Source organism: Ascaphus truei, chromosome 10, assembly GCF_040206685.1.
Source record: "Ascaphus truei isolate aAscTru1 chromosome 10, aAscTru1.hap1, whole genome shotgun sequence".
In the NCBI taxonomy this organism is placed as follows: domain Eukaryota; kingdom Metazoa; phylum Chordata; class Amphibia; order Anura; family Ascaphidae; genus Ascaphus; species Ascaphus truei.
In genome coordinates this window covers 10,058,707-10,130,795 of record NC_134492.1, presented here as the reverse complement: position 1 = coordinate 10,130,795, position 72,089 = coordinate 10,058,707, and the positions used below count along the sequence as shown (strand labels likewise).

Here is a 72,089-nt window from a genome sequence, read left to right as displayed (position 1 = left end):
AATATAACATACAGGCATGTAAAAAATGGGTGAAGCGTGTTGGGCTCTCACCCCCTCCTTCGCTTGGGACTCTCTCCCGTCGCCTCACTTCCGGTCTGCGGCGCTCGTCTCAAGTAGATACAGGAGGGTTCCCTGGAGCTGACCAGGTAGAGAGTGTGGCTGCAGGCTTCACGTATCGACTAAACGTGTCAAGACTCCTGACGAGGTGGATGACGCGAAACGCATAGAGTCGACACGTGAAGCCTGCAGCCACACTCTCTACCTGATCAGCTGTCCAGGGAACCCTCCTGTATCTACTTCAGACGAGCAGCGCGGACCGGAAGTGAGGCGACGGGAGAGAGTCCCAAGCGAAGGAGGGGGTGAGAGCCCAACACGCTTCACTCATTTTTTACATGCCTGTATGTTATATTTATATTGTAAGTGCTATTCCACCAGCTATTTGATAAAGTTCTTCCTTTATATACATTGGTGTGCACCATTATCTCATTTCTTTCCACATTCCACGACACATGACCCCCGCATACCCTGAGGGATATCCCCGCTTTGGAGGAAGATACATCTACAGAGAATCATTACATCACTGCCAGAGTTTCTGGAAAGGCTTTTATTGATTGGGAAGAATGTGAGTGTAACATCTAAAGACCCCTTCAGTTCACATTAACCATCTGGGTTCTGACGTTATTACACTATATATTTAATTTCTCTTTTTCACATATTATGCAGGTGTTTACGCCCCCCTACCGTCCATCAGCGTTGCTCCCAGAGGGACCACCGAAGACCGTTCCCGAAAAGGGATTTTTTTGAGCTGCATTATTTTTATTTTATATTCAAAATTTGTCACTATTGTCACTTTATATATCATATTTTATATCATATCACCATTCACTATTTCTATTGACACTTGGTTGTATTTATTGCACTTATTTTCTTTCACTAGGAGCGCTGTTTTTATTCATTCTTTCACGGAACCATCACAAGTCAGTCAATGAGAGTGTCTTTGCAATAATGCCCCAATCAAGTCTGCCGGCTGCCTCGGCCGGGCCTGGGAAGTCAACTTGATTCCCTGGTCCAAGTTCTTGAGTGAGGGGGGAGAGGAAGGGAGAAGGCGTTGCTGGTGGACACATTTGTTAATGGTAGAGGTGTAGACGAGGAATGGCCAACTCCAGTCCTCAAGGGTCACCAACAGGTCAGGTTTTCAGTGTATCCCTGCTTCAGCACAGGTGGCTCAATCAGTGACTTAGTCAATGACCTGTGCTGAAGCAGGGATATCCTTAAACTCTGATATGTTGGCGACCCTTGAGGACAGGAGTTGGCCACCACTGGTGTAGACTATCTTCCGGAGCATAAGGGGGGTGGGAGGGGGGTAGAATTGGGGGGGGACAACATCTTTTTGTCAAGTGAGGAGGGAGTGTGTGTGGGGGGGGAAGCTTGACCAGTCTAATTGGCACAACCGTATAGGGGGTTATGCTCTAAAGTGTGTTAGTGCTGATATGGCGCCAACACACAGACTCTTCCATTGACTTAAATCAACGTGTGTGCGTTAGTGCCTGATCGGCCCAAACGTGCTTAAAAGCATAAGCCCCGTAACGATGTTCATCTGCTGTGCTTCTACTTTTCACCTGGAACTTCCACATCTTCCGTGCAAGCGCTGACTGTGTCCTACAGACTGCCTCCAACTCTGCTACCGAGCGCCCAGCAACAAATACTGCCACCAGATAGCCCACTCACAAACCACCATTATTTGGTCATCATTGGCAAGCTCATAACCAGGACTGTCATGTACAGCCCCCAGCTCCTTCACGTTACTACTTAGCAATGCGGTGCCAGCCCATCAGAAAGCGAAGGAGTTCCAGTACTGTATATACAGTATGCACGTAGCAATAAATCATTTGGCCATGTAATGTTTTCTTATACTTTTTTTTTAGGACAATTTTTTTAATCGTTGAAGTTCTGTTTTGTTACATTTTTAAGTATAGCCTGACCTCATAGCACAAATAACACCCTGAACACTACAGAACACCACACATACAACAGAAGGACAATACTGTATGTATGGCTTTTGGTATGTGGTCACACCGAACTGGAGAAAGAACGTTAGTGTCCCGGGACAGAATGATAAAGCAGCCCTTAAACCATTAACAAACGCTGCTTTGTTTACAATTTTGTTCTAAACAAAAATGAAACACAATGAAAGATTTTAACAAACGAAGTACAGAATGTGACCAACATAAAGAGATGTGAGTGGGATTGGAAATCTGCGATTCTCAACTGGCTTCCCAAATAACCACATTTTTGTGTGTGATGTTTCCTTTTATCCCGTTATTAGATAACAATATGGCTGCCAAGTCAGCCTCTCTCCAGAGAGCCAATGGAAAGCCTTTACAGCACCGGGAACATACTATCGCATTCTTCTGGCTCACACCAGTGTGTTATTGGGGAAGATAATTAAATCTATGTGTAATTCGGATTACTTGTACAATTGCTTCATCTACACACATTTGTGATCTTGGGCATTACAGAAAAACTTTTCTAATCTTAACAAACTCGTATGAAACAACATCTATAAACAACTTCCATGCTCAACTCGCTGAACTAATCTAAAGAATCTTTAAAACATTGCTATTTATTTATCAAATGTTTAACCCGGAAGTACTACATTGAGTTACCTCTCAATGCTATTTTACACTAACCATGAGTGGGAGAAGTTTCTATGAGGCAACAGGAAAACTAGAAATTCGGGATCAAGCTTCCTGCTGTGGTGCATATTTGAGCTGGATTTTTTGTTGTTGTAGATTTGATATATGTGGAGGATACAGTAGATTCTGAAAACTTAAATAGATGTCTGGGTAAGAGTAGTTAGCCGACTGAGTGGGCCTGGCCTTGCGGCCATATTGTTTCTCCCTGACAAGGTTTCTATTAAGGAAATTTCAAATATGTCAGGACTGTTGGGTTAATGTAGTGTATGTGTGCACGTGTTCGGGTGTGCGTGTGTGTGCACGTGTTCGGGTGTGCGCACGTGTTCGGGTGTGTGCGCGCGTGTTCGGGTGTGTGCGCGCGTGTTCAGGTGTGTGCATGCGTAAAAACAGCAGCCTGGATAGCTGCTTTCAATTAGACATTTTTTTTAACACAGCAGATCCATATACACATTTGTTACCAAAACATTTACAGAAGTACACAGCAAATCAATGAGAAAAACAAATGATGCAAATGTGACTATTGCAATCTTTAAAAATGTAATTTTATACTGTTTTTGTTTAATGCGGTGAAACTGGCGTGATATGAATTGTTTTCGTAAATTTGGTATGTGTTGCAAAGAAGATTTCACACCGACAGTTGCCACATGAATGTTACAACATGTGTGTTCTTCCTGTTATTACCCCGTCTATATGGACTGACTCTCGTACTGAATTTATTTTGGATGTACTTGTTCAGTTACAAAGCAAGAAGCCCAGTTTTACCACTGCCTCCAGGTCTTGCAAAGCCACCTGGTCCCACTCATAAACATGACAACTATTGTGTTACTGCAGCTGTTCCTCACATCTACTTTATCTTCAGTGTTTCAGAGCTTCAAATAGAAGGAAATTACACACACAGGCGGATTTCCTATGTAGCAGTACTAGTACTATCCTTAGGACTCCATAAGATGTCTTATTGCTGCCACTTCACTTACTAAAGACCTGTACAACCTCATACAGCAGCTGTACAGTGGTGAAGGCTCCCATGCCATGTTATGGTCACACATGCTATATTATAATGTGGAGGTAGCCATACTACCAGAGCTACGCAATGTCTTCTGGAACACCGGCTTTCACTTGGACCCTTAAATTACCCTTTAAAATCAACGCACCACCTACTACCAAAGTAAAATAATCACATGCATATGACTAATAGCTGAATTAGCATGCCATAAAAAGATACACGAAATCAAATCAAGAACAACCAGGGTTAGTCTGCTGCTGTAAAGTGCACACATGGGACAGAATTTCGAGGGGGGGGGGGGCATTTTGGTGGGGAACTGAACCTGTAGGACAGGGGTGGCCAACTCTAGTCCTCAAGGGCCACCAACAGGTCAGGTTTTAAGGATATTCCTGCTTCAGCACAGGTAGCTCAATCAGTGGCTCAGTCACAATGACTTAGCCACCTGTGCTGAAGCAGGGATATCTTATAATACCTGGCCTGATGGTGGCCCTTGAGGACTGGAGTTGGCCACCCTTGCTATAGGAGATACTTCTTAGCATTTGGGGTATTAACCCGTTTGAGGACCCCTGACTGAATATGAAGCCTCTGCTCACAGTCCGGATTTACACTTCATACAGCAAATACAAGTATCACTTGTGAGCACATTCACACGTCTCAGACAGGTCTGCAATGCTGCTATTCCCCATTATCTCCTAGCATACAGTGCTTCCACCGCAGCCAGGGATTCTGGGAAATGAAATGCAAATGAGCACACTGTGTCACCTTTTGCTTCAAATCAAATGTAACATGGTATGGTCTTTATATGGACACATTCATTAGGACTTAGTCAAAAGGGGCAAACTGACTTCCTCTTTACCATGCCAAAGCCTGCAGGTTTACAATATTTGCTACCTGGGTTTCTGCACTATAACTGTTTCATGTTATATAGAGAGATAAAGAGACAGACATAGGCAGTAAGCAACGTAAGATGCCAGAGGAGTCTTCCAGAAGATGTCATGGGTAGGACCCGCTATGGACATATTAAAGTCACAGAACATCTCATGACGGTTTGCAGGAATTTTCATGACGCCCTTTAGTTGCATTAGGAAACTTTAGTAGATACAGTGGTATGATATCTGCCATATGACACCATATGGACTGGCCAAGCCATCATGTATGACACCTTCAGGAACACAGCATTATAAATCTGACCTATAGTTTGTTAAATATAACAAATATTTACAACTAACATAAATAAAATCTCCCAGATACAAACAAATCCAAACTGCAACCTTTTGAACCTGGATATGCTGAAAATGTTTGAATAAAACATGTGTTTAAACGTTTAGTTACCGCTGTAGAAAGCTGCATTGAGTTTTATGCTAATGTAATACTCTCTGTCTCTATATATAGTCTCTATAACTAGGACTACTAGTACCCTACCCAGTCTGCTAATGTTGTTATACAGATTATGGTAAATCTCACAATACAGACAATGATGTTTCTTGCCTATGTGACAGGAAAGGATACTGTATAACTGTGTATCTAGGTGCAGGTGATGTGAGGACGGTGAGTGTAGGAGGATAGGTCGGTTTTACATACAGTAGATAAACAAAGCATTGACAATCAGTTCATTAAGATGATTCACCAACTATGTAGGCAGAATGTCAGTCACATACCTGCTTGCTGCCAGCTGTTCTAGTGGGCAGTTAACTGTATATTTAAGGAACCCCTTCAATAATAAGCTCTCTGTCCTAGGCAGGCAGTCACTAATTAATTGTGCACCTTGCATACAGGTTGACATCTATCTAGATATGAATTTGATATTGTGGTATGGGTACCTATTGTGAAAAAAAGGGTTGGCAGAGAGTTATGGTTTTGGTCCCAAACACACCAGGTTGGATGTTCAATGTCCACCTCAACCACCTCCACTCTCTGCTTTTTGGGCAAGGTATTATCTTCATGTGCCCAGCCTTGCCCAGCACATAATTCAGTTACATTGCTAGCAAGATCTTTGTTGTCCCTTGTAGATTGGGCTCTCAGATATGTTCTGTCTGTGTTTCTCTACTGTTTACGTGAGCAGCATCTTTGCAAAGTGATGTTACATGGAAAGGTACAATGTTAATGTATGAATGTTGTATTATTATTTCAGGATCTGTACCTGCTGGAGATTCTTGACCTGCCATGATATCCTTTAAGTCACTACCAGCCCTGACCTGAAGTTCCCTCACTGCACCTGCTGCTTGCAGCTCTCTCCTCCCCATCACACATCCCTCTCCTCCCCATCACATCTCCCCGTCTCCTCTGCCATGGCCAGATTACAATGTATAAGCATATACAAGGAGGCCAGCGGTGTTATACCAGGAGCTGTCTGCCCTGCAATAAGGAGAGTCCACATCGGTGGCCACTGAAGCCACACCGAGCTGCTGCCATTACAATGTGCTTGTAACTTTCAAATCACTGTGGGGATCCGGGCAGCCATAGAAATGAGAATGTGTTGTTGTGAGCAGCGGTATAAAGGAGGAGCGGTGTGGGATGCACTAAGTGATACATATGGATACAAGCCTCTCATTCAGTGATACAATGTTCCAGGCCAGAGTGAGGGGGAAGCTGTGGTGCTGCATCCTACACCCTGCCCTATAATAATGTACCAAACCCCAGCTAGCACCCACGGGAGGGGACTTACCGAAGGGAGAGGCGGGGGCCCCCCTCCGGCCCATCTTCCCCCGGGCAGAGGAGCAGGTCTCCCCGTGTGAGCAGTCAGGGGGCGCTTTGTTGCTGCTGTGATGGCATGTGCAGCTGCTGGCTGAGCAGGGACCGCCGGCCTGTGTGTGTGTGTGTGTGTGCTGAGCACAGGATGGGGCTGTGTGTGTGTGCTGAGCACAGGATGGGGATGCAGGGCTGGGTGAGCAGGGGAGGGGGCTGCAGGGCTGGGTGGGAGCTGGGAAGGGGCCGGCTCTCACGGTGATTGGTGGGCGGTGAGACGCTAATCCTTGTGCTGCCTCCCGTGATTGCTGCTGATCTGCACTAATAATAATGCGTGGGGCTGGAACACAGGCAGAGGCAGTGCTGCTGCCACTCAGGGGGCAGGGAGGAGGCTGGGTGAGGGCAGGGAGGAGGCTGGGTGAGGGCAGGGAGGAGGCTGGGTGAGGGCAGGGAAGAGGCTGGGTGGGGGCAGGGAAGAGGCTGGGTGAGGGCAGGGAAGAGGCTGGGTGAGGGCAGGGAAGAGGCTGGGTGACGGCAGGGAAGAGGCTGGGTGAGGGCAGGGAAGAGGCTGGGTGAGGGCAGGGAAGAGGCTGGGTGAGGGCAGGGAAGAGGCTGGGTGAGGTCAGGGAGGAGGCTGGGTGAGGGCGGGGAAGAGGCTGGGTGAGGGCAGGGAGGAGGCTGGGTGAGGGAAAGGAAGAGGCTGTGTGAGGGCAGGGAAGAGGCTGGGTGAGGGCAGGGAAGAGGCTGGGTGAGGGCAGGGAAGAGGCTGGGTGAGGGCAGGGAAGAGGCTGGGTGAGGTCAGGGAGGAGGCTGGGTGAGGGCGGGGAAGAGGCTGGGTGAGGGCAGGGAGGAGGCTGGGTGAGGGAAAGGAAGAGGCTGTGTGAGGGCAGGGACGAGGCTAGGTGAGGGCAGGGAAGATGCTGGTTGAGGGCAGGGAAGAGGCTGCGTGAGGGCAGGGAAGAGGCTGCGTGAGGGCAGGGAAGAGGCTGCGTGGGGGCAGGGAAGAGGCTGGGTGAGGGCAGGGAAGAGGCTGGGTGAGGGCAGGGAAGAGGCTGGGTGAGGGCAGGGAAGAGGCTGTGTGAGGGCAGGGAAGAGGCTGGGTGAGGGCAGGGAAGAGGCTGGGTGACGGCAGGGAAGAGGCTGGGTGAGGGCAGGGAAGAGGCTGGGTGAGGGCAGGGAAGAGGCTGTGTGACGGCAGGGAAGAGGCTGTGTGAGGGCAGGGAAGAGGCTGGGTGAGGGCAGGGAAGAGGCTGGGTGACGGCAGGGAAGAGGCTGGGTGAGGGCAGGGAAGAGGCTGGGTGAGGGCAGGGAGGAGGCTGGGTGAGGGCAGGGAAGAGGCTGGGTGACGGCAGGGAAGAGGCTGTGTGAGGGCAGGGAAGAGGCTGTGTGAGGGCAGGGAAGAGGCTGGGTGACGGCAAGGAAGAGGCTGTGTGAGGGCAGGGAAGAGGCTGGGTGAGGGCAGGGAAGAGGCTGGGTGAGGGCATGGAAGAGGCTGGGTGAGGGCAGGGAGGAGGCTGGGTGAGGGCAGAGAAGAGGCTGGGTGAGGGCATGGAAGAGGCTGGGTGAGGGCAGGGAAGAGGCTGGGTGAGGGCAGGGAGGAGGCTGGGTGAGGGCAGGGAAGAGGCTGGGTGAGGGCAGGGAAGAGGCTGGGTGAGGGCAGGGAAGAGGCTGTGTGAGGGCAGGGAAGAGGCTGGGTGAGGGCAGGGAGGAGGCTGGGTGAGGGCATGGAAGAGGCTGGGTGAGGGCAGGGAGGAGGCTGGGTGAGGGCAGGGAAGAGGCTGGGTGAGGGCAGGGAAGAGGCTGGGTGAGGGCAGGGAAGAGGCTGTGTGAGGGCGGGGAAGAGGCTGGGTGAGGGCAGGGAGGAGGCTGGGTGAGGGCATGGAAGAGGCTGGGTGAGGGCAGGGAGGAGGCTGGGTGAGGGCAGAGAAGAGGCTGGGTGAGGGCATGGAGGAGGCTGGGTGAGGGCAGGGAAGAGGCTGGGTGAGGGCAGGGAGGAGGCTGGGTGAGGGCAGGGAAGAGGCTGGGTGAGGGCAGGGAAGAGGCTGGGTGAGGGCAGGGAAGAGGCTGTGTGAGGGCAGGGAAGAGGCTGGGTGAGGGCAGGGAGGAGGCTGGGTGAGGGCATGGAAGAGGCTGGGTGAGGGCAGGGAAGAGGCTGGGTGAGGGCAGGGAAGAGGCTGGGTGAGGGCATGGAAGAGGCTGGGTGAGGGCAGGGAAGAGGCTGGGTGAGGGCATGGAAGAGGCTGGGTGAGGGCAGGGAAGAGGCTGGGTGAGGGCAGGGAGGAGGCTGTGTGAGGGCAGGGAAGAGGCTGGGTGAGGGCAGGGAAGAGGCTGGGTGAGGGCATGGAAGAGGCTGGGTGAGGGCAGGGAAGAGGCTGGGTGAGGGCAGGGAGGAGGCTGTGTGAGGGCAGGGAAGAGGCTGGGTGAGGGCAGGGAAGAGGCTGGGTGAGGGCAGGGAGGAGGCTGGGTGAGGGCAGGGAAGAGGCTGGGTGAGGGCAGGGAAGAGGCTGGGTGAGGGCAGGGAAGAGGCTGGGTGAGGGCAGGGAGGAGGCTGGGTGAGGGCAGGGAAGAGGCTGGGTGAGGTCAGGGAAGAGGCTGGGTGAGGGCAGGGAAGAGGCTGGGTGAGGGCAGGGAAGAGGCTGGGTGAGGGCAGGGAGGAGGCTGGGTGAGGGCAGGGAAGAGGCTGGGTGAGGGCAGGGAAGAGGCTGGGTGAGGGCAGGGAAGAGGCTGGGTGACGGCAAGGAAGAGGCTGGGTGAGGGCAGGGAAGAGGCTGTGTGAGGGCAGGGAAGAGGCTGGGTGAGGGCAGGGAAGAGGCTGGGTGAGGGCAGGGAAGAGGCTGGGTGAGGGCAGGGAAGAGGCTGGGTGAGGGCAGGGAAGAGGCTGGGTGAGGGCAGGGAAGAGGCTGGGTGAGGGCAGGGAGGAGGCTGGGTGAGGGCAGGGAAGAGGCTGGGTGAGGGCAGGGAAGAGGCTGGGTGAGGGCAGGGAAGAGGCTGGGTGAGGGCATGGAAGAGGCTGGGTGGGGCAGGGAAGAGGCTGGGTGAGGGCAGGGAAGAGGCTGGGTGACGGCAGGGAAGAGGCTGTCCCCCACAGGGACATTTTCAGAGACATGGCTAGAAAATGTTGCACCGCCTCACATTCCAGAAACGTGGTAATCGGGTGTCTGCCGCCTGCCACAGATGTAATAACAGATCAGACCAACATGCAATCATTGGTGCTAAAAGCTGAATGAAAAACTGACACATCCTATTATGTATCAAACAACAACTCATGCCAGTGGTGGACGTGTGATATTACATGGGGCACACAGAGGACCAGTTATTATTTACAGACATGCCCTTTGCACTTCTTTCTTCATTGTAGAATAGTTTTAAATCAGTCACAAGAGCTCAGTATTCAGTAATACACCTGTACGTTACCCATTGTATGTATGTATGTATGTCTTTATTTATATAGCGCCATTAACGTACAGAGCGTTCACAGCAGTAATACACGTGACAATCATATAAATAACAAATAATAGAAATAACATGGGAATAAGCGCTTCAGACATAAAATTAATATTTTGGAAGATGAGTCCCTGCTCCGAGGAGCTTACAATCTAATTCTTCTATTCAACAAACGACAGAGAACCCCAATGCTACATCCAATATGACAAAAATACACCAGTAAAATACTTATATATTCTCTTGAAAAAGGGTCATTTAGTTTAACCCTTTGGCCAAAGCGTTAAAAACTTGCGAGCCTCGTCAAGGCATGACCATTAGCAGGTCCTAACACTACCAGATAAAATAAAAATATACCTCTATTATGATTAAAATTCTCATTTACCTCTATTAGGAGGAAGAAAGACCACATTAGATCTATATCCAGTAGAATGAAAGGACCTACTAGCTTTTTTGTTTTGTGTGTTTTTGTTAACTTATTCCCAGCTGTCTCTGCTGTTGGAGGTTGGGGGCTCCTCCTTCCCCGGTTTTAAGCCCGCCCCTCCCCACTTCCCAAGTTAGGAGGTCCTTTCATTCTGCTGGATATAGACCCAATGTGGTCTTTCTCCCTCCTAATAGAGGTAAATGAGAATTTTAATCCTAATGGAGGTATATTAGTATTTTATCTGGTAGTGTTAGGTCTTGCGAACGGGTGTCTGCCTTGACGTGGCTCGCAAGCTTACAATGCTTTGGCCAAAGGGTTAAACTAAATGACCCTTTTCAAGAGAATATATAAGTATTTTACTGTGTATTTTTGTCATATTGGATGTAGCATTGGGCTTCTCTGTTGCTTGTTGTATACATATGTCATGCTCAATAGCTCTCCTTTTTGACACATATACATACATATATTTTGTGGGGGCTTAGGGGTTCCCAAAAAGAGCTTGCTGGGGTTTTGTGTGTTTTGTTAACTAATTCTTCTATGCCAGGGGTGGGCATATCCAGTACTCCAGGGCCAGCTTTAAAGGATGTTCCTGCATCAGCACAGGTTGCTCAATCAGTGGCCCAGTCTTCGGCTGCACCACCTATGCTGAAGCAGGGATATCCTGAAAACCTGACCTGTTCTTGGCCCTTGAGGACTGGAGATGCCCACCCCTGCTCTATGCATAGCTGATTCACATGTACACACATGGCCAGATCACCCTTTACATGTACAGTATAGTAGCACACGCAGGGTTTAAAACACCACAATAGAAGCATCTATTCTCTGCACTTTGAAGGCGACATGAAAACGAGACACATTGTCATTAACAATGCAGTAGGCAGCCGGACACTCACAAAACTATTTTATTATTACCAAAAGGAGTAAATCACCATTTAAAAAAAAACCAACGTATCGTTCCAAAGACTTATCAAGGAAAACGTGCCCGGCTGAATACTGCATTTTCTATATAATATTTAGGTCAGGTTAGGAGAGACTCCTGACTGTCCCTGAAGGCACCTCATTTATAGGCTGTATTTTTTGACTATTCCTCTGTTTTTCTTTGTGTTTGTGTGCCAGGTTTAACTACTATTTTTGACATTTTCATTAACTTCATTTTTTTTTTTTTTACCAGCTCTGCAGTTTTTTCAATGTTAGTGCGGACTTTCCAACCTCAAAACTGTGTGGATTAGAAGGGACTTATCCTGTACTTACTGTATTTGAGACAGGGCACTGAATACTTGCATTAACTACATTTGTTTATTAAATATATGAATTGATATGGTTTTTAAGTATTTTTGATGTTTGGTTCAAAACGTATTTATTAGGTTGCATTTTGGAATAATCTGATTTTTTTTGTAACTTTGTTATTTAAATACTGTGAGATGTTTTTTTTTAGACTGAAACGGTCTTAGAGAACATATGTAAGACGTGTTTTTGTGTTTAGTTTACCCTGTAAGGTGAAGGATTGTATCCATTTTTACCCACTGCAACTCTATTGGCGGTGTCTATGTATTAAGAAAGTGGTCAGCGCTGACGCACGTAAAAAAAATTATCTTTATATTTATTAGGTATATTTTTACTGTTGTAGAATTTGGTGCTAGTATTCTGCGCTAAAAAAAGGACATACGCCCCCTTTAAGTTGACTGAAAACCAACGCAGAAAACGCAAGAAAAAGAAAACGCAAGCTGTATGTAACCCGTCTACTTTTAGCTCTCAGACTTACAAGTATCGCTGGGGCCTGTGTCTCTTGTTACTTACTGGCAGTGCCGCCGAGAGGGGGCGACAGAAGGTACCGGTGCCCCCGGCCCGGTGGCGGCAGCGCAACTTGGGCCCGGTCTCTGGCCAGGCGCGGCTGCCTGTCCCCGGCTCTCTCTCAGATGCCTGCAGGCCTCAATCACTGTCCCACGCCGACGGGCCTCTGTGATGTCAGTGCGCCGTAAGTAGGCTTGGCCCAGCATCCGGTGCTGCGGTGGCATGGAGGGAAGCCCGGTGCGTGACAGCTCAGCGTGCGATAGAGGCCTGCAGTGAGGGGGAGCCGAGGCCCGGCCGCGAGAGGACTGTCAGCCGAGCCTGGCCAGAGTTCGGGCCCAACTTGCAGTGCCGGACGGACGGGCGCCACGCAGACCATCCACAAGGTAAGTCTGTTTTTATAAATATGTATTGGGGGTCTTGTTTATATGTATTGGGGGTGGCGGTCTTTTTAATATGTATTGGAGGGTGAGGGGTCTTTTTATATGTATTGGGGGAGTGGGGGGCTTTTTAAAATGTATTGGGGAGTGGGGGACTTTTAAAAATGTATTGAGGGGGGCTTTTTAAAATGTGTTGGGTGATTTTTAATATGTATTGGGGGAGTGGAGTTATATGTATTTTGTGTGGGGGGGATTGAGAGAGGGTGAGAGTGAGTGAGTGTGAGTGAGGAAAAGAGGGAGTAAGAGTGAGACGGAGGGGAGAGAAATAGATGGGAAGAGGGTGGGAAATAGAGGGGACTCATGAAATGGGTGGGCTCGCAATGCCGCCGGGGGGGGACCCGGACGTAACTCTAGTCCTGGGCCCCGGGAAATCTGTCTGCGGGCCAGGTCACACGTGCACTCTCTTTGCAGACCCCACACGAACCGGCTGTGCTCAGGGCCTCGCAGATCTGATCGAATATGGCTATTAAAAGCTTCTCTTCCTGTAAAGGAATCGGGGAGCGCAGCTCCCGTGGCGCACTCCCTCCTTACCTGATGTCTCGCGCAACCCCGCCGTCCCTACGGCGCACGTGCGCGCTCCCGCAGGAGCTTTTCTGATGTTGGAGTCTGGCTCCGCCCCCCACTTGCGACGCGCTACACGTGACGCGTGTGCACCGCTCCCAAGCTGCGTGTCAACACTTGTTATCATGCCCACCTGTCTCCTGTGTCTGTCTCCCTATCAGTGACTCCGCGGAGGTTGCGCCTCCGCTCTGCCCCCCTCTCTCATTGGTCATGCTCCCTCATATATGCTCAGCGGTGCCACTTGCACTTTGCCAGAGCATAGTTCCAGTTAGCGCTGTTCTCCCACTTCCTGGTTCCTTGTCCTGCCTTGCCTCGGTTGCCTTGTTTCAGATTGACCTCCTGTGTACAGACCCGGCTTTACTTTGGACTCCGTACTTCTAGCTTACCGACCCGGCTTACCTCTGACCTTCCGCATCTCTCCAATCCCGACCACGGCTAACGGACCTCTATTCTCCTACTGGCTCCAACCCCTGACCACGGCTAAACGGACACTGACCATTCTACCGGCTCCTAACTCAGACCTCGGCAAGTACCTGACCATTCTACTCTCTCCAATCCTGACCCTGCTGCCTGACCATTCGCACTCCAGATGTGCCCCGTGGCTGTGGGTGGCGTTATACTCATTCCCACCTCAGTACCAGGGTACCGCCTTGTTTGTGGTGAGCACGACGTTACACTCCCTCATCGTCCCTCCTCCTCCACAGCCGTTATTATTGGCTGTTCACATGTCCATCACAGTCACATGTCCAGAGCACATTGGAGAGGAACCTGCCAGGGGCAGTGTGACAGTGCCTGAGCTCATCATAGTCACATGTCCATTGGATTGGAACCTGCTAAGGGCAGAGTCCCTGTGTTGCTTGCCATACACAGGGGGGTTACATAGACATTCCTTAATACACAGTCAATATGCAAATGTGACTCCACCCTAACTCCTCCCGCTTGCTTCATAAATTCATCACCTCGCCACAGACAGGCGCAGACACACCCAAATAGCTTACTACATAGATAAAGCCGGCCGCAGGTATTTTCAGTGATAGCCCATTATTTATCTGTTCTGAGAACTTTCACCAGCTTCACAGTACTTAATGTCAAACAAGGTTGTCCCAAAGGGACCAATCAGATGTTCTTGTATGGGCTTGCGGAATGTATACATCCCTATCCTAGGTTTGCATACAATTAATGCAGAAGGCTGAAGCTGCAGGAAAAAAATTGTCAACAAATCAAGTTGGGCAACAAAAATGGCACTCCTGGTGTTATGTGAATGTACATGCCTAGAAATGGAATATGTATGTAAGGCTTTATTTACATAGCACCCACAGCTGTTCTTAGTGCTTTAAAAGAGACACAATACACTACAGGGAATTATAGCACAATAAATGCAACAGATCAAACAATAGGAAAAGAAATCCCTGCCCAAGAGAGCTTACAATCTAAGTGCAGAATAGCTGCACTTTTAACGCTGTATCATTTTTTAAAATAAGTGGAAGGGAGGATTAAAGAGTAGGAGAGGTGTGCCAAGAAAAAGGACGCATGCATGGGTGACAGAGGTGTACATGGGCGGGAGAGGAGTGAGCGGGCGGGAGAGGAGTGAGCACACGGGCGGGAGAGGAGTGAGCACACGGGCGGGGAGGAGTGAGCGGGCGGGAGAGGAGTGAGCGGGCGGGCGGGAGAGGAGTGAGCAGACGGGCGGGAGAGGAGGGAGCGGGCGGGAGAGGAGTGAGCGGGCAGGCGGGAGGAGTGAGCAGACAGGCGGGAGAGGAGGGAGCGGGCGGGAGAGGAGTGAGCGGGCAGGCGGGAGGAGTGAGCACACGGGCGGGAGAGGAGTGAGCACACGGGCGGGAGAGGAGTGAGCACACAGGCGGGAGAGGAGCAAGCACACGGGCTGGAGAGGAGCGAGCACACGGGCGGGAGAGGGGCGAGCACACGGGCGGGAGAGGAGCGGGCACACGGGCGGGAGAGGAGCGAGCACACAGGCGGGAGAGGAGCGAGCACACGGGCGGGAGAGGAGCGAGCACACGGGCGGAAGAGGAGCGAGCACACGGGCGGGAGAGGAGCGAGCATACGGGCGGGAGAGGAGCTAGCACACAGGCGGGAGAGGAGCGAGCACACGGGCGGGAGAGGAGCGAGCACACGGGCGGGAGAGGAGCGAGCACACGGGCGGGAGAGAGGAGCGAGCACACGGGCGGGAGAGGATTGAGCATACGGGCGGGAGAGGAGGGAGCATACAGGCAGGATAGGAGTGAGTATACGGGCGGGAGAGGAGTGAGCATACGGGCAGGATAGGATTGAGCATACGGGCGGGAGAGGATTGAGCATACGGGCGGGAGAGGAGTGAGCATACGGACGGGAGAGGAGTGAGCATATGAGCGGGAGAGGAGTGAGTATACGGGCGGGAGAGTGCCCACTCTCTGAGTTTCACTTTAGTAAACAGAAGATACACCTTCCATGTATGTTAAGAGTGGGCACTCAGGGAATATCTATATAAGTATTGATATCTGTATGGATGAAAAGACGTGCAGCCATGTCAATCTACATGTACTGTGACTGCAGTGTCCCCAAGCCTGGGAACATTAATAAAGATTGAGGTTGCACTAGATAAACTGCTGGCGCCCATATTTTCCATCGCCCAGCCGACCACTGACAGCCCCTGAGACAAGGTCAATCAACGTAGAAGCCCTCTACACCACTACACCGATGTAACCTTCCTAGGGAGCCGGGCAAGGAGGGCTACATATCTGGTGCAATTTTTTGACCCCGTAATCCCCATTATTCGCATTGATACACAGGCGGCAAAAACTGGGGGAAAGGCAGTGCTGAAAACAGCACCATATTTACCAAAGAAAAGGAATCCAATTAAGAGAAGTGTGGTTTTCCTTTGCTACATCTGGTGAAAGTTGGGTTTTGCCTTCATAGACCCCATAGTTCGGGGCTCTTCTACTGACTGCCCGTGGACAAATGCGGCCCCCGAAGGATCCTGGGACTCTGCTCCTGCTAATTTCATACTAGTTGCGTAGGCTGGTAAGTGCTGTTCTTCCCACTGGAATTCACTTGTAAGTTAAGGTCATGTAAATATATACAGTTAGGTCCGGAAATAATTGGACACAAGTTGATACAAGTTTTGTTATTTCGGCTGTGTACAAAAATAAATTCAAGTTACAGTTAAATAATGAATATGGGCTTAAAGTGCAGTCTATCAGCTTTAATTTGGGTGTATTCACATCCAAATTGGAGAAAGGGTTTAGGAATTACATCTCTTTAATATGTAGCCCCCTCTTTTTCAAGGGACCAAAAGTATTGGACAATTCACTCAAAAGCTGTTTCATGGACAGGTGTGGGCTATTCCTGTGTTATTTCATCATCAATTAAGCAGGTAAAAGGTCTGGAGTTGGTTCCAGGTGTGGCATTCACATTTGGAAGCTGTTGCTGTGAACACACAACATGCGGTCAAAGGAGCTCTCAATGCAAGTGAAACAGGGCATCCTTAGTCTGCAAAAAAAAGAAAATTCATCAGAGAGTGTCACGGTAACTTATGACAAGATATAATGAACACCAAATATCTGGGTTGAACTGAACGAGGCTTAGATATAATAAAATATATTTACTCTTTAAAAAGGTGAACACAGCAATATAGTACAATTAACAGACAAGAAGGTAACACTTACTTAGGGTTGGGGGATGGAGAAGTATCAGCTAGCAATTCTCCAGCAATCCGGTGACATTCCAGGGGGAATCAGAAGCACAACTCCAAAAACTATAGGGTTGACACAGTTTATATACCTGTGTAACCCTATTCTTACCATTGAATACAGACTATTGGTGAACAATTATCTGTATCCAATCCCTAACGTGGTGACACAGATGAACCCATGCCCCCCAGATAATTAGCCCATGTGTACTGGGACTCTATGGGTAGTCCCATAATTAAATCAGGGGCAACGACCAGTCTACCAAATGAAGTATCTGCATTGTTTGTAGGTGTAGACATAACACTTACAAACCACTCCAGTTTGATGATTCTCCACCCTCAGGTAACAATTAGAGTGGCAGAGTCTGCTGATTAGTACTTGGTCGGTTGATTAGTACTTAGTGTAAACAATCAGACAGTTAACTTTTGATCACAGTGCTTAGGCTCAATCAGCCGGCTGCCCTTCATGACCTATTAGCATAGCAGATGGAGTCTGCATTGTCAGAGCAGATCCAAAATACCATACATATACACTTGAATATCTACACATATTAATAAGTTCCATTCTGGTGGGCTCAGTGGGTCGAAATTTGCCAGTTTTTAATGCCTACAGTGCCTCCACATATTGGCCAAATATCAACTCTCTGTGACCTCCAGAACTGGAGATACAGAAATGCACTTTAAAACATTAAAATACAGGATTATAATGAAACATGGGAACAGGGGAACATACATTTTCCTGACATGACAAGGTGTAAGCCACATTCCTGGACCGCAGTCCAGTTAACCCCTTGCCTCCTTGGTGAGGTCAGGGGGTGGCCATATGGGGTGCAACCCTTTTAATACCGGGCCAACCCCCCTCTCCCTCTACAGAGAGATAGCAGGAACATTAGGAGTGGCCAAATCAACAGTTTGGTACATTTTGAGAATAAAAGAACGCACTGGTGAGCTCTGCAACACAAAAAGGCCTGGACGTCCATGGAAGACAACCGTGGTGGAATATACTTTCCATGGTAAAGAAAAACCCCTTCACAACATCCAGCCAAGTGAAGAACACTCTTCAGGAGGTAGGCATATCATTATCCAAGTCTACTATAAAGAGAAGACTTCACCAGAGCAAATATAGAGGGTTCACCACAAGGTGCAAACCATTCATAAGCCTCAAGAATAGAAAGGCCAGATTTGACTTTGCCAAACAATATCTAAAAAAGCCAGCCCAGTTCTGGAACAACATTCTTTGGACAGATGAAACTAAGATCAAACTGTACCAGAATGATGGGAAGAAAAAAGTATGTAGAAGGCTTGGAATGGCTCATGATCCGAAGCATACCACATCATCTGTAAAACACGGTGGAGGCAGTGCGATGGCATGTGCATGCACGGCTTCCAATGGCACTTGGTCACTAGTGTTTATTGATGATGTGACAGTAGACAGAAGCAGCCGGATGAATTCTGAAGTGTATAGGGATATATTGTCTGCTCAGATTCAGCCAAATTCAGCGAATCGGATTGGACAGTGCTTCACTTTACAGATGGACAATGACCCAAAACATACTGCGAAAGCAACCCAGGAGTTTTTTAAGGCAAAGAAGTGGAATATTCTGCAATGGCCGAGTCAATCACCTGATCTCAACCCGATCGTGCATGCATTTCACTTGCTGAAGACAAAACTTAAGATAGAAAGACTCACGAACAAACAACAACTGAAGACAGCTGCAGTAAAGGCCTAACAAAGCATCACAAAGGAGGAAACCCAGCGTTTGTGATGTCCATGCGTTCCAGACTTCAAGCAGTCATTGCCTGCAAAGGATTCTCGACAAAGTATTAAAAATGAACATTTTATTTACGATTGTGTTAATTTGTCCAATTACATTTGAGCCACTGAAATAAGGGGACTTTGTATGAAAATGGTTGCAATTCCTAAACGTTTCATACAATATTTTTGTTCAACCCCTTGAAATAAAGCTGAAAGTCTGCACTTCTATTGCATCTCGGTTGTTTCATTTCAAATCCATTGTGGTGGAGTACAGAGCCAAAATTATGAAAATTGTGTCAGTGTCCAATTATTTCCGGACCTAACTGTATGGTACAGATCTTATAAATGCTTGAACATTTTTCAAATATAATAATGTAAGTCTTTAAACGTATCTAAAATGACATTACAAAGAGCTAGTGGCTCTTCTACTCCTATATTATTATTATTATTATTATTATTATTATTATTATTATTATTATATGCCTTCTGATCCGGTCCCTTTGTAGAACTGGCTGAACAGCCCTGCCTTAGTTACTAGCAGGCCTTAGAAATTAACATACACAATTGTGATACACAATTATATTGAGGACTAGGGGGAGCTATTACTTTCATTCTATTTCATCTGACATGAATTATTATTTCAATTAAAATGTGTAAAAAGTACCATCTGTTTGCTCTCCAGCAGAATTTTCTCTCCCTAGGTCTAAGCACATAATGTCTCTGATTGTACTGTAAATATCCGGATAGCTCTGGGAGCACGCGGTTCAGTGTATTATCTGTGATTGTAACATATAGTCATCATAATGAAATTAAAACAATTATATAGAGCGTTAAATAGCTTGTATAGTTTTTTTCAGCCATTGTTCTGCAATGTATTGCAATCTCTGTTGGCTCTGAAAAAGAAATCATTGAGCTCTACAACATACATCTGGAGCTGCCAATAAAACAGCCAGACGACTGTAACATTATTCGGTATTAAGCTGTACAAGGTGATTATAAATAAATGTAACCCTCCTTGCCCGGCTCTAAAGGAGCTTACATTGAGTTGGATATATACATGGCTGAGCTCGGTCTCTCAGACCTGGCCAGGGTGCTGGGTCAGTGCAGGCTGGGCTCAGTCTCTCAGACCTGGCCAGGGTGCTGGGTCAGTGCACGCTGGGCTCAGTCTCTCAGACCTGGCCAGGGTGCTGGGTCAGTGCAGGCTGGGCTCAGTCTCTCAGACCTGGCCAGGGTGCTGGGTCAGTGCAGGCTGGGCTCAGTCTCTCAGACCTGGCCAGGTTGCTGGGTTAGTGCAGGCTGGGCTCAGTCTCTCAGACCTGGCCAGGTTGCTGGGTTAGTGCAGGCTGGGCTCAGTCTCTCAGGCCTGGTCAGGGTGCTGGGTCGGTGCAGGCTGGGCTCAGTCTCTCAGACCTGGTCAGGGTGCTGGGTCAGTGCAGGCTGGGCTCAGTCTCTCAGACCTGTCCAGGGTGCTGGGTGTGTGCAGGCTGGGCACAGTCTCTCAGACCTGGTCAGGGTGCTGGGTCAGTGCAGGCTGGGCTCAGCCTCTCAGACCTGGTCAGGGTGCTGAGTCAGTGCAGGCTGGGCTCAGTCTCTCAGACCTGGCCAGGGTGCTGGGTGTGTGCAGGCTGGGCTCATTCTCTCAGACCTGGCCAGGGTGCTGGGTGTGTGCAGGCTGGGCTCATTCTCTCAGACCTGGTCAGGGTGCTGGGTGTGTGCAGGCTAGGCTCAGTCTCTCAGACCTGGTTAGGGCACTGGGTCAGTGCAGGCTGGGCTCATCTCGCAGACCTGGTCAGGGTGCTGGGTCCATTGAGGCTGGGCCTCTCATGCCTGGTCCGGGTGCTGGGTCCGTGCAGGCTGGGCGAGGATATGCAGATAGAATAATGATTGGCGCCAGGAACATTTATAAAACAAGCTAGAGCTTCATTCACATCGATTGATAATGATCACCATACAAAAGACAGACCACTTCAGACATTAACGGGTGGCAAACAATATAGTTACTCTGTGCTTTCTCCCCTGGTAGCTCTCACTCCTACGCTGGGGAGGTATTTGTGCTTTTTCCCCCTTAGTAGTAGTTAGATTGACAATCTCCTGCATAGCGTCAATACTGCCCCATCTCAGAGGGCCTATGGTGGGAATACACTCTGTCCTCAGGGATCAACATCCCTTCACTGTGTACTGCATACCTCGTCCATGTATATTGGGTTTGGAGTTTAATTAGGACCTTCCTGTGGCGCCGATCGGATTATGCACCAGAGCTTCTACTTGTTATGGTCGCGTACGTCGCTGTGTACAGACCCGCTAGGCAGAGGTGGGATCCGACTCCTGAACAGTAGAATCGTGAGGTCCGGGTCCGAGGTCAGGGTAGGATGATTGAGGTCACTGTTTCAGGGTCAGGGCGGGAGAAGGCAGAGTAGTAGGGGTCACAGTTCCAAGGTCAGGGCTGGAGAAAGCAGGTTGGTCGTGGTCACAGGCTGGGATCGGCAACAGGGAGGAATAAGGTAGGCAGGATAAGGCAGGAGTCCAGGAAAACAGAACCTTGCACAGGCAAGGAAGAGAGGGAAATGCAGCCTTATAAAGGGAGCAGACAAGTGCAGGCAATTGTTTCAGGAGGCTGACTTCCTGCCTCGACGGCCATGTTGCTAGAGGCAGATATCCTGCCTCTGTGGCCATATTGGGAGATCCTTATACTACTCACTACCCCTCTCTGCATAATCATCCCACATCATATGGTGGGGAGGGGATAAACCTGAGTGATCCCACACAGTTTACCCATTAAGGTTTCAACCCATTATACTAACTAGTAGGCCCCAAAGAGGGGTGGGGCTACATAAGCATGTGTACATTCCCTTTAGTTAGAAAATTATGCTTCAACTGAACATTGCATTTTGCATTCAGTGTTACTATTGTATCTCTGTAAGTGCTTAGTTCATTGGCCTAGTCGCTGCATTGCTACTTCAAAACCAGTTGCGAAACATGCGTTCAAGACCTTACACTAGGGGTTCTCAACTCCAGTCCTCAAGACCCCCCCAACAGGTCAGGTTTTCAGGATATCCCTGCTTCAGCACTGGTGGCTCAATCACTAGCTCAGTGGTTGACAATTGACACTGTATTTGTACTTGGTTGTCATAAAAAATGTTTAATGTTCAGTCGTGTCACGTCTTTATCACGACGAATTGCATAATGATCGTAAAAACAAACAGGTCTGACAGAGTGACATTTGGGAAAAGTGCCATGTCCCAGATCTCCTGGTACAGTAGTCTGATTATGGGAAATCTGGGATAATTAATTCTGATTTAAAGCAGCACACTCTCCTACTCGCTTTTTTGTTACCGCCTCATTTTTTTGTTGTAGCAATTTGGAAATTGTGGGGTCCCACAGATATAAACATCGTTATTTATATCTCAGGGGACCCACCATTTCCCAAGATAATGGTGAAGTTACTTGGCTTATATCTTCCTCCAGGGGAAACAAAATGGCTGCCAAACCTCAGGTCCATAGGAAGCCACAACATCATCGACCCTTTTGAACAATCATTTAAATCCCTTTTAAAAACCAGAACGTTTACCGATAACTTCACGATTAAGTATCTTGCGAACCGATGACTCCCCGGAGCGGAAAATAGCACGGGTCAGCTCTGGAGGACTCACAGGTTCCGGTCCGATAAAGAAGGGTGGGCGTTTATCAAGGGGGGGTTGCTTCTTCATTTGGACCTAAATGCCAGAAGACCTACGAGATTTCCCAAGCAGCCCACTCGCTGTCAGACCCTGCAAATCCCTATAAAGCTGATTCTAAAAACACACAAAGAGAGGGACATGGGAACCCAGACGATTGGTTTCTGGAATCAGGAACAGTGTTTTGAAACATAAAAATTGGTTATATGACTTTACCACACTGATGATGCCTACCATACCACCCTACTTATGTCCTCCTAATATATGGTCTCTCCCATGTCATTGATTACACCCTGCAGAGCTCTTCTCTTGTCCCGCACTTCACTTTGGGTATACGCCTGAGCTCCTTCCATCTCTGCTGCCGGTTGGATTTCAGAAACTCGGCAGTCGGCACACACTGTATTACATGAAACACTCTGCATTATGAGGCTTCACAACGCATGATGAAGTTAAACTTGTCAAGTAGCGATACAGCTTATAGAACTCTGCACTGCATCAGTTTGGGCTGTATATAAATAGGGTTGACACACATCCCGTATATACAGAATTGTCCCTTAGTTCATTGACTTGATGTGAAATGCCTGAACTTAAAATTACTGTATGAAATGTCATTACCTTAAACATTTCTGCGTGAGAGTAATAGTTCCCTTTTCGGATAGCAGTGTCCTTACTCAGTTATTAAAATACCAAAGTTAGGACACTGCTTGGTCATCTCCTAATACCGTGACACCCGCCCCTATAGGCGTTACTTTTTCTCCCGCCGATACGTGTTAGTTCAGTCCGCGTCTTTGCCCGGCCAAGCGCAGAGAGGATAAAAAGCAGAGACTATAGCGGTCACGCGGGAAGTGTGAAGCGTTCGCAAATCATTCATCACTCATCATGACATCGCACTTTAACTGGATTTCATCCGTATTCTAAAAAAGGAATTGTGGCGACCCTATATATAAAGGTTGTTGAAGGATGTGTTTTTCTAAAGGAAAAGACAAGATGTCCTGCAAATGTTTGTGAACTATCTGAACTGAGACAGAAGAGTTGTTGACGTTCATTTGTTTTCTACGTTTTCCTTTGTCCGTCCGCGTGGTTATAAGTACTCTGCTCATTCCTGGCTGTTTGTTTTTTATCTCAAGGGCCATGCATAAATCCACTTTATTATAGCGGAGAACACAACGGAAACGTGCTTCTCCGAATCCACACTGTAAAGGAAAGCTTTCACAAATGTGTATACTGGTTTTTCTTTAAAGCATCAATCACCAGTATATTGTCGATATAATCCATCTCTGTTAATGTCTTTTGGTTCTAAGGTGGATTTTTATCTATAAACACTTCACTTAGGAACACAGTGGAAGTGCTCGTCAAAAATAATCTTTCAAACAAAGCGTTCCTATGTCATGTCGTGTGCTGTTTGTTGCTGAATAGGTTATGTAAACAGAGAATGTTATAATTATATGTGCTTATTCTGTATTGGCACTATCCATGTTTACTAACCATTTACATTTCTCAGAAGAGACTTTACACCTTAGTCTATGAACTGCGAAAGCGCCCATCTGGTGCGATTACCTGGAGAGCCAGATCGGAAATGTTCACACATTATAGAGTACGGGCCTTTGAATAAATAGCTGGGACCATATGGAGCTCAACTCATTTTATTAAGACAAAACTTCCAAGTGTTCAGTATGCCACTCATACCAAGAAATTCACAGTGATTTGCAACGTGCTGTATGATGAGCAACGTTTAACCCTTCCACTGCCTGAACGAAAGGGCTGATCCAATAGCTTTGCCAGTGAAAGGATGAATCCAATCGCTAGCTAGTTAAATAGATACATTATATATGTATGTATATCTTTATTTATATAGCGCCATTCATGTACACAGCGCTTCACAGCAGTAATACACGTCACAATCATATAAATAACAAATGATACAAATAACACATAAAGGGAAGAATTGCTTCAGACATAAAAGGGACACTTAGGAAAAGGAGTCCCTGTCCCGAAGAGCTCACAATCTAATTGGTAAGTAGGAAGAATGTACAGAGAGAGTAGGAGGACATTCTGGTAAGTGTGTCTGCAAGGGGCCAAGGTTAATAAATTAGGTGTATGATATCCCTGCTTCAGCACAGGTAGCTCAATCAGTGTCTCAGTCAGCATGACTGAGCCACTGATTGAGCACTTGTGCTGAAGCAGGGATATCCCTAATACCTAGCCTGTTGGTGGCCCTTGGACTGGAGTTGGCCACTCCTGCATTAGTGGACAGAGGTTTACATTCTCACACACACTGCAGTGAAGACACTAGATTCGGTCTCACCACAAAAAGGCAACTGGAGTCCTAATTGTACCTGCACATTCTAATACGTATATTACAATATCTTCATAAGTTACTACATCTTGATTACATAGAAAGCGTTACTGAAATTAATATTTCTAATTGCCATTGTGACTAATGTACCTGCCAAAAGCGCAATTAAAATGCTTACAAGACGGATATATTCGCAGACATTGTTGTAAGACGGCATAACTGAGATCATTCAGATCCCACAACAAGTGGCCGTCCTGGAACATAATACGAGATGCATTCTGCCATGAAAGAGAAGTAACATCTGTTTGCACAGCACTGTCTGGAAATGAGGTGCTAGCTTTGCAGAACGTGTGCTAAACTACAAACTGAACGAGCATTTCTTGCACGAGCGCCTTGTACTTTACCGACCTCGTTGAACTGCTGCCATTTAGGGAAACAGGTCTGCTATTCTATACAGCTGGAACCCGCACCCCATGGACTATCACGTGTAGGGATTTAGGAGTTGGGTCACCTGTTCAACTGAAGGAAAATGAGAAAGTTTAACATTTTCACCACGTCTTGATCGCGAGGCAGTGGTTCTCAACGCCAGTCCTCAAAATCTCCCCCCCCCCCCCTGCATCGGCACAGGTGGCTCAATCAGTGGCTCAGTCAAAGATTGTTTCTTGGAGATGAGGAGGAGCGCAGGCAGGTGTAGCAAAATATGCAAAAGAGAATAACATATATAGTGCAGATGGTAAACACTGTGCAGATAGATGTAATCTATAGAATAGAACTCACATAGATCGCAGAAAATATCACGTGTCAGAGATCCTTCTCTCTCTGACTGGAGCCCTTTGAATGGTAGCAGGGAAATCCCTCAAGGCACGGATATGTATGGATAAGAAGAAAAGCCACAATAGTGCATACTATTCCAATAATGTATTAATCAAACAAATAACACGAGTATATTACACTCACATTCGCCATGTAAAAATCAGGTGGAGGAGAGAACTCCTGACGAAGCATCTGGCGAAACGCGTAGAGTTTGCAGTGAGGGAACAAGCTCTGAAGGACTGGCAGAATTCGGTCTAAGGTCTCTTCCATTGGGAACTTCCGCCCTCAGCCGTGACGCGATAGCGGAAGTGACGCGACGGCTGTGACATATGCGGAAGAGAATCCTGAACGCTGTGAAGCTGCTTATACCTGCACCACCATATAACGAGCTGCGGTTCTCTCCTCCACCTGATTTTTACATGGCGAATGTGAGTGTAATATACTCGTGTTATTTGTTTGATTAATACAATATTGGAATAGTATGCACTATTGTGGCTTTTCTTCTTATCCATACATATCCGTGCCTTGAGGGATTTCCCTGCTACCATTCAAAGGGCTCCAGTCAGAGAGAGAAGGATCTCTGACACGTGATATTTTCTGCGATCTATGTGAGTTCTATTCTATAGATTACATCTATCTGCACAGTGTTTACCATCTGCACTATATATGTTATTCTCTTTTGCATATTTTGCTACACCTGCCTGCGCTCCTCCTCATCTCCAAGAAACAATCTACCCTTCTGGGACCCGGAACTGCCCCATCAGAGGAAGTTGAGCTGCCCTTTACACATATTTATTTTTCACTATTGGTGTTATATTGTGTGATAGTAGTTGTATTCCCAACAACATTATTGGTTCACTTGGGAGCGTCCAATCCACTTCCCCACCCATCCCCTCCACCTTCCCTCACATCCCCTTGTTTTGCGCTCAGTCAAAGAGCCTGCTAAAGCACAGGTGGCTCAATCAGTGGCACAGTCTTTGATTGAGCCACCTATGCTGAAGCAGGGATATCCTGAAAACATGACTTGTTAGTAGCCCTTGAGGACTGGAGTTGGCCGCCTCTGGTATAGATGCACTCCAGGTTCTGAAAGTCTTTTTTTGTTCCATTGCTGATTCGGAGGTGGTGTGGAGCAATCCCGTAACCCACTGGGATATATAAATCCTCTGAGGAGGCACTCCAACCACATTATAACCCAGTCACATTGACATTTGTGGTGGATATTATTGTAACAGACAGGGTGCACAATCGGTTTGTGGGTTAACTCAGGTGCAGAACATTACCTCTGAATGTGAACCTGGTTCCAATCCCACTGTCCGCTGTTAGCCCTTGGGAAGGTCAGGACACCCGTGCCTGCCAATATCCGATGTACAGTACGGTGTAAAGGAAGATACATTTTTCTTCATGTACAGTAGGCTTGGAAGCCTACAAGCATATGAAATAATAGCAAGATATTTACAACATATACAGGCATACCCCGCATTAACATACGCAATGGGACCGGAGCATGTATGTAAAGCGAAAATGTACTTAAAGTGAAACATTACCTTTTTCCCCACTTATCGATGCATGTACTGTACTGCAATCGTCATATACGTGCATAACTGATGTAAATAACGCATGTGTAACATGCTCTATAGTCTCCTCGCTTGCGCACAGCTTCGGTACAGGTAGGGAGCCGGTATTGCTATTCAGGACGTGCTGACAGGCGCATGCGCGAGCTGCCGTTTGCCTATTGGGCGACATGTACTTGCTCGCGAGTGTACTTAAAGTGAGTGTCCTTAAAGCGGGGTATGCCTGTACCCTTTTTTCATGATGTGCTACAAAGGAACTTGTTGGATTCGGAAGAATGGAGGGATTCCAATATTAGAGTTCTCACACAGTTCTTATGTTACAATGTTGGTCATTTTTAGTCAACTGTAAATATTATTTCTTATAAATTGAGAAATACTGTAGGATTTAACAATGTAATCAAAATGAAAAGAAAGAAAAGTGCAGGCACAATGCAACATATACGTATATACATACAGTACACAGAGAGAGGACTTGGTATGTAAGGTTAAAATGACAGAGGCTGCAATATGTGTAATTGTTTCCATAACCCTTTGTTATCAGGCATTTGTGTCAACTAACATATCTCTGTATACATTTGTTCTTTCATCTTATCACATTTCAATAATGCAAAAAAATGAGTCTGTAATGTCACAGTAACTATTAAAGAGGATCCTTATATATGAGCAAAGATGATGTGATCTGGTTATTTTCTTGCTTAAGGTTGCCTAATGGGGTTTCTAGGGACACAAAAAAACACACAAACACAAAAAATATATATATTTAATATTTTTTAACATATCTTGAAAAAATAAGGGCAAATGAAGAAAAAGATTGGTATCAGCAGAATATTTTAGTTGCCACAGCAACTACAAAGCTTAAATAATCGTGCTGCAGAATCCAGTCCCATAGCTTTAACTTTAGATACCCGCAATAAATGGAAAGGGATTCCTGGAGACACATTTTGCATGTTTGATTTGCACACTTTTATTAAGAAGTATGACTTTTAAGATTTTGTGAACAATAAAACACAAAATACTCAGCCTGGGTGTTGTCTCGTTTGTAGATGTTTTGACACATGCTTATTGAGACTTTTTACACCACGAGAATGTGTCCCATTCTCACGTCTCATACAGGACGCCCAATACGCGTCAAATTTAAACTGACAATAAGATTCTGGATTTAGGTGAATTGTACGAGAGTGGAGTAGATGTCACAGATTACACCGATTTCTCAGTTGAAGTCATGCTTTGATGTATCGTGTGCAGCATGCTAAACCTTTTGGGTTATCCCGGTAAAGTACAGAACCTGAAACACGGATTTGTTATCCTTACCCACAATCTTCACTCCAGTGGGTTAACACAGAGGTTTTCAACCTTTCTTGAGCACAGGCATCCCTTCTCATCAGGTCTCACTCACCCCTTCCTATTAGATCTCACTCACCCCTTCTCATCAGATCTCACTCACCCCTTCTCATCAGATCTCACTCACCCCTTCTCATCAGATCTCACTCACCCCTTCTCATCAGATCTCACTCACCCCTTCTCATCAGATCTCACTCACCCCTTCTCAACAGATCTCACTCGCCCTTTCTCATCAGATCTCACTCACCCCTTCCTATTAGATCTCACTCACCCCTTCTCATCAGGTCTCACTCACCCCTTCCTATTAGATCTCACTCACCCCTTCTCATCAGATCTCACTCACCCCTTCTCATCAGATCTCACTCACCCCTTCTCATCAGATCTCACTCACCCCTTCTCATCAGATCTCACTCACCCCTTCTCAACAGATCTCACTCGCCCTTTCTCATCAGATCTCACTCACCCCTTCTCATCAGATCTCACTCACCCCTTCTCCTCAGATCTCACCCCTTCTCATCAGATCTCACTCACCCCTTCTCATCAGATCTCACACACCCCTTCTCACACGCACCATACGCCCAGCATACCCACCTTCTTCCTATACACTCCACGTTCAGCCACTTTTACCCCACTTCATACACACCCTTATTCTCAACACACTCCCCATTCACCCCGTCACACTTCATACACCCCCTTATTCTCAACACACTCCCCAGTCACCCGTCGCACTTCATACACCCCCTTATTCTCAACTCAACTTGTGCTGAAGCAGGGATATCCTTAAAACTTGTCCTGTTGGTGGCTCTTCAGGACTGGAGTTGGCCACCCGTTCTAGAGAAACATCCATGTTTTAAAGCAGCAGTAAGCATGTATGTATTTATTTTCTTTAAGAGATATCTTCTTGCTCTTTCAAACACTTGTTTATATATTTTTAATTCTGATGCTTGGTTCCGGATATTAGCCGCTGAATATAAAAGCACCCTTTTCGAATGGTATTCTCAGCCACTTCAGCTGCTGTATTAGAACAAGCCCTGAAGTGTCCGCGAGGTTAGAAATGAAGCTTTTCCCAGAGCCCAGTGCAGTGTAAAGGTTATTATGGTAACCTCAGAAGCCAGAGATTAAGACAATCCTGTTTTTTTTTTTTTTAACTCTAGGAGGACAGTTACTTTAAATGGAAACCAAAGGTGACACATTCAATGTGATCTGCGTGTACATCTGCGTTGCCCCAAAGGCTGACAGCCTGATGAGGCTCCCCAAGAGCTGCTCGCCTCTGCAAGGGGCCAGCGTGCTAAGGGTTAACATTTCCTTGTACTTTGTGGTACGTCAACCCCACCCACTGGAATGTTAATGAGCCAAGAGGACAAATAACTGTTTGTTCACAGCTGCATTGAAAATCAACCACCCAAGTGTACATCTGCTTTGCCCCAAAGGCGGACAGCCTTTGGCGCAGCCGAAGTGCAGCAAAAGGGTGTGAGACGTTTGCTGCTGTTTGGTGAAGTTAAAGTGATGTTAAAGCTGCTCTATTTAAATTGGAAAATCACAAGCCCTTTATCCCTTTGTACCCAATTTTCCTACTCTATCTGTCCATGAAATGTCTGTGAATTGACTGTATAGCTCTGTTCTTTTAATGTAACCATTTATTGTTATAACTCTATGCCCAGGGCATACCTGTAAACGAGAGGTAACTGTCAATGTATTACTTCCTGGTAACACATTTTTATAAATAAAAAATAAAAAATCTTCTGCTTGTCATTATCAAGAATATTTATCTTTAGTGCAGTATATGGGGTCCTGGTATATATGGGGTCCTGGTATATGGTGTCCTGGTATATGGGGTCCTGGTATATAGAGTCCTGGTATATAGAGTCCTAGTATATAGAGTCCTGGTATATGTGCTACTGGTATATAGATGCCTGGTATATGGGGTACTGGTATATAGAGTCCTGGGATATGGGGTCCTGGTATATATGGGTCCTATTTTATAGAGTCCTTGTATATGGAGTCCTGGTATATAGATGGGGTCCTGGTATATATGGGTCCTATTGTATAGAGTCCTTGTATATGGAGTCCTGGTATATAGATGGGGTCCTGGTATATATGGGTCCTATTGTATAGAGTCCTTGTATATAGGGTCCTGGTATATAGATGGTGTGCTGGAACTAAAGAATGTTTTTTTTTAAATGCATTTTTAGTGAGAAAGTGCTGTTTGCAATAAATATGCACCCACAGGTGTATGAGAACTTTTATTTAAACAATGACGTGAAACTGAGACTTATAATGACTGTAATAACACGGGCATCCTGCAGGTGGCAGCATTGGCTTGCCAGGAACCAAGATGGGCGGGCAGACTTCACCCGGTGACGTATTTGGTTTCCGGTCATGTGACGTATAGCTATAAAGGGGAGGAAAAAGCCCGATATATCTGTGAGGTGTCCGCGCGGGGCGGTGTGGTGGGGACATGTCTGCTCTGAGGGCGCACAGGGTAAGCGGTGACCTTGTAAGGGCTGTTCAGCGGCTCCCTCGGTGTCCGGCTTGCTCCCCCCCGGTCCAGGTTACATAATGTCCTTTGGACAGTAACCCCCCATCCCCGGTGTGTTACAGGGCCGCGCCCCCGGAGCTCCGGCTTATTTACCTCTGTCTGTTCTCCACATCTTTGTAACGCGGATGGATCTCTTTACTTAGCGCTGTCATTCTGTGCCCGGCTTCCCCACCACCCGCCCCCCAAACTCCCCCCCCCCCACTCACCACCAACCCCCAAAACTCCCTCCCCCCCCACTCACCACCAACCCCCAAAACTCCCTCCCCCCCCACTCACCACCAACCCCCACTCACCACCAACCCCCAAAACTCCCTCTCACCACCAACCCCCAAAACCCCCCCCCCCCCTCACCACCAACCCCCAAAACTCCCCCCCCCCTCACCACCAACCCCCAAAACTCCCCCCCTCACCACCAACCCCCAAAACTCCCCCCCCCTCACCCCCAACCCCCAAAACTGATCCCCCTCCCCCCCTCACCACCAACCCACGCTTCTATCGCACATCACCAAGATTCACATGCTCGGGAAGTATAACTGCTGTAATGTTACTCGGGGTCCTATATACTCCTCTCCCGGGGTCATATATACTCCTCTCCCGTTCCTGTCTCTCTTGCTATATACTACATCAGGAGTGCTTAGCCCCTCCCACCCCCAACAGATCAGGTTTTCAGTGACTGAGCCTCCTGTGCTGGAACAGGGGTATCCTTAACCTGACCTGTTGGTGGCCTTTGAGGACTGAAGTTGCCGCCCCTGTGCTACACTGTAAGGCTGAAGGACGTTGGTGCCAGGCAATCTTCCCCACATATATGCTGTGTAATGTGACTAGCACATACCATATCTATCTGCAACTGCTGGTGAAGGTTTACTAGAGCAAAGGTGAAATAAAATATCCCTGATGAGTAAGAAGTAATTCGTGAACTAGGTATCGTGATTAACCCCTTCACTGCCAGTGTCGATACATTGTAGGACCCACCTGGCAGCAGTTTCTCAGTTCAATCTGCCCCCCAAAAATCTTGTTTTATTTGGTTGCAAAGCATAGACCTATGAGAATATGTATCGTTCTATACTATTGACTGGTATTGAATATATTGTTTGCACAGCCTGCTTCTGAATGTTATTTTACACTGCGTCCATTCTAGGATGACTTTAACTTTGTAATTGTCATGTTCTGTCATTATTTTTACTAATAATTATTGGTATCTGGGGCTATATTTTTAATTGTTGTTGAAGATATTCCCAATCTTCTCCTGGATTGGCCGTTGGCAGCTATAATATCTGGAACTCCAGGATTCATTTTTGGTTCAGCAAAGTTCTCACAACTGTTAATCAATGACATCTAGTGCTTCATCTTTTGTATCATTTTGCTGTGGTAGTGCAAAGAGGACCAATGAGTTTGTTCTGATTGACTGGCTTTGCCTGCTAATCGGTATGAATTCCTGTTACTCACATGCACTAAAGCAGCAGGTCGCCCTGGGAAGTCTGAGTTTAACTCGTATAATGTTGGTATCTCGTTTCCTGAGCATGTCCTGCTAGCATCTGAAACGCTTGAGCTTCATTTTTATACACCCAGACACCTCACAGAAACATGGCTAACCCTTGATGCAAATATTGCCATTCAGGGATACGCCATTTCTAGGAAAGATGGGTCAAAGAGAGGAGTGGGTGTTATTTTATTTTGCAGACACATTACAATTTAAGCTGCTAAATTGCCCCCCAAGCACACCCTCTCTCTTGAAATCCTAGTTGGCAAAATCTGCCTCCCCTTTCCTAAGCCCATCTTGATTGCTGGCATCTACCACCACTCTACAGTCCCTGATATATTGCCCAGTTTCTTGGCTCAATTTCCTTTCTGAATGAGAAGAGTGAGCTGCTAGTTCTTGGATTTTCAACTACAATTGGCTCGAAAAAAGAAAAGCAGAAAGGCGCACTGAGAAGCAATAAAATTGTAATCCATTTAAAATACCCACAATTGGGCTGTACAATCACAAATTATAAAAATATATAGGCATGAATAAACTTGCAACTATCCTGAGAGGGGAGGGATACTGGAGAGGTCTGGGTGCAAAGATGGTGCAGGTCCTGACCCGTAATACTCCGCCAAGCTGAGATCCCCTTCCTGCCGGTGTCTCTCTCCACCAATGAGTGCTCACATTGCAACTTCTCGTGCTCTCACAATTGGCTCGATCCTAAAAAACACAAAATCCAGATACAACGCAAGTCACTTAACCTAACGCAACTCATTTCCCAACCCACATGGACAAACCTGAAATCTCACAACCATTCCTTGCTAGACTGGATTCTCTCCTAGTCCCAGCAGAATCCAATCCTCTGGTATCCTGCCTGACATTTTCAGTGACCATGCAATAGTGTACTGTGCAAGGAAAATCAGACCACCCCAATCAAGCCCTAAAGTTTCCACTAGAACATTTAGCAACTTTAACCCACTACAGTTTCTGGTTGACTTTACCAACTACCCTTGGTACAGAATAGACTAAATTCCCGAACCTGCTTCTGCACTTGACTATTTCCAATCAGAGTTCTTAAAACTGATACCCATGCTCCACTACACAGAATAAGAGTACGGGGGCCCACCTTCCGTGGGTTACAACCGACCTTATAGCGCTCTACTATCTTAGAGATGCATTGTGGGAAAAGCTACAAAGTAACTGACACTACGAAGGATCTTAATATCAACAGATGCCTGCGGAATATGTACACAAGGCAAACAAGACACGCAAAAGAACAATATTACTCTGACAATCTCCTCCAGAATACATCAAACCCAGCTAACTTCTGGAAAGTCACCAACAATATATTCCAGTCTTCTAGCCATCAACAACAAAGTAATATCACTAAGGAGGCTATTACTCTAACAAATCCCACTGACCGTGCAAATACATTCAATGATTACTTTGTGGGGTGTGCTAATTTATTAGCGAAACGCAACCTGAACTACAAACATTAACCTTATTCTGAGTACCCCAATAGTCCCACCCTCTCCCAACACTGCCCACAATTTTTAATATGTCCCTGTGTCTGAAGAGGAGATTACACAAATGCTCCTCAAAATAAAACTAAGCAGCCAATGTGGACCTGATTTACTGCAATCTATGTACCTACGACTTTGTGCCTCAACTATTGCCAAACCGCTTGCTTCCCTAGTCAACTCTATTCTGTCTGCAGGGCATATCCCTAAGACCTAGAAAACTGCCAGAGATGTCCCAGTCTTCAAAAGCAGGGACAAAAACATTCTCAAACTACAGGCCAATCTCTCCTGGCCTGTTTTTCTAGGGGAAAATCAGGTGGGGCGCCCTCCACTTCTGTGTCTGGGGTCCAGGCGCATCACATGATCACCGGCGTTCACGTGGCGCATCGGCTGCCGGTTCCTCTGCACTGGGAAGGTTTTTGCGATAGTATTTATTTCACATAAAATGCATAATCTATAGGACACATTTCACCTATGAGTTATGGTCAGGATGCATTTCTGAAACCTTTTATGTACGAGTCACAGTAAACCAGTTTAGAACATGACTGTAAAGCTAGATTTGACTGAAGCGAACAAATGTTGGAGCCCAGTAGTATTGTCGATTCCATCTATTATTGGCAACTTAAATGTTTAACCAGAGCAACAAAAAATGCCTGCAATGCACAGCAAAAACATTCCAGGGCTTGATAGCATGGGAAATAAAACTGTTTTTACAAAAGTCACGAGAAGTAAAAAATAGACAAAAAAAGTCCTAACATGTTTTGTGTCAAGCTTGGCACTTTGTCAAAGATTAATTAAAAATGCTGCTTGTACTGTTCTTAGCCATATATAGAATCCGATGGCATTCCCCCAAGGGCACAAACCATAATGGTGCACCTCCCCCGTGGGGAGCGTAAAATAAACCAATGTAGAACCTATTTGAACGATGGTATTCAAGCCTTTATAAAGCAGAGGATGTGTGTTATACATAAGTGTACACATCTACAAAACCTTTGGGAAGATAATACATATTTAAACGTTCCATGTACACAAGATGCAAGTAATCCACATACATACCCAACAAAAGTTAATATTAAAATAATAGATACAAAAATTACATGTATATAACGAGATACACACGTATAGCTCAAACATTAGATAAATTGTATATCTGTAATATTCAATTCTTTAATCGTATATCATGTGCCGACAGAGTAAATTATAAATGTATAACTAGGTTGCATTTTATTACAAATTGTTTTTCGCTTTTAATATTAAATAAGAAATATGAACAAATAATGCCCTAGAGAAAAATTGTTTAAACAAACATAACTAAAATGGCTTTATAAGTAATTGCAAACACGGTACAGATGCAAATCCTGTTGTGCAGCAATGGTTGTCACGGTCATATCTGCTGTGGTGATAATAGGAACCTATGCATTCCAGCTGTTTGTGGTTCTCCTTCACAGGTGCTGCAGTGTATCACAAGACATGGCTGGAGGTCCCAGTCCACCCATCCTCATGCTGAGGCATCCGCAGCGACTGCCAGTCCTGGCTTTAGTTTTGGTGAGTGTTACTGGGCATCAAAATTGCAATGTATTTTACTTTGGACAGCTGCCCTTTGGCATGGGAAGGATTGTATAAATGGCTAGAGATAAGAATATCGATAACTCCCATTTTTTTTTTTAATCCAGCAGGAGTACTGCCACATTCCATACAGAGTACTCCAAGCTGTTTTATGATTCACAAGTCTGTAGAAAGCTGAAGGAAAAACGTGACAAGCAAATCAATATAAACTAAACTGTCAAGGAAACCGTGCTCTGCTATTCATGCCAGATTGTATGTCCAAGTTACAATTGTCATTTGCTTGTTTCTTTATATGAAAGAATTCGGCAATATTTAAATGGGACTGTCCCACAGAGCAGACAAAATTATGTTTGCAAACAAAGGAGAGAGTTTGCACCAAACCCTAAAATACCAATACCCAACCAAATAATCCAAAGGGATGGGGTGCACCCTTAAGGGAGAAAAACAGTAGGAATCACAGAGAAGAAAAGCCTACAAACGTAGGCTAAAACTCCCACAGAAGAATTGGGCACTTAAGGGTATGGTCAAAATATAAAAAAGTTTATTTATTTATACACCACTAAATACACACTATATAAAACCAATCTAACAAGAGACCTCTACAGAACAAGCACCCTACGTGTGTGTGTGTGTGTGTGTGTGTGTGTGTCACACAGGACAAAATCAGAATGGTCACACAGTGAGCGATAAACTTTAAATTAAGAGTTTGTCTCTCACTGCGTTACCGTTCTGATCACACTTTACACCTGTTTATACTTGCATGATTTACTTAGACATTGTGTAGGGTGCTTGTTCTGTATATTCTGCATTTAGTTGTGTATAAATAAATTGACACTGATATTTTGAACATACCCATTCTTCTGTGGGAGTTTCTTAGGCTTTTCTTCTCTAAAATAGTTTACTAATATCAATCAACATTATCAGTTTCCTTACAAAGTTTTCAGCACATTTAATTTCTTGCACAAATTAATGCTTTTATTTTCAATGGGTCTTGTTAAATGTTATCAAATAATTATGGTGTTCTGCTTTTGGCTAATAATATATAGATTACAAAATAGTTTACCTTTACCCTTCACCTATTTGGTCACGGATGGGAGCATAGTTAATTACACGAAGCCACAAAGTACAGGGGCGTAGATGCAAAATGTCACAAACCCTTTTATCGTAAAAAGTGGGTAAAAATCCTAAACCAAACACTCCAAAATATTAGAAACAAAACAGGAAACTTACATTAACATTGGAAACATCAATGGTTTGAAAAATATTAAAAACATTCGATTTTATATAGATCTCGGGGGTGCAGCAATTATAGGGGGACCGCACAAGGCCTCTATAACACACTTACCTTCCAGCGACACGTCGTCAAATCAGATGAATCTACAGAGATTACTTTGGAACCTATTCCAGAGCAGGAGTGCTCAACTCCAGACCTAAGGTGCCCCACAAACAGTTCAGGGATTTAGGATATCCCTCCTTCAGACAGGTGGCTCAATCGGAGCCTCTGAGCCACCTGTACTGAAGCAGGGATATCCTGAAAACCTGACCTGTTTGGAGGGGAGGAGGACTTGAGGTCTGGAGTTGAGCACCCCTGCTCTAGATCACCTCTGAAATCCTATGAAAACCATATTCTGTTACCCAAACCCACAACCACAATGTGTACTTTATTATTGTATTTTTTTTTCTATAGCGCTCAGCGAGCAGCAGAAAGAGTTTCAAGCGACCTCCCGGAAATTTGCCAGGGAAGAGATCGTCCCGGTGGCGGCACACTACGACAGAACGGGGGAGGTAGGTAAACATCGCTTTCACTTGTTGACCAGTTTAATATTTTTTTTCTGTAGTGAACATGTACATTTATTTCCCATTTCAGTATCCTGTTCCCCTCATTAAAAGGGCGTGGGAGCTGGGCCTGATGAATGCACACATACCGGAACATTGTGGTAAGAAAGTGGTGGTTTCTGCCGTTTTTTGACCCGCTGTTGCAGAAACGTTCTTGCTCTTACCCCGTCTGCTGTTTCTGTTTGGTAATGCTGCAGGTGGACTCGCCCTTGGGATTTTTGATACGTGTCTTATTACAGAAGAAATAGCTTATGGATGTACAGGTGTTCAGACCGCCATTGAAGCCAATTCTTTGGGTGTAAGTATATAAGGAAACTTACATCCCATGAAACGTATCAATTCTTGAAAATCTTTGCTTCATTTATTTTTAATATACATGCAGCATTTTAGCTGCTTAGTCCTTGAATGTATGATGCATTGTAGATTGTGATGGCCATTACTGGACCAACGTAAGAATACTTCATAGATGTTAAAGCTTTTGAGCCTTCACAAATCACTTTCAGTTTTAAACATCTAAGAAGAACAACGTTAGTTTTTCCTGTCTTGCCTTCTTTCTGGGCAAGCTACCCGCCTATCAGAACAAGCTCCTCATCCCTACCACATGCAGCACTTATCACCTGATATCTGACCCCAAAAGACTGTTCACAGTCCCAAGGTTCAACAAAGTATCCGGCCGCTCCTCCTTCTCTTACCGTGCACCCCAAAACTGGAACAACCTACCAGAGACTCTTACATCCATCACCAGTTTAAGTTCTTTTAAAACTAAAGCTGCTTCACATTTTAATCTGATCTGTAACTGTTACATATGCACAGAAAGATATGTTAACTGTTTATGCAATGTCTTTTAAATATAACCTTTGTTCATTTAATGTAACCATGTATTGTTATCATAACTATGCCCAGGACATACTTGAAAACGAGAGGTAACTCAATGTATTACTTCCTGGTAAAATATTTTATAAATAAACACTATCTGTAATGTATGTCTATCAAAACAGGCAGTAATACAATATTTTGTAACCCCTGATTACTCATTCTATATGAGATCCTTCATTGGTGGATGCTCTGATATTGGCAACAACAGTCTGTATGATTTGTTTAGATTTCCAATGACTGCAACAAATTAATAGACCTCAGTCATGTGTTCTTTGTCAATCAAACACTTACATTCTAGTGTTAGACTTTGTGTAAATGTGCATGGAGCATTGTGCAGTAGAGGGAAGAAACGGCTGTCCGGACCGTATCTGTGCATGTCCCGGTTTGTGTTTGGGAGCCTGAATATTGTATTTTGTGTGTGCGCTGGTTTGGCACAAAAGACTGATATTGCCGCAGAGTAACGAGTAGAAAATCGCAACGTCCCTGTCTCGCGACATTGACACTTTCTGCAGGCCCTGCGTCCATGCCCTGACCCTGCACTCTGCAAGTATTCTTGGACAAAACGTATTCAGTGATTGGTGACCAGGGGATTCCCTGTGGTCGGGGGGGACAATTAGTCGGCTCTGGGGGACCCCATTGTTCAGTAAGATTATTGAAATGAAATACAATCATTTTCGCACTGCTGCCTTATGCTGACTGACACTTGATTTATAACAATGTTTATTTTACAGCAAATGCCAGTCATCATCGCGGGGAATGAAGCACAGCAAAAGAAATATTTGGGGAGAATGACGGAAGAACCCCTAATGTGTGTAAGTCTCTCTTTAGAAGTGACAGTTTGTAATCCAAGTTGCGTCTCTAAGGCCGCCGATATAGTAGGCAATGGAGCGCATGGCGACGCAGACGCCTGTCAGTCAAGCGATCTGTGGCCTGTGATCCACAGCGACGGGGAGGCGTGGCCGTGACATCGCGTGAGCGGTTAGCCCTCATTGGCTGAACTGCGTATGTGACACACCTGTCATGCGACCAAATCAAAATAGTCTGCCTGAGAATCGGCTGCACGCTCTATGGCCTGCCTCATAGGTATGACCTTTTTGTTAGTGCCGTCGTGGGGCGTATGAACGCAGCCCAACAGATGTTTTTGGTGGCACTTTCAAGGCGGACACTTCGCGTTAATAGCCATTGTATGCTCCCTGAATTGTCACACCACCAATATACAGTCAGCGTTTTGAATTGTAATTTGTCACAAAGAATATCAAATGTAATAACCTTAATTGTTTCCTTGTCTGTGGAGATGGGATTGGATGCTCCCACGCATACTGTAAGCCAATAAGAGAACCAGCCAACCAGTGATAAGGAAATATTTATCTCCAGACTGGAGAAACCTCGCGTGCAGACAGGATAACAATTCTACCACCAATTTCTGCTAGAAAAAGACGTTAACAAGATAGTGTGAAGACTCATCAGGTCCCTCTTAATACATCTGTATTAAGCTAGTCGTTGCCCTTTGCATCTTGGCTATTCTGCCTCCTGTTTGTGACCCACGTGATGGTTTATGGATGATGTAAACGATTGGCCAAGTGCTAAGTATTTTCAGTGGATTTCAGCAGTAAAGTAACAAAGCATACTTTAAAACGATTTCAGTTATTAGGCTTAAAGTGGAGGGAAAATAATGACCAGAATAGGCAGGTCTCTGGCATCCATTCTTCTTCACTCCTATTCACATAAAGGAAATGCAATATTCTTCCTAAAATCTAATTAATAGCACCTGCTCGTAAACATTTAGTGTTTTTTTTTTTTAATTAATTAATTTTTTTAAGGCGTACTGTGTAACAGAACCAGGAGCAGGTTCTGATGTGGCCGGTTTGAAGACCAAAGCGGAGAAGAAGGGCGATGAGTACATTATCAATGGGCAGAAGATGTGGATTACTAATGGTGGCAAAGCAAACTGGTATGACTTGTTTATGAATGTATAGTTTTAGCCACTGAGGGCACTAGCAATATGTGGCACAATAATTGGGTGTTTCCTTCATCAACCGAGTGAAGTGTTCTAATTGTTGACTTGTTGCGTCAGTGCTTTAAATAATTGCACATATGTTAATTGAATTTATTAATCTGAAATATTAACATATAAAATGTTTGCTTAATAAGATCTACGAAACCCAAGTCGTACAGTTACCTTGCGGTTTTGGGATTCGTGCATTCTTTTGATGCATAGTTCTGATTTTTGCTTTTGTTGTTTTAGGTATTTCCTTCTGGCGCGTACCAACTCTGACCCCAAAGCACCTACAGGAAAAGCCTTCACTGGATTTATTGTAGAGGCGGACAGCCCAGGAGTTCAGATTGGCAGAAAGGTGATAACTTCCTGACATTTGGTTGTAATATGCATCATTGTGTGCTGCACAGCCTAGCACAATCTCCTATTGTAACTATCCTTTTTCTTTCATAGCTTGGTACAGGAATAATAATTTGAAGGGCCTCCGTATACATATTGGTGGTTATATCTATTTTATACTCAGAGTTTCATTTACTTGGCTGCTTGCAGAATGTCGTAACTATTGGTCACTGCATTTGTTTTGAACTTGCATAATTGGGATTTGTGAAGTCCTAATATTGAATGTTTATGCTCCCTCAAAACCAAGCCAAATCATAGTGTAATAGACCAACAAATAAATTAGGTGTATGCTATATACATGGCTAGGTAGTTGCCTGAAATGTCAAATAAATACAATGCAATGTTTGGTTATTTCACTCATTTCTGTGTCTGTTCTAATATGTTAAATCCACACATCCTAGAAGTTATGGTGGGTAAAAAGTGACAAGCCCGCTACTGTCCACTGTACAGTAAATACCACGTTGTGAGCACATTCTCAAGTCTCAGACAGGGCTGCAACACTGCATTTCCCCATTAACACTTCCTCTGCAGAAAGGGATTCTGGGACATCACATGCAAATGAGCACTGTCACCCTTTTGCGTCTTATCCATTTTAACAGGGAGCCCTTTAAAATGGATAAGAAGCGAAAAGTGACACTGCTCATTTGCATGTAATTTCCCAGAATCCCTGGCTGCAGTGGAAGCACTGTGTGCTAAGAGATAATGGTGAAAAGCAGGCTGCAGCCCTGTCCGAGACATGTGACTGTATTTGTATTTACAATATGTTAAAAGTAATGCTGGATTACTACCTAATCTGTGCCATTGCAGTAGTGCATCTAGCTATAAAGTCTATTTTAAAGCTTTCACGTGTCCTTTTTCAGGAGCTGAACATGGGTCAGCGCTGCTCCGACACGAGAGGAATAGTGTTTGAAGACGTGAGAGTGCCGGCTGAGAATGTCTTGGTTACTGAGGGAGCCGGTTTTAAGATTGCGATGGGAGCTTTTGATAAAACCAGACCCCCGGTAAGATTTTAGTGGCCTCTTGGTTATTTAAATTGACTGTTGCACTTTCCTGAATTGTAGTTAACCTGATCCACGCCCAAAATACAGGTAGCTGCTGGTGCTGTGGGATTGGCACAGAGGGCCCTGGATGAAGCTACCAAATATGCCTTGGAAAGAAAGACCTTTGGAAAATTGATTGCAGAGGTATGTAAAACATGGACAACGATGGGTTAAATCTTTCATGAGACACTGAAACGCAGTAACTGTAAAGTCGGCCAATATCACCCGAGTCTGGGGATACAGGAGAACAGAGAACGGGAAGCGCACAGCTCTGCAGAGAAGGGCTGGAGGCATGCGTCAAATAAAACTTTATTGCGGCATAACGGCCAAAAAATTAAAAGCAGATGAATCCTCCGACGCGTTTCCCACCTCTAGAGCGCTGCATCAAAGAGTCTAGGGATAGATGACTAGGCTGAGTAATCAGAATTGAGCAATACTTCCTGGCAACAATAAGGGCATCCAGCTCAGGCACAATCCTAAGGAACATTAAAGAAAACTAATTTGTTGGGAAAAAATTAATATAAATGATTTGTAATACTTCTGGAGCCAGGGATTTGTTTCTGTGGTGCTCTTGCAGGTGTGAAATGAACTCATATTCTGGAGGTTTTGGTCCAGCTGAGTAAAATAAATGTTTCCGTCAATTAAGTTGTTGCTTGTGACATTAAGTTTCGCTGGCAAAGAATTTAACATTATTTTCCATGTCTGGTTAGTGACTTTTTAAAGTTGACAAATTCCAAATCCGATGTCTTATAAACCAGCTGGTTATGAAAAACTTAAGCCAGGGGTGGCCAACTTCAGTCCTTAAGGGCCACCAACAGGTCAGGTTTTCAGGATGTCCCTGCTTCAGCACAGGTGGATAGTCGTTGACTGAGTCAGGGATTGAGCCACCTGTGCTGACGCGGGGATATCCTGAAAACCTGACCTGTTGGTGGCGCTTGAGGACTGGAGTTGTCCCCTCCTGATTTTAAACTGAGCCATCTTCTGCTTTTAGAATACTAATATACATGACGCCATTATTACACATTCTAGCATCAAGTTGTATCGTTCATGCTGGCGGAGATGGCAATGAAAGTTGAACTTGCCAGAATGGCTTACCAAAGAGCTGCTTGGGAGGTCGATTGTGGGAACAGAAACACATACTTTGCATCTATTGCCAAGGCCTTCGCTGGAGACATTGCAAACCAAGTGGCATCTGATGCAGTTCAAGTGTTCGGAGGCAATGGATTTAACAGCGACTATCCGGTTGAAAAGTTAATGAGAGATGCTAAAATTTACCAGGTATTTTATTTATAAAATATTTTACCAGGAAGTAATAAGGTATGAACATGGCATGAATATAACAAACAACGCTAGATGGCGCTCTAATACTTTACCAAGTGCAAGTGAATAATACTTAATAAACAAATGAACAGGTGTATGATAAGTATATAATATACAAGTGCAAAGTGATTAATTATATTTAATTAATCATGTGCAGTGTAAAGGTACAAAAAACACTCAAACCCTTAGACGGACTGTTTCAAGGTCCAAGAAATCATGAGCACAGAAGAACCAGGGGAGCGATGGTACCTTAAAAATAAAACAAAAACTACATGGTGCAATATTGTTATAACACAATGATGTGGCTTCCAAGCAACTACCCAGAGAGCTGGAATGGAGCTTTAAACAAGTATTGAGAGGGAGAGAGACTGCTGGGGATCCCGTGACGTCATCTCCAACCGGCCGGAACACCGGAAGTGACGTATCGGTTCCTGACAGAGACACAGTCTGGCGGCGTGCAGCGGCGGCGTGATGTGATTTTGAGATCACCTACATCCTATGCTGTTATCCCTTTGGGATCCTGTAAGCCTTCAATTTTATTGTGTGTGGATAAATCGTATGTTTTTATTCCTGGCTCTGTGTGTGTCTTTCTCTGCTTCAGATTGCACCTCTTCCTACTGGCTCCAGTCTGTGACCGTTTACCCTGTTGGTTATCTGCTTGTTTAAAGCTCCATTCCAGCTCTCTGGTGGTTGCTTGGAAGCCACATCATTGTGTTATAACAATATTGCACCATGTAGTTTTTATTTTTTATTTTTAAGGTACCATCGCTCCCCTGGTTCTTCTGTGCTCATGAACATGGCATGAACCTGCACTAGCTACAGGTGCTGGCTGTGCAGTGTCTTACAGGCTTCGTAAGGGTTTTTTTTTTTTTTTTTTTAAATATATTGCAATAGAAAGGCCGGCTTTATTTTGTGTTTTTTAAAAGTGAATCTTGTCCTATATAATGCAGAAAATGAAGCTGTATTTTTACCCTTCGCTTCACAGACACCAGAACTCTGTCCCATTCTCTTCCCCTGACAATGTACATTGCTATCGGATTACATCGTGTAAATATGGGGTGCAACAAAACTACCGGTTTCTAAAATGTTTGATACCATATTCTTTCAGATCTACGAGGGCACCTCACAAATCCAAAGACTTATCATTGCCCGTGAACATTTTGGCAAGTATAAAGTATGAAGTCTCTCCATGGAGTCGGCGATCACATACTAATCAAGTGCTATGAATACATATCAAAATATCTACATTTTGGCATAATTTCAATAATATATGCTAGTATAAGCCTTAATTATTATACTCCTTTCATAAGGTAGCGTTGTTTCTGCTCTGCTTTCAAAAGACTTAAGTACTGTAATGAACTAACTTGATTTTTGCTAACAGTATTCAATACATACAATGCCGTTTAAGTACTTCTAAAGAGGTGTGTGTCACAAAGACATAGATTTTGATGTAAAATATAATTTGGTTACTTGACAAAGGAAAGCCAGTATGTATTTTTTATAAAGCATTGTTTCACTTGTCTAGAAGCTGTATTACTTGATCCTTTCTACTCCGAAAATAAAATGTTTGCCCACCCATAGACTATTAAATGTTTTTTCTTTTGACGTGTAAGTTGGTCATTCTATTGCATATTCTAAAAATTATTTTCTACAATTAATTTACGAGTACTGTATATGTATTTGGTTTTTGTGTGGTTGAAAAAATAATTGAAGATCGAAGCCAAAACGCATTGGGGGAGTTGAGTGGTATAAAAATCATTGGCAGGCATGGGGGTATCGCAATGCAATCCTAGATATCAGAATTTATTGATTCCAGGTGATGTCATCTTTCAAATACTGGACTTGGATCAGCTGGTGCTTGGCGTTCTGCATTATAAGTTCATATTGAACCCTAGCTGCAGTCGTTGCGATTAAAGCTTTCAGCAGAAACTGCAACCTGGTTATACAGCTGTAGTGTTATGAGCTTGGTCGCAGGGACATGTATATAAACTAGATGGCAGAACATTTAATCACTTATCAAAGCTTGGTATAAATATGAAGTCTAAACAGCATAAGAGGAATGCCTAAAAAAGCCATGTTTACTAAATGGCACTATGCCATTAAGTCACATTGTCGCCCAAAGGAATTTATGGCCAATATTCTTGAATAGGCGGTTGTGTCCTCTGTCATTGTACCACTTAGTAAATATGGGCCACAATGACTGAATACTATTGTACTAAAAATAAATTAAATAAAAAAACAGTGCAAAATGTCAAAGACCTCACGCAATATGATCGAGATGATCTACTGATACTGGAGTTTTTCCTTCTGGTGTACTTTCAAAAACTGTCTTCACCAAAATTGTCAAGTGAATGGCCTTAATTGATATTGGCTATCACACTGCTGGAATTCATCACTTTTTTTTTAATGAACACACCGCACGTCTCTAACCATGTAACAAAAGTTTAAAATGTAACTTTTAAACCAACTTTCAAATGGCTGAAGCTGTGAAGTTATTCAAATACATCAGCAAATAAATAAGCCACTTGTGAGCACATTACATCTCTGGTCTGTAACCCTGCCCAAACCATACAAGAATAGTTTGGCTGAGCGTTCTTACAGAACAGATTGATGATCTTGCTCTCGCAGGGGCAGGTTTATAAAGCTCTTATGGGTTAATCCACCGGGTCCGACGTTGACGTCAACTCAATGGGAGTTGATACCAGATGTGGTGCAGTAACTTCTAATGGAGCTTGATGAATCCTTGGGGTAAGTTTGCATAGTGCCATCATACTATACCCTACCGGCCTACCCTATGCAACAGCAGGATGGATTTGGCTTTGAACCTACCTGGGGATGGTTGAAAAGCTGGCATCTCAAGTTTGGGCGTGGGATACTATAACAAGTATCAATCTTATTTCACAACAGATACAAGTATATTTACCTATTCAGTTACAGCACACACTTCCGCTTGTGCATGGCTCACGATTCAAGCTTTGCAACAGTTTATTGGACCCACCGGCCTGAAACATCGCATCAGCTTAACAAGGCCGTCCTGGTTTCGCCTTGTTGTTTTAATTATATGCAGCATGAGTAGTTTTTAATGAGAAATAAGTAAGCTGGCGATCGATCCCTTCTGTGATCAATCGCCCAATATCCTGCTTGCGTGGGTATCTAAATAGCTGCCTTGACTGCTTCAGTCTGTAAAATGACTTTCTAAACAGTTGCTGTAGCAACCAAAGGATGATCAGTACATTTTAATACAATTTATGTTTTAAAAAAAATGGTATTGGGAGTTGGGGGGGGGGGGGGGAGAGAAACTTTAGGCAGTATTATCTAATACTAATATATACACACACACACACACACACCGTGTTCCCCTCTGCATCACTTGAAAGGGACACTCGTTTGTGAAGATAATAGTTGGATGCAGCAGTAGCTTAAAAAAAGTAGTTGCTGACATCCCCAAAGTTTGTTAAACACAGATTTACACCATATTTTAAAAATATTTGCACAATATGCTTAGAAAAGGGAAGAGGCTTCTTAAAACATCCAATTTTAGGTCAATAAGGTGGAACAGTATGTAACAAAAGTAATGCTACTGTGGGTCTGTGATATGAAAAGGATTGGTACCGTCTGTAATATCCTTCATTGTAAAGTGCCCACATATTCTGCAGCGAGGTACAGAGAGGGTGCAGTGACATGAGTAAGGACAGACAAGCACAAACAGATACAGGAGGTAATGAGGGCGCTGACTTTGGGAGCTTACAATCTAGAGGGAATAAGGAGCAATGTTGAAACAAATGTTAAAGTGGCGGCTCACTGTGGCTGTGGAGTATGGTCCAGCCGCACGGCTGGATCTAGTAAGGTTTGGGATGCGAATGTTGGGTGTTCGAAAGCAAGGAGTTGGGTAATACGTAAAAGAAAAAAGCGTCACTCCCTGCCCCTGGTAGCATTAGTGTGACCACTGGTTCGATGGTATTTTCTGTATTCAGTGAGAGACCCGAGTGTGGGCTGAAAGTGAGTGCTGAGTGTGAGACCTGAGTTTGGGCTGAGTATGAGACCTGTGACAGCAGTAAGGCTGCCACCTGCTGGCCTCTTTCCACTACATGTAACAGAAGTCACGTGATCACAGCGCTGCAGCTCACACCATGTCCCAGATGTAACCATTAGCGCCGCAAACTGAACTCAGCAAATACAATATTCTACAGAATGTACAAAAACCCAGCCGCAATCCGGAGGAGAAAGTAACGCACCCCTCGGCGTGACATCAACACACTGCGCACAGGCAATGCACTAGACAGCCAAGCTCCAGGAGCAGCTAACGGGGTCCTAACTCCGGAGGTGTCGCGGAGTGACGTCATTACCGAGGCGGCCGCGCCCTGCGCAGAGATGGTGAGTCTCATTAATGTGACCGGGGCAGTGATCGTGAGGGGCGGCCCGTGTACCGGGGAGCCTCGGTCCCCCTCCTGTCCCCCTCATATACATTCCCAGGTCTCCCCCCTTCCCTGTCATGCCCTATACATTCCCAGGCCCCCCTCCTGTCATGCCCTATACATTCCCAGGCCCCCCTCCTGTCATGCCCTATACATTCCCAGGCCCCCCTCTTGCCACACCATATTTTGTCCTATCAGGCATTATATTTATCGATTTCCCCCTCCATGTTGCATTCTTAATTTCTCGGGTCCATTTTTGTGTGTGTGACATACCAATTGGGTTGCACTCCTGTTACATATGGTTTTCAGTTCTTTTTGTCACAGTTTATTGTTTCTTTTGCTCCTCTTCTCAATCATGATTTAGGCCAGGGTGAGGAGACGCGTGAGCTCACGCTCGGCGCGTTTAAATACATGTTACCTGATGCACGCGTCCAAGTGACCGGCGCTGTGCTTGGGGAGACATCAGAATTTGTTTTTTTGAGCGTGATGGCGGTCACATCACTGGCTAACAACCAATGAGAGCACAGCAGTCACAACAACTAGATGGTGCTGAGAATGTGACGTCACGCCTCGTGAGCATGAGTGCGCGTCTCGTCACCCTGGCCGCAGCCTTGGGAAGCTCTGATCTATGTACACCAGCATCATGTTATGTACTTAAATACTACATTGAATTTGCAAAACACCACTTTATGGTGCCTATTTAATATACTCTGGAGATGATCCTTCATGTCAAATAAATGGAATGTAAAGGCTTCCCTGTGCTGCATGCATCCAGCGACATTGCCATTAATCTTTAGAGTGGGAGTGATGTTAAAATGTTCCTTTCACAATGAATAAAAAATCTTTATTTCCAATGAGATTGTGTGAAACATACAATCCAATACCAGCACACTATTCTATTCTAATGTATTACTAGATAGATCTCAGAATAAGGAAATATCAACGAGGCAAAACAATTATTGAGGAAACAACAAGAAATGAAGCAATGAATATGTAGCGCTGTGGAATATGTTTCCGCTATTGTATAACTGAAGATAAGAAAATGTAACTAATATTGTGAAGAAGACTATCGAAGATAAAAGCTTAAAACAGACGATGTAGCGACATGGTTGTGAAAGAAGCAAATCATTGCACTCAAGACACCGGATTAACAATAAAAGACTGTACTTGTCATAAAGAGAGTTGAGGACGTCTACACTAAATTGTATGAAAACACAGATACCACAGGGATAATCCAGCAGAGGAAGAGCTAGAAGAAACCAAGAATGAAGTAACATGCTTCTATCCTGAAGAAGTGGCAAAGGCAAATAAAATCTATGAAGAATGGAAAGGCTCCCGGGGAAGATGGAATTATAACTGAAATCTTGACGATGTTGGGGTAGAAGTAGAGGAAATCCTTGCAAAACTATTTACATGCTGCTTCAAGAACAGGAACGTTCCAGAACAATGGAGAACTGCCATAGCTATTCTCATCAACAAGAAAGGAGACAAAAAAGGCCTCAAGAACTACAGACCTACTGTAGAGGGCTGTCAGGAGGAGCACTGAAAAGAGATTTTAACTGGAGCTCCTATGTGCCCCTGATGTAGTGGTGTTCCAGGAGCGCAGTGAATATCAGGGCTTACCTTCTCCTTGTTCCTCTCTGCTCCTGGGTCTATGATTGTTGTAATCACTCAGTTTATGATGGTACTATTCAGGCATCATAGTCTACACATGATCATTTCTTTGGTCAGACAGCTGTATTTATCATTCACCTTATACATGTTTAGCATCTATGTACCCTTGGCTAGGTGAGCTATCAAAAAGTATTATCAATAGTATTAGTTCCTACATGGATCTTCAATTATTGATGAGCTTACAACTCATTTTTAAGCCATACAGAGGTTTAAATTCAATAGGCTGTATTCAACACAACAACTCGCAGCCCTCTTAGTACATTTTTTATTTACAGTTAGTGATACTACAGTCATTTTATTAGGTACACTTTAAGGACACTATTTGTATTGGCATATATTTGTATTGATATAGTTTGGAGCACATTACTAGATACAGTACAACACTATATCATTCCAAGTGCTTGTTACTAGTTTTTAAGCGAGCTGCACTGTGATTACAGAACACCAGTATTTCTGGCTTAGCCAGATAGCAACACCTAGGTGAGGCACAGCTGCACCCGCTGTCATTGGTCTATTCTTTGGTGGCTGCATTTATTATAATTAGCTGAATAAAATGTATATTTTAATGAGTCCTCATAGGAGCCCTTTATCATATCAATGCTATTAATTTACAAGATATCATCATCAGTTGGATTATTAGGGTGTGCACAAACTATGAGGAATTTCTTTTTTCTCATCTGACTCCTTTTAGTATTTAATATTTTTGGCCATCCCTGGGGGGGGGGGGGATTTATTATATATACTGTGTGTGTATGTATGTATGTATGTGTATATATATATATATATATATATATTATATATATATATATATATGTATATATATATATATATAATATATATTTTTATAACCTACTTCTTGTTTTGTTTTTAAAGGGTACACCACAGAAGGATGTCGTTATAAAATCTGATGCACCAAAAACACTTTTCCTGGAGAAACATGCACAGTACATAGAATCATATGGTGCCAAGAAGGATGACTATGTATGTATACATGTATGCACTCCACACGAGCACAAGGAGCAGAGCCACAGAGGGTTTGATTACTGTCTTCATTTGCTATTCCCATTTACCTTTCATTGACTGTTGTGGACTCCTGGTGCTTCTTTGCAAGCTGCTTTCTTGCAAGCTGTGTTCAGCCTTTACTGTACCATTGCCCACAGTTTCTTGTGGTACTTGAACTACTGGCATTGACTTTAGTGGATTCTTGCTGCCCTGCTATTAGCTGTTTAGCTGTATTTAGCCTACACTGTATGTTTGCCATCTATTTTCAGGGGTGTCTGATTTGACCAGTTATAGGGGAAGGGAGGCTTAGGGAAGTACATCTGGGACCTTTTGGACCAGGGGGAATGGGCCAGATGAAGAGGTAGTCCCTCGAAACGTCGCCCCCCTAGCATACTTTCCGTTCTCCGTTTTTTGTGTATATTCCTTGTGTTTCATGTTTTTTCCCCTTTTCCTTTCTCCCACCCAAACTCACTTTGTGACATGCCCATTTGTGATACTGGTTTCTGCAAACACATTTGATTTATTTCTGTTTTGTTTTATTATTAAATGTTCTGCATTACAACAGTTTTCATCATTTAGCTATTAGACAGTGAGTGCTGGTACTTACGTAGATTTGTTAGTATTAATAACTTCGGTCTGGGATAAGACCAGATGTAAAATTAAGAAGTGGTCCCTATTCAATATGATGAGAATCATGCTAATAATGCATAATTAATTAAAAATACATTATCTCCCATTCAACGTAACTCTATATTGAGTAGGGGCCATAAACAGAAAAGATGGTCTATCTGAATGGATAATTCTATATTGTCCGAAACGGCAGCTCAGGCTGCTTGGGACAATATAGAATGACCCCCGTGTGGTCATTTGAATTGGTAGATTTCTATTTCTCTCCATTGCAAACAGATGTTCAGATTGCAGAATTAATGTCATATTTAACCTTAGGAATACTGCATGTCCGAGTACTTGAGGATGAGCGGCGTGTACTGGGGTCTGACTGTTATGGATCTTATGGGAGAGCTTCATCGCATGAACAAAGGAGAAATACTCACATTTATCCAGTCGTGCCAGCATGATTGTGGGGGATTCAGTGCCAGTATCGGACATGATCCTCATCTTCTCTATACTCTAAGTGCTGTACAGGTATGTATACGCTCACACACGCGCACCCGCTCTAACACACACGCGCACCCGCTCTAACACACACGCGCACCTGCTCTCACAGACGCGCACCCGCTCTCACACACGCGCTCCCGCTCTCACACACGCGCACCCGCTCTCTCACACACACGCACCCGCTCTCTCACACACACGCACCCGCTCTCTCACACACGCACCCGCTCTCTCACACACGCACCCGCTCTCTCACACACGCACCCGCTCTCTCACACACGCACCCGCTCTCTCACACACGCACCCGCTCTCTCACACACGCACCCGCTCTCTCACACACGCACCCGCTCTCTCACACACGCACCCGCTCTCTCACACACGCACCCGCTCTCTCTCACACGCACCCGCTCTCTCACACACGCACACGCTCTCTCACACGCACACGCTCTCTCACACACGCACCCGCTCTCTCACACACACACACCCGCTCTCTCACACACACACACACACACACACACACACACACACACACACACACACACCCGGCATACATTCACACACACAGCAAACCGCTTGGATATTAAGTAGGATTTTGAGCCCTATAAAATGTTTTGTACTCCGATGTAGAGCTGCTTGGCACTGCAACTGTGCTCTTTAGATGATGCTATTGCAACGCTATTTTTTTACTCTAAAATATAATTATCCTTTAAAAAAAAAAAAATCAACACATATTTTGCACAATACAACAGTTTTTTTATGCTGTTTTTTTTTTTTTTTAAAGCTTTTTATGGTTTTGCCTTTTTCAGATCCTTACACTGTTGGATAGCCTTCCTGTAGTTGACACGAATAAAATTGTTGAATATGTGCAAAGTCTACAACAAGAAGATGGCTCTTTTGCTGGAGACAAGTGGGGTAAAATGTTTTTACATTTACTTTTTAATAGTACGTTCAGTCAACTTGCAGTCTTGATAAATATCTATTTAAATTTAAATCAAGAAACAGTCCAAAATAGTAACCGCTGTAGTATGTGGTTTTTTGTTTGTTGTAAATTGTATTATTTTAAGGTCCTTGGGAACTCAACAAACTGATGCTCCAAAAAGTGACAAAAATGCTGTTAATAAATATAATGCTAATAAGTAGCTGGAGATTGGATGAGATTACTTTTTAGCGGTCACTGAGAGAACCCAACGTTGCTCAGGAATTCTAAGAAACTAACCTCGTCCCCTCCCCGTCTCTCGTCCCCTCCCCGTCTCTCGTCCCCTCCCCGTCTCTCTCGCCCCCCACCCCCCCGTCTCTCTCGTCCCCTCCCCGTCTCTCTCGTCCCCTCCCCGTCTCTCTCGCCCCCCCCGTCTCTCTCATCCCCTCCCCGTCTCTCTCGCCCCCCCTTGTCCGTCTCTCTCGTCACCCCCGTCTCTTTCGTCCTGTCCCCCCCTTCTCTTTCGTCCTGTCCCCCCTTCTCTTTCGTCCTGTCCCCCCCGTCTCTTTCATCCTGTCCCCCCGTCTCTTTCGTCCTGTGTCGTCCCCCCCGTCTTTTTCGTCCTGTCCCACCCCCCCCCCCCGTCTTTTTCGTCCTGTCCCGTCCCCCCGTCTCTTTCGTCCTGTCCCCCCCGTCTCTTTCGTCCTGTCCCCCCCGTCTCTTTCATCCTGTCCCCCCGTCCCTTTCGTCCTGTCCCCCCCCCCGTCCATTTCGTCCTGTCCCCCCCGTCCCTTTCGTCCTGTCCCCCCCGTCCCTTTCGTCCTGTCCCGTCTCTTTCGTCCTGTCCTGTCCGTCTCTTTCGTCCTTACCCGTCCGTCTCTTTCGTCCTGCCCCCCCCGTCTCTTTCGTCCTGTCCCCCCCCCCCCCCCCCCGTCTCTTTCGTCCTGTCCGTCTCTTTCGTCCCGTCCCCGTCCGTCTCTTTTGGCCCCCGTCTCTCGTCCCCCCCCCCCCCCACCCCCACCGGTCTCTCATCCGCTCGTCGTCGTCCGTCCCCCCCCATCTCTCTCGCCCCCACATCTCTCTCGTCCCCATCACTTTCCTTTAATACCCTATGATGTCCCCATTTCTTTCCTTTCCCCTTCTCCAGCATTCTTACTTTCTCCTCCCGCGCCAACTGACTTCCTCTTTATTTCTTCATCTGCTTTCTGTGTAAATTTTATAGCTATCTGACTCTCCTTATCTACCACCAGGCTACTGTGTGTGCATTATGATGTCACGTGCCAGAAACATAGCCTACCAGGTACAACACCTAGTGGCTGACTTGCTTAGAGAAATTGAACTCATAGAATAATTATTATTATATATTATTATAATTAACAGGAGTGTGGAAAGTGGGAGGCACGAGATTCGCTGCGCGGGGTTTACAGAGGCCCCGCGCGGTTCCCGAAGGCATTTAAATGAATGCCGGGTGAGCTGCAAGGCCTCTGTAAACTTCTCCTTACCTTGGTTCAGGCGCATGCCGTGGCAACGTGACGTCATGAGGTCAGAATCAAGGTAAGCAGGGGGGCGCAAGGAAAAAAGATTGCGCTCCCCTATAGTAGAAGATAAGCCAAGAACTAATGTCATTGTTATTCTTTTGTTCTAGGTGAAATAGATACACGCTTCTCTTTTTGTGCCGTGGCAACACTTGCCCTTTTGGTAGGTTTAACAGATTTAAGGTTAACATAAGATGTTTCATTGTGAGTTACGATGCCAGTAAATGAGTGATTTCTAGATGTAATGACATGTACGTAGTTTCCAGATCTTGAGGGTCACCTCTTTATTTGTTCTGTACCGCGAGTACCCACAACGACTTACACTACAGGGAGGCCACAAGTAATGTGGTACATCTGTAGTATGTTACCTACAGTGCTGGTAACCGGGGAGAATAAAGTAACATGTTTATTAGATTGGCTCCTCACACAGAGCGGGGGTTAACCCCTCGCCTGCCTTTCGCCACACATTTACTTGGTTACATATTTTATTCTGACAGTCTCCGTATTATTCCTAATTACTTAATATTTTTCCTAATTACTTACTATTTTGTCTAATCACTTAATATTATCTGTTCTCTAAATTCGCGTACATTTGTTTGTTAAAATCTGAATGTTTTTTGCAAATTGAATTGGCTTGTCATTCAATGGACCCAGGCATGTGTGCATTATATCAAACCCCTTGCAAACAAATTTAGATGCATTATATATTCAATACAATTGTCTATTTTCCTTGCAGGGAAAGCCGGATGCTGTGAATGTAAAAAAAGCTATAGAGTTTGTTTTGTCGTGCATGAACTTTGACGGGGGATTTGGTTGCAGACAAGGCTCGGAATCCCACGCAGGGCAGGTAAGAGCTTACTGAATATTTCCTATTGTGCAATGTGTGCTGCTAAACTATTATACAGAATGCAGATCGCAGGGTGATGCTGCTCCGGCTGCTGCATTACAAACCAATCAGAAAGTGGGTCCTCTAAATGAGATGTCATTGATGTGATCGTTCATTTATTTATTTATTTTTCCCATGAATTGTAATTGTTAACATATTTTTTTTTTTAACAATTGATACCAAATATCCTGTTTGTATTAGTATATTATCTGTAGAGATACAGTGCTCATATAAAAAGAAAGTACAGTATGAATTGCGACAGTTCAGAATAAATGTCTAGAGCTAGCACCTTCCACTTGTACTTTGTTTATGGACCGAGCAAAATTATTACAAGCGCTTGTTCTAATATATATATATCTTGTGTGTGTGTGTATATATATATATATACAGTGGTTGACAAATCACCAAAAAATCTACTCGCCACACAAAAAAATCTACTCGCCACCTAGTACCAAACGTGTGCTGCTTGGGCCAATATTTACTCGCCCGGGGGTTAAATCCACTCGCCCGGGGCGAGCAAATGTATAGGTTTGTCGAACACTGATATATATATATATATATAATGTTGTGTATGTTTGGCTTTTTATCACTTTGATTCTCTGTTATTTAATCTTCAATACCACCTCCTTTTTTTTGTTTATTTTTTTTTATATATAGTTGTGCATTTATTTGCAGATTTTATTATGCATAGTAATGTGATAAATATTTAACATACCATCACACCGAGGATACTGTCCCTTTCTCTTGCAGTACATTGTAAATATGGCGCATCAGCATGCTCAGTAGCAGCCATTCTCTTGTTTTGATGCCAGTAAAGATATTTAATCTCAGGTTGTATTCATTCATAAATTGTGCACATTTTATATTTAACTTTGGTTGATTTGTTAAGCAATATGTTTGCTTTAAACTTACATTGTCTTTTATAACACCTTCAAACTTTGTTTGTAATTCTAGATCTATTGTTGCACAGGATTCTTGGCCATAACAGGCCAATTACACCAAATAAATGCTGACTTGCTTGGCTGGTGGCTTTGTGAGCGTCAATTACCATCAGGAGGACTCAATGGGCGACCTGAGAAGGTATAATTAACAAGCTAATTGCAGCGCTCTAATATGTGGTCTTACAGAATCATCAGCTCCTGTCATAATTGTCCGCTTTCCCCCTATCGCGGGCGCTTAAATTCCCTGAAATACGTTTTACTAGTGATTCAATCTGACATCTTCAGCTTTCTTATCACAGAAGATGTATTATAACCCTATACGCCCGTGTGGCCTGTGCATGTGACCATGTTTCTCGGTTTCTCAGCTACCAGATGTATGTTACTCGTGGTGGGTTTTGGCATCCTTAAAGATAATTGGAAGGCTCCATTGGATTGACAGAGAAAAGCTGCGCATGTTTGTTCTGGCTTGCCAAGATGAGGAGACTGGGGGTTTTGCTGATAGGCCGGGTGATATGGTAAGTGATTCCCTACATGTATTTAACTCCTTAAAATACTACAATTGTATACACTATAAAATGCTTGCGGTGAAAAATCTGAGTGGACTTCGACACGCATTTTTTTTTTATATTATGCTCATAACTCAACAATGTGGTTCTATTTTCAAGTTGATTATTTATTTGTATTTCTGAAGTGTATTTTATTTGCTTACAGGTGGATCCATTTCACACACTATTTGGAATTGCTGGACTATCACTGCTGGGAGAAGAGGGGATTAAACCTGTTAATCCTGTGTTTTGCATGCCTGAAGAAGTCCTCCGGGAAAGAAGTGTTGAGCCTGAGCTTGTTAGATAGATTCTCCCGATTGGGCGAGGGAATGATGATTGCGTTTGTGAGATCAGATTCACTTTGGTCGTTCTTTCTTGCCATTTTGTTTCTGGAGGACTGATATTGGAAAGACATTTGCTTCCTTTACTTTTTCTTCTTCCAAAAATAACACGTATTCTCTGGTTTTGTAATCAAAATCCTGAGAAAACAAGCAAAACCTTTTCCCCCCTCAACACCGACACCACAGCAGGAGTGTGCAACTTCAGTCCTCAAGGGCCACCAACAGGTCAGGTTTCCAGAATATTCCTGCTTCAGCACAGGTGGCTCAGTCAAATACAACAACTGATTGAGCCACTTGTGCTGGAGCAGGGATATCCTGAAAACCTGACCTGTTGGTGGCACTTCAGCACTGGATTTGGCCGGCCCTGCACTACAGGGATAATAAGGCATGGAGTTTAGAGGTAATGTAAGGTTGGACCCCTAAAGTGGAGTTAACATCTAACTATAATACATTATAGGGTTGGTAAATGACAATGTTGTTGTGGCCTTATATTTCAGAATGGCAGTTTATAAAATATATAGGGCAATATTTCCTAAGAAATGCTGCTCCATAACACACCTTCCGTACTGAAATACACCTTAAAGACTATTTGTTTATATTTGGGGGGGGATTTGTCAAACTTGTTTTTTCCACTAGGAATTCCTTAATTCTGGTGGTTTAATTTGTGTTGATATTTTCTCACACTGCATAGTAACAATGGTCACCACCAAGGAGCAATAACTAATGGTGACGTCACTTTATTGTGCCATGGGACACACGTGCCTTCTAATCACAGCACATTCCAGGAACATTACCATTAATGATTGCCACGACAGTGTTTGATTTTCTTGTCTTTTACACTAGAGAGGCCAACATGTTGTTTTAAAAAAGATAATCAAAAACACATTTCTAGCAGAGAAGATTCCCAGAGCAATGATCAGAAGAAGGGATTGTTTTCCCTTTCCTTTTCCATCTTACTTGAACTGGAACGAAATTGCTAAATTCTTGTAACCGGGAAACCCCTCTCTTTAGGCACATTTCAAATGTGATTCCTGGTCTTAAATAAGATCCTGCATTATTGCTGGTGAGCCACTTGGTGAGTAGAATGTCACTAACAAAGGGCATTCCATGCATCGATTGGCTACTGCTGGTCAGTGGGCTTCTTTTGCCACTGAGAGGTCCCCTATGTAGAATCTTGTAAGGGGGACCCCAGAGATAAAGAAGTTCTTGTGCATGACCCGCTGGTTCAGGTTGCATAAAAATAAAGTATTGTTAATGTTAATTGCTGAGGTTCCACACTGTATTATTTAGCACTAAAATATGCTATGTATTTTGAAAATGATCGAGTCTTGAAGTCTAATTTATTTGAAAGTGGCTGTTGTAATGCTTTAATTTAATAAAGTTGTCTTGCAGGCAGGATTAAAGGCACGAATAAACATGTGTCCCACCAGGGGCCACAAAAAGACTCCCGTATGTTTGCCCTCCTTCAGTAAATCTGTCAATGATAGGAACTCAAGGACTCAGATTTAGGGCCTCATGCAGAGAGCAGCGCTATTTCAAATCTCGCCATTTTTTGGGGAAATTCGCGCACAAACCTGCCGAAAATGGCAAGTTACGGAAAACGCGCCATTTTTTTTTTCGTTTTCAAAATCTCGCCGCGCGGCTGGCGAGAACCTACATCTCGCCATTTTTAAAACTCTCCTAATGCAGAGAGCCGCGAACGGCATCTAGCGGCTGTTCGCGCCAAGAAAATGGCGCGATTTGCTAGTATTTGCCTCGCCAAGAAAAGTTGGCAATTACATGGAGCTCGCCGCCTATAGGAAAGGGGAAAAAAATGCGCGATTTTTTTTTAACACATTTCTACAGCGCGCATCTCTCCAATTCTAACTCGCCACACGCATTAATGACAAACATTGCAGAATTCGCACATTTCTACATATGGAGAATAAAACTCTCCAAAAAAGCTACTTTTTATTAAACTCTCCAATTTTAAAATTCGCTGCTCTCTGCATGAGGCCCTTAGGAGTGGGACTGTTAAGGTGCTGTAAGCAGTATCCTCATAATACTGCCAAGTGTTAATATGTGTGTATGTACAGATGTTAATGTCAAAAGAACTGAGAGGTCTGATGACAATAAACCAAAATAGTCTTACTCAAGACTACAGACAAATATTTTAACAGCTCCGTAGCAGTTGGTTCAATGAATAATACAAAACATTTCATACTCTCACAATGCTTTCTCAGTGAATCTAGTGGATTAATCATCATTACTGAATAAAATCCATTGTTTCATTTCATAAACGCAGTGACTGGTAATTATCAATAATGGCTATTGCACCAAAGGCTACTTTTCTATCTATATAAGCCCATATGCATTTTAGCACCTAACAATTTATATTTTATATGCACTGAAATTAAAATGACTTGTGCGTAAAAAGAAAATAGGGCATTTTCCCCCTAATGAGCTGAAGGTAGGTTAGACCGCCCACAAAAATACCTTAACTAATGTTCTATTGTAAGGGTAACAGCACTCAAGCAGCACTCTCTTTGCCTCCTTTGTTGGTAGTACCTAATCGAAACTTTACATTGTAAACCAAATATACACTGAGGTCCTTATTTACTTAGCGGATCTGAACTGTACAGCACCTTTTGGCCCATTTATTTTAATAAAATGTAGGGCACTTACAGTTTAGAACCACAGAACACCGGGATCCTGGGAAATCAGCTATTGTATATACTGGACAAGAATACTTGTCTAGTGGAGACTGTATGGCCCCAGGGTCAGCCTTGCTGTTGCCCAGTAGAAGGGTTATCTGCATATATTGATGACCACGTGGCCATACTTGCTTTTTACTGGCACATCAACCGGATATCTTGGGCACTGGGCAGATGTCACTTTTGGTGGGATCCAAAAGATTCAGTTTGGGGGGGGGGGGCTGCATGACTCAATCATGCAATGAATAAAATATCTTTTGAGGGGAATTGCTGCTATAATAGAACAAACATGGCTCACTAATTCCAATTATTAACTGCATACCTTATCTCCAGGGATGTGAAATAGTATAATTCATTCTATATTACCAAAGTACAAGTGGATTGAACTTTGTGGAGATGCTGAAATAAAGGTGCATGCTGTTGCAGACCAGCCTTTTACTGAAATTGTATTTGGTGCTTAAAATACATCAATGGTGATCTTGCCTGTGCAGTGTAGTAGGTGGATGATGACCACACATGCAGAAGGCCAGCATCTGGACAAACTGACCGATTTTTCAAAGGAGTCGGTTTAAACCCCCTATTTGTCGTATTGTTCCTCGGCAGTACTGGGCACATTGAAACAGCAGCAGAAAAACATAGCTCTGAAGTTAAATAGTATAAATGTCATGGTAAAGCAAGGCTCACTGTGCTGAACACGAATAGGTTCATTAAAAAGTAATAATACATACTTTTTTTTAATGTCCTTCAAAAAGCTTTGGAGGGAACGGCCTGCTCTATATATTGGTTGTGCAGTGATCTGGTTCTCTGAGCATTCCTAATTTGTGTACTGTACAGCGTGTAACTATAAACCAGTGTCTTCCAACCAGGGTTCCCCCGGGAATGCCTAAAGTGTTCCCTGCAATTTTCTGGTCATTTGAGAATGGTATCAAATACAAAAGAATTTACAATGCATTTGATCACAGAGTTGCTATGAGAGATGGTTGGGGGTTCCTCAGAATTTCACTTAGGGTTCCTAAACCAAAAAAATGTAGGAAACAACTGAACTAAACTATGGCTTTATCTGCAAATGCTTGAACCTCAAGGTTTGATTTATTTAGATGTGTTTGTTTTATTAAATAAAGGTATCTTGCAGACAGGAAAAAAAAGATTTTACCAACGCAACAACACCCTAAAAAGAGAATCATGTTCAATATGTTGAAGAAGCAATGTATGTCAATCAAGCTCATACAAAAAAAATACAATTATGCAAATGTACATCAAAAATACTCTGAAAATCCTGTTGCTTTGTTACTTAAAGAATAAAAAGTAGTGGCACTGGTGGTCTTCAAAAGAAACTGAGTTTATTGTACAGCAATCGGCCTTTCGGTTCACTTACGAACTTTATCAAGATGGGCTTTTGTTTTTTATGCATAAATTTATAATATTTTAATATTTTTCCCAGTTAAAAACTTGTTAAACATTGTTAAGGGAGCAATCCAATACAACACCTTTTTTTGGTTATTTTTTTTATATATAATTGATGCAGGGGGTTTCCGGATCTGGACCTCGTTAATTTCAGCTTCGGGGACCCCCTGCTTCCGGAGATACTTACCTCTGAAGTAGGTGCCGGACGGTAGCTGCTTCGGCTTAGCAAGCAGGGCTTTAAAGTTTAAAGCTCCCGCGTCACATGGGCCAATAGGAAGGTGAATGATGCGGCTTCCTATTGGCCCACAGGACATGAAAACTTTCAACAGCGGACATATTGTGAATCCTGGCAGCCGATAAGGGCTGCAACGAGCACATAATTCGGAGGTAACTATCTCCGGAAGCAGGGGTTCCCCAGAGCTGAAATTAATGGGGTTCAGCATCCGGAGACCGTCTGTTTCAATGCTATATAAACAATAAAAAACAATCCGCCAGCTTGGATTGCCTCTTTAAAGGAAGAAGAATAGACACAGATGGATAATTGGATGCATCTCACTATAGTGCTACAGTAACATGTCCTATAAACATTCCACAAATTGCTCAGACATACAAGTTATGAACACAGTAGTTTTCAACCTACTTTTCATAGCCACCCATATATTTTTCCCTTTAAATACAGGTCATTGTGAGCTTTTTATGCCATGTTCCATACTTTCGTTTTTCTACTGTACATTCAAATGCCGTTTCCATTTTCTGTTACCCATTTATGCATACTTCAGTTGACTGTGGGAAACATTTTGGTTGGAATCATGACACACTGGAGTCATGACTCCTTTGCTGGCAATCACTGCACTTAAAATAAATGGATTGGATGGATTCCATTTAAAACCGAATCTGCTATTATGGCCCAGTGAATAGCCATCAGGCACAAATACGTTACATGTAGAGATTCTAAACCCCAAATGACATTTGTATTCCTTTCTGCTAGTGAGATCTGCAAAGTTATATATATTTTATATATCTAGATATTAGGGTGACCAGACGTCCCGGCTTTTTGGTATTGTGTCCTGGTGTCCCGACGACTTAAAAAGTGCCAAAACGTCCTGTTTTTTTTTTTGTTTGCTGTTGGTGCATGTGCGCATGGCGCGTGACGATCGCGAATGCGCTGCAGCCAAGAGCGGCACATGCGTGATCGACTGTTGTCGGCCACGCATGCGCGATTGGTGTGTATCGTTCGGGCATGCATGTTCAGCTCTGGCCGTTCGTGCATGCGTGGTCGGTGCTGGCATTTCGTGCATTCGCAACAGATGTCACGGGTTTTCACTGGGAAAAAAGGACACACACACACACACACACACACACACACACACACACACATATATTTTACATTCTTTCTACCCCAGAGATGTCAACGTATGTGGGCTGAAACCAATAAGGTTTGGGGATGCTGAGCCAAATTAAATGCACTTTGGTAATAAAAAAAATGTTGACTATTATCAGTGAGACTCCACCAACTGAAATTGCTGCATGTGAAAATGTGTGTGTGTTTAGAATGAACAAGTCTTAGTAATGATAGTGTTTAAGGATTGGCAGAGGAACACTTGTAAAAAAATTGATTTATTCAGTTCCTGAGAGGAGCAGAGTACACAGCAGCATGTGCAGAACCAGTATTTCTTGTGCTAGTTTTGTGGTGTGTCTGTTGTTTATATCTAATGTATACATTTATATATTTTTACACAATACATATTTTTAACACAAATATGAAAAAACTGTTTTTAAAACCTCCCTGCCTTTTTGGGCGATTACGTCACGTGCCACTCTGTAAGACGCGCGCGGTCGCACGTGACTCTGACCTGCCCTCCCGCCTTTTTGGGACACGACGTCACGTGCCAGTCTGTTAGATCCGCGCGCGGTGCACGTGACTTCCACCTGCCCTCCCGCCTTTTTGTGAAGCGGGAATACCCGCGCGCAGTTCCCCGTTCGTTTCCCCCCGCGGCGCCCGTTCCTTGTGCCTAGTGATCCCCAGGGGGTGGGGTCCTGCGGCCATGCTGAGCAAGGTAATGGCAGGACGCGGTGGCAAGGAGGTGAGGGAGGAGACCTCGGCCTCCTGTTACTCGGGCCGGTGCTCCTCCTCCACGGAACCGGAGGCCCGGCCGCGGTATTACATGGGCCTACTGGAGACCCCCTGCGGTCAGGGAGCAAGGGCGACGGGAAGGCCCGGGCCACCTCGGGCCACAGACTCGTTCAGCAGCGGGTTGACCCCGGAGGTGGCCAGCGCAGAGAAGAACAGGGGTGAGCATCCCAGCCACGTGACCTGTGCCACATCCCACCAGCCACGTGACCTGTGCACCAACGGACGAGTATCTCGCAGTCTTCTGTAAAGTCACATGGGACACAGTTATATGAGGGGCAGAATCCTCCACCTGTGTTTAGTGAGAAGGACAAACATTAATCGCACAAACCTGTTCCTCTATATATGGGACACACGTTATATGACACCAACATGTTCATCTATATATGGGACATACGTTATCTGACACCAACATGTTCATCTATATATGGGACATACGTTATCTGACACCAACATGTTCATCTATATATGGGACACACTTTATCTCACACCAACATGTTCATCTATATATGGGACACACGTTATCTGACACCAACATGTTCATCTATATATGGGACACACGTTATCTGACACCAACATGTTCATCTATATATGGGACACACGTTATCTGACACCAACATGTTCATCTATATATGGGACATACGTTATCTGACACCAACATGTTCATCTATATATGGGACATACGTTATCTGACACCAACATGTTCATCTATATATGGGACATACGTTATCTGACACCAACATGTTCATCTATATATGGGACATACGTTATCTCACACCAACATGTTCATCTATATATGGGACACACGTTATCTCACACCAACATGTTCATCTATATATGGGACATACCTTATCTTGCACTAAGCTATTCATCTATATATGGGATATATGTTATCTGACACCAATTTGTTCCTCTATGTATGGGACACACGTTTTTTCACATCAACCTGTTCATCTCTATATAAGATATGTTATCTCACCTTTACCTGTTCATCTATATATAGGAGATATGTTATCTCACCTTTACCTGTTCATCTATATATGGGAGATATGTTATCTCACCTTTACCTGTTCATCTATATATGGGAGATATGTTATCTCACATTTACCTGTTCATCTATATATGGGAGATATGTTATCTCACATTTACCTGTTCATCTATATATGGGACATGTTATCTCAACTTTACCTGCTCATGAAAATTAGATGCATACGTCTGTCATATCGACCTGTTCAGATCTCAGATCTCACACCCACTTGTCATTAATATGAGGAACACAGATCTCACACCCATCTGTTCATTGATATGACAGATCCATATCTCGCATTCATAGTGTCACCAGTGTCTGGATAGTGGGTCATATTTACTGAGCAGTCTTTTGCCATAATATTAGTGAGAAACTGTACATAATACCGCGCTCCTCCCTATAGAAGTTTGCTGCAGGTAAAAAGATAGGCCTTACATATAGAAAAACAAAAAGAAAGATTCCTGCGCTCCTACCAGTTAGGCTAAGATAAAATAATATTCTCATGAAAAAGGGTATTTGGTTAAACCCTTTGGCCAAAGCATTTGTAAGCCTGCATGCCACGTCAAGGCAACCCGTTTAATGCAGGTACCTACACTATACTGTATATATATGTAATAATTGTCCCATGGACTAGTGAAACAAGTGTTAAATCCCTGAAGGGGTTAAATAAAGCATGAGCTTATGTGAGTAGTGCAATTAAAATCTGGCTAAAGCCAGTATCATACTTACCTTTGCTATAAAGGTAATCAGGGTGCACAAATTCCCTGGTGTGAATATAATACAACTTACACATATACATCTCTCTGTCAGCCTTACACATTCACCCACCATTCAATGGAGGGTGATGTCCAGACTGACACTGGATTTAACACTTTTTTCACTAGTCCATGGGACAATTATTACATATATATATATATATATATATATATATATATACAGTATAGTGTAGGTACCTGCATTAAACGGGTTGCCTTGACGTGGCATGCAGGCTTACAAATGCTTTGGCCAAAGGGTTTAACCAAATACCCTTTTTCATGAGAATATTATTTTATCTTAGCCTAACTGGTAGGAGCGCAGGAATCGTTCTTTTTGTTTTGCCATAATATGCCTCCGGACTTATTTTAGTCAATGACGTGCTAGGTTTCCCAGCGCCACAACGTGTCTTGTGGCAGAAAACGGTTTAGTAAATATGGGCAATATCTCTGCTTAGTTAGGCTGCGGCCGCGCTGCTGCTGACCGCACTCATGCTTGAGAGCGGTGACGTCACCAACTCTCCAAGCATGAGCCAGGCTGTCCTGCGTAAGGCTGCGTCCCTGCTGGCACTGAGCATGCGGTGCGCTCGGCGCTTGTCGCTTTTACTTCTTGTACTCGTTATGTAGACGTCCCCGCTCATGTGGTGCGCGGGCACGCATGCTTTCCTAAGCTTGAGGAGACAAAAAAATGTGACTTTGAAGCGTGCTCAACATGCCCCAATGCCTCCCGCTTGCGCAATATACAGGACACCCGGCGCTCATGCTTAGAGAGTTGGTGACGTCACCGCTCTCAAACATGAGCACGGTCAGCGCCAGCGGGGACGCAGCTTAAGGCCTTGTCCAGGGTGGCGCTGAGCGGGCGCTCACGCTCACCACGATGAGACACATTGCGACAATGTGTGTGGCCAGCATGAGATGGCGGGCTCGGCGCTTAGCTGCTTGCCGAGCAAGCAAATTTGAATTTGCTGCTCGCAAGCGTGTCACGTGAGTGGTTCCAGCTCCGTGCCGTCATGGCTGCGCCCCCAGACGCACGCGCACCTAGCCGACCACGAATCGCCCGGCCGAGCAAGGCTGCAGCCAGGCAGGGAATGGGCGCGCTGGCGCTCGTGTGCTGTGCCCTGCTCGGCCGGGCATTTCGTGGCCGGCTAGGCGCGCCCGCTCAGCGCCACCCTGGCTGAGGCCTAAGGCTGCGTCCCCTGTTCCGCTGATCGCGCTCATGCTTGAGAGTGGTGACGTCACCAACTCTCCAAGCCTGAGCGTTCGGCTGTCCGGCAACTTTTTTGGTAAGTGGGGGGGGGGGGGGGGGCAGGGGCGTGGCCGAGCAGTGACTGGCACTGATTGGCTGAGGAGGTCATGTGACCGACCCTTCAGCACACCTGAAACACAATTTTATCTGTCTCGGCAAGCACCCGCGAGCGTACGTGCACGGGCGCGCTACGTGAGCGTGGCCAGGCAGATTAAAATTGATTGTGCGGTCAGCGGCATAGTGGACTCAGCCTATTTTTGCAAGTAGGGGGGGGGGGCGTGGCATTGGGTGGATCGGGGGGCTATTTTTGTGTGTCGTGTATGGCTGTGTCCATAGACTGCTGCTGAGCGCGCTTCAAAATCAATTGTATCTGTCTCCCCCATGCGCAGAGCTTGGGTGAGCATACGTGCACGAGCGCGCGCCGCGTGAGAGTGGCCGTGCAGATTTACATTCACTTAAGTAAACGTGCCAAGCGCGCTCAGCGGCAGTGTGGACGCAGCCTTTTGTGTGACTGAAATGCAGAATCACATTGTCCACTATTGTTAAGTCACAGTTGTTACTGGTGGTTTTCATGTGCTGCTGTTACATTGTATTGATGTGTTATTTTCTCGATCTTTTTTTTTATACATAGATTCGTATTTTGCAGATAAGAGTTCTTTTTCAGAAAATCTTAGTGCGTTCAATGTGACCTCTGTTACAAGTAGTACCTCATTGAGGGCCCCCAACAGTACTCGCCTGGGAAAAGCTACAAGTGGCTACTGCTCAAAATCCATCAGCAAACTTCGAACTCCCCTGACTGGTTATTCAGGTACTGTATTTGAGTTTACCAGATCACTTTACAGGGATAACCATTGATTATGAATGTAGGATAAACAAACAAAAAGTAATATGTGTTTCTAACATCATACATGACAAAAATATTATCTTCTGTGGTAACAGTTATGCATGATGATTTACTATATTGAGAGAAAGTAGTTTGTAAAGACAAACAGGATAGCGCTTCCAGAAAACCTGTGATGCTGTATCTTTTTAAGCACAATGATACTGTTGCAGTAATAATAAATGTCGTACAAAGATGAAGTAGAAGAAGTATATCAATCCTTAATAGGTGAGTCTGTATTCAGAGAAGCCTGACAGTCCATATGTTGGTAATCATATAATAGAAATGATGGTAATGTGTGATTGACTAGCTGAATGCATAGAAAGCACTATGGGGCCTATGCAGAGAGCAGCGCTTTTTAAAATTGGAGAGGGGAATAAAAAGTAGGTTTAATGGAGAGTTTTATTCTCCATATGCAGAAATGGGCGAAATCCGCTATTTTTAGCATTACTGCATGTGGAGAATTGTAAATGAGGAGATGCGCGCAGCTGAAAGGGGGGGGGGGAAATCGGGGATTTTTTTTTTTTCCCTATAGCCGACGAGCTCCTGCTTCTTGCCAACTTTAGTTGGCGGAGAAAATTGAAGAAAATCGCGCCAAAAACAGCCGCTAGATGGCGAGCGCGCCTTTCTGAATTCGGATACTTTTCAGACTGGCGAGATGTAGCTGTTTTTTGCGCGATTTTCTCTGGAAAATGGCGAGATTTTAAATAGCGCTGCTCTCTGCATGAGGCCCTAAGTCACATAACAGAGAATGGCATTGTCTCCGCTTGAATACATATAATGAATGAGAATTAAAGTACTCACAGGAATCTGCTTCAGTAGTGCAGCGTTCGACGTTGATTTACTACATTATGTAAAATCTCGTCAAAGGGCCCTATGCAGAGAGCAGCGTTAGAAATAATTGGAGAGTTTAAGAAAAAGTAGGTTTAATGGAGAGTTTTATTCTCCATATGCAGAAATGTGCGAAATCTGCAATTGAAAGCATGAATGCGTGTGTAGAGTTTAAAATGAAGAGATGCGCGCTGCAGAAAAGTGTTTGAAAAAAATCGCGCTTTTTTTTTAATTTTTTCTATGGCCAGCGAGCTCCTGCTTCTTGCCAACTTTTGTTGGCGGAGGAAATTGTAGAAAATCGCGCCAATAACAGTCGCTAGATGGCGATCGCGCCTTTCTGAATTTGGATATTTGTAACACTGGCGAGATGTAGGTTCTCGCCAGCCGCGTGGCGAGATTTATAAATAGAAAAAAAAATGGCGCGTTTTTCCTACCTCGCCATTTTCTGCTGTTTTCTGCGCAAATTTCACCAAAAAATGGCGATATTTGCTATAGCGCTGCTCTCTGCATGAGGCCCAAAGTCTTTTGACCATCGTATCTTTTTTCCCTGGATTTGAAATGTCATCATTCGGGTTTGGCACATAAAAAACAGTTTATTGTCCCGAGTATTACTTGCATATAACAGATATACGGTATTTCACATCAAACATGGTATGTGCTTTTCCAAGATGGCAACCTCTAGTCTTTGCAGCTGGAAACATCTTATCCTGATTTCCTTCCTGATGTCATTCCTTCTTTGCTTCTAACTGATTTGCAATTCTGTTCAGCTTTTATGCAGAGAAAAACTATTCTATCTTAGTATTATCTCTGAATATGGTATTTACATGCTTGGTCTACGCCAGTGTTTCCCAACTTTAGTCCTAAAGGAACCCCAACAGGTCTGGTCTTAAGGATATCCCTGCTCCAGCACAGGTGGGTCAATCAGCGGCTCAGTCATTTTGACTGAGCCACCTGTGCTGGAGCAGGGACATCCTTAAGACCAGACCTGTTGGGGTTCCCTTAGGACTAGAGTTGGGAAACACTGGTCTGCGCAGTGGCGGATTTCCCAACAGGCCTGATAGGCTCGGGCCTAAGGCGGCAACATTTTGGGACAGTAGAATTTAGAGGCATGCCGATAAAATATATGTTTGTATTGTGTTTATTTCTGTTCATAACTGTAGAGCTTCCAACTCTGTTACAGTTACATCATCGTCTGCAGTCTCTGCTTACTCTGTTGCCTCAGTCATTGTAGCTGTAGTGGAAGGAAGAGGACTTGCTAGAGGTGAAATAGGAATGGCTAGTGTAGATTTAAAGAACCCTGAAGTTGTGCTATCTCAGTTTGCAGACAATACTACTTATGCCAAGGTAAAAATAGTATACTTTTCAAATATTATCTAAAAGAAGAAAAAGGGCATTGTATTGGCATGTGCTTTCAGTTGATATTATTGAATTCATATTTAATAGTGGTATGTACCACAGTACAGGCATACCCCGCTTTAAGGACACTCACTTTAAGTACACTCGCGAGTAAGTACATATCGCCCAATAGGCAAACGGCAGCTCACGCATGCGCCAGTCATCACGTCCTGAACATCAATACCGGCTCTCAACCTGTACCGAAGCTGTGCGCAAGCGGGGAGACTATAGAGCCTGTTACAAATGCGTTATTTACATCAGTTATGCACGTATATAACGATTGCAGTACAGTACATGCATCGATAAGTGGGAAACGGTAGTGCTTCACTTTAAGTACATTTTCGCTTTACATACATGCTCCGGTCCCATTGCGTACGTTAATGCGGGGTATGCCTGTAATATAATGTATAACCCTGTTCATTTAATGTAACCATCTATAGTTATCATAACTGTGACCAGGGCATATTTGAAAACGAGAGGTAACTCTCAATTATTACCTCATGGTAAAACATTTTTATAAATAAGTAACCGTATTTATATGTTTAATTGTAATGTTTTAGGAGTGACTGTTGATAAACCGATTCACGATCTCCACATAACTTCTATATGTTCAAATAAATTGTCATTAAACAGAATTAGGTGAGCTTAAACCTATCCCTATAACGGAATATACCAGTAACACTATAACTTTCAATACCTTTTTTGGAGTATGCTAAGAGGGAAAGAGAATTGGCCATCCATTTATGGAAAACAAATACAAAAAAGCCCAGCTTTCCTTCCAAATTGTCTTGCAATTAATTTGTGAAATTCTACATTTTGATCCTTAAGGCTGCGCTTATAGTGCCGACGACAGCGACGCAACGTCGCGTCAAAACAAATGCATTGTCGCCGTCGTCAGCGCTTATAATGCACGCGACGGTGCGACCAGGCGACAGCGCTACCAAAAATCTGGTAGTTGCTATTATTTGATTTTTTCAGCGACGGCCCCCTTGTGGCCAATCAGAGAGCTTCTCCGTCCCTCTGCCTTCCCCCTTTCTTACATCACTGGCCTTGTAGCCAGCGACATCGCCTAAACTTTAAATGCAACTATCGCAATGGCGACAGGTGACGTCATCGGTCGCGTCGCCGGAAGTATAAGCACAGCCTAAGTCTTTTAAAGCACAAAACTTCTTGCACTACATCTTTTTTTGTAATATTAACTCTACGTTTGAAGCAGGGGGTCCCCCGGAGCTGAACTGTGTTATTTTCAGCTCTGGGGACCCCCTGCTTCCTGAGATACTTACCTCCCGTAGGGGGTGCATGTAGTGCAGGTGCCTGCTAAAATGGAGATGCAACTAAATGACTAATTTGTTATAAGATTTAGGATCAAAATGTAGAATTTCACTAATAAATTTAAAGCCAATTTGGGAGGAGCGCTGTTTTTTTGTATTTATTTAAAAATATTGAATGATTCCTTGCAGAAGCCGTAGAAAATATAAGTATGCAAAATATAAACTTTCCTTCAAACCACATGGTAATTCTTTGTTTTATCAGTACATTCGTGCTGTAATAGTTATAGGTAGTAATATCATAAATACAGTGGGGTCCCTTAAATAATTGGGTGAGAATGATAGAATAAACACATGATGGCGCTGTGGCTTCTAAACTTGAATAGGTTTCAATTCAATCTCAAATGTTCCCTTGGACTAGTTTTTTTCCATACCAATACATACTGTAAATGCATCAGTGCAGTTCTTCACTTTAAAAGCTGTGTCTCTAAAGTTGTGATATATAGTTGTGGCGCTACTACATACTTATTTGCAACAGTAATTTGCAAAATAATTATTTGCATAAAATGTTTGAGAATACTGGACACAAAGCTGGCACATCATATATTTTTATTGTATATCTCTTGAAAATATTTTAGGTTATAACCAAACTCAAGATTTTGACACCACTAGAAATAATAATGTCAAATACTGCCTGTGATAGAGGCAATGCAACCAAACTGTTCAGTCTGATAACGGAAAACTTTAAGGTATTTCTTTTCTCTTATGTTGATATGAAAAACTGCAGTATGTTACTAAGTATTATCACTTTGTATGTATTTACATGCTTTGTTTACATTTTATAACAACATCTACTTATGTACTTATATTTTTATTTATATGGTGCCAAAAATGTACTCAGCACTTTACAAAGTAAACAATAGAATACAATGAATTTTAATACAATAAGGGCAAACCTAATGGCTGATAACAACAATTTATATTTTATTGCTCTATCCAAATGCAATATTGCAACAGTACACAGTTATAATCTCACAGTGAAATTCTTACACTTCTAATTTATATTATTTTAGTGTTTTAGGTAAGCAGATATTTGTAGCAATGTTTAGTTGAGGAAAGACAACCTTGCATACATTTATACTCAACAAAGTTGTATCAACCTTCTATAAATAACAGTTTGGCAACTGCACAAAAGCATTAACTTTGTTTTTTGGGAAAACCAACGGGAAATATTATGGATCGGCGTGGTCAGTGTGTTTCATCTGAATACATATTTTTAAAATATTGCTGAGTTAATTATTTCTTTAAAAGTTATTTATAGAGAAAAATAAATATTTGGTGTATCATTTCCTGCAACAATTCACCTGATCATTTTCAGATTTAACATGTGAAAGTTTCACATTTTAAGATCTTGAAACCACAGGTACTATGCATGGGAAGGAACATAATACTATATATTAATATTTACAGCACTGTCCTCCACATTATTGTATAGGCAAAGTTAAAGGTAAACATTGGAAGAAAGGAATCCTGCTCCAAAGCACTTACATGGCTAGTAATGGATTATACAATAGAAAGACAGACTACATGATTTTATATACTTCATATGATACCTGATGTGTTGCAAGATATTTATATATATATATATACATACATATATATATATATATATATATATATATATATATATATTATACACAGAGCAAATGGTGTACATTTGTGAATATTACTTTGTTACTGTCATTTTTTTTCATGGTTTCAGTATGTTTCATTGTTTGTACTCATTTTTTACTATATTATTGCTTATTTGTAATATGCTTAGGCACCTGGCTCTAGATTATCCAAACAAGTTGAGCTGCAAACTTAAAAATCCGGTCTGGCGGGGTGCTCTATTAACCCTGTGGTTAGTTCCAAAGACCATATCAATGAATTTGGGTATTTCATTCTTCTTTCCCTGGACTGGCGTAATCTGGATACTCTGGGGCCTGGAAAACTATATTTATGCTAATCAGAAAATGCAAAAGAATGTTGCATTATAACTATTTTGCAATACATAATAGCATTTTTTTTCCAACTACAAACATTAAAAGGGTACATCATTTCTTTTTTGTAACTGAAACCATGTTTAATTGAATAGTGCACTTCTAGGGATCATTAACACATAATTTTTGTAAAATGTTTAGACAACATTTTAGAAATTATACCAGTTCCCCCATTCTAGAGTTATTATATTAAATGTAGGGAGTCTCAATTTTTGGCGTGTTTATTTATTTTTTAATATGTGGGTGTTTAAATGTTTCCATTGTATTCAATTTATTAAAACAATCTAATATTAACAATTGTCTCACATTACAATTTGGTTT

The 72,089-nt window shown here is 44.0% G+C and overlaps 4 protein-coding genes across 10 annotated transcripts in view; 3 read left to right on the top strand and 1 right to left on the bottom strand.

The window, feature by feature from the left end:
• The window catches only part of SLC44A5 (solute carrier family 44 member 5), a 107,684-nt gene extending 101,127 nt beyond the window's left edge, over window positions 1-6,557 (bottom strand). The window contains exon 1 of the mRNA XM_075615787.1: window positions 6,365-6,557. Within this exon, the coding sequence (XP_075471902.1) occupies window positions 6,365-6,398 (34 nt within the window). The 5' untranslated portion in view covers window positions 6,399-6,557. The remainder of the gene's footprint in view (window positions 1-6,364) is intronic.
• A 23,967-nt stretch (window positions 6,558-30,524) lies between these two features.
• Window positions 30,525-44,343, top strand: ACADM (acyl-CoA dehydrogenase medium chain). The gene is made up of 12 exons (XM_075615783.1): window positions 30,525-30,656; window positions 35,147-35,243; window positions 36,952-37,049; window positions 37,132-37,201; window positions 37,298-37,398; window positions 38,708-38,788; window positions 39,797-39,927; window positions 40,222-40,330; window positions 41,232-41,372; window positions 41,460-41,555; window positions 42,441-42,689; window positions 43,840-44,343. Exons 1-12 carry the CDS (start codon window positions 30,633-30,635, stop codon window positions 43,909-43,911), a joined length of 1,269 nt encoding a protein of 422 aa, XP_075471898.1. The 5' UTR covers window positions 30,525-30,632; the 3' UTR covers window positions 43,912-44,343.
• A 2,555-nt stretch (window positions 44,344-46,898) lies between these two features.
• On the top strand, window positions 46,899-57,543 carry RABGGTB (Rab geranylgeranyltransferase subunit beta). 3 transcript variants are annotated; one of them, XM_075615781.1, is made up of 9 exons: window positions 46,899-47,105; window positions 49,694-49,801; window positions 50,768-50,965; window positions 51,742-51,847; window positions 53,497-53,549; window positions 54,123-54,233; window positions 55,227-55,352; window positions 55,579-55,728; window positions 55,925-57,543. In XM_075615781.1, the coding sequence occupies exons 1-9, from the start codon at window positions 47,103-47,105 to the stop codon at window positions 56,063-56,065; spliced, it is 996 nt and encodes a 331-aa protein (XP_075471896.1). In that variant the 5' UTR covers window positions 46,899-47,102; the 3' UTR covers window positions 56,066-57,543. The 3 variants fall into 3 exon arrangements, with proteins under 3 accessions (XP_075471896.1, XP_075471895.1, XP_075471897.1); XM_075615780.1 differs by lacking the exon at window positions 46,899-47,105 and adding an exon at window positions 48,786-48,830; XM_075615782.1 differs by lacking the exon at window positions 46,899-47,105 and having other exon boundaries at window positions 49,694-49,854.
• Window positions 57,544-62,088: 4,545 nt separating this feature from the next.
• MSH4 (mutS homolog 4) overlaps window positions 62,089-72,089 on the top strand; it is a 60,334-nt gene continuing 50,333 nt past the window's right edge. For 2 of the 5 annotated variants that reach the window (XM_075615773.1, XM_075615774.1), the window contains exons 1-4: window positions 62,090-62,488; window positions 65,984-66,160; window positions 68,244-68,407; window positions 70,365-70,475. In XM_075615773.1, coding sequence (XP_075471888.1) covers window positions 62,242-62,488; window positions 65,984-66,160; window positions 68,244-68,407; window positions 70,365-70,475 — 699 coding nt within the window. In that variant the 5' untranslated portion in view covers window positions 62,090-62,241. Of the gene's footprint in view, window positions 62,489-65,983; window positions 66,161-68,243; window positions 68,408-70,364; window positions 70,476-72,089 lie in introns of all 5 variants that reach the window. The other 3 variants (XR_012804034.1, XM_075615771.1, XM_075615770.1) reach the window with 2 other exon arrangements.

Coding starts and splice junctions, on each gene's coding strand:
- ACADM (XM_075615783.1), top strand. CDS start 30,633: ATGTCTGCTCTGAGGGCGCACAGG. Junction 30,657..35,146: donor CTGCTCTGAGGGCGCACAGG/GTAAGCGGTGAC, acceptor TCTCCTTCACAG/GTGCTGCAGTGTATCACAAG. Junction 40,331..41,231: donor GAGTTCAGATTGGCAGAAAG/GTGATAACTTCC, acceptor GTCCTTTTTCAG/GAGCTGAACATGGGTCAGCG.
- RABGGTB (XM_075615780.1), top strand. CDS start 48,801: ATGATTGTTGTAATCACTCAGTTTATGATG. Junction 53,550..54,122: donor TGGCAACACTTGCCCTTTTG/GTAGGTTTAACA, acceptor TTTTCCTTGCAG/GGAAAGCCGGATGCTGTGAA. Junction 55,729..55,924: donor CTGATAGGCCGGGTGATATG/GTAAGTGATTCC, acceptor ATTTGCTTACAG/GTGGATCCATTTCACACACT.